The sequence below is a fragment of the Ornithorhynchus anatinus genome, chromosome 13 (genome assembly GCF_004115215.2).
Source record: "Ornithorhynchus anatinus isolate Pmale09 chromosome 13, mOrnAna1.pri.v4, whole genome shotgun sequence".
Lineage (NCBI taxonomy): Eukaryota > Metazoa > Chordata > Mammalia > Monotremata > Ornithorhynchidae > Ornithorhynchus > Ornithorhynchus anatinus.
This window is the reverse complement of record NC_041740.1, coordinates 24,029,007-24,099,780: the sequence shown is the minus strand read 5'-3', so window position 1 is coordinate 24,099,780 and position 70,774 is coordinate 24,029,007. Positions and strand designations below refer to the sequence as shown.

Here is a 70,774-nt window from a genome sequence, read left to right as displayed (position 1 = left end):
CGAGCTGGATGCAGATGCTGAGCCAGACAGACACACCCCTCAGAGGCTCGCGTTTCCCTCAGCGAGTAGGAAGGGAAATAAGGATGTTGTAAGTTGCACAACTATTTTATATGTGGCGATTAGTGCGTTGTGTGCCCATCACAATCCTTACCCTACACGCCCTGTGTTCAAATAGAATTATCCAGCATGTGCAAACACCGGACACTCCAGCCAGAAATATCAGTCCTCGCTTCACCTCCCGACCCTCCAAACTGGAAGCCCTTTGAGGGCAGGGATTGTCTATTGCAGAATTGTACTTTCCTAGCGCTTAGTACAGTGCTCTGCACATAGTAAGCACTCAATAAATATGATTTAATGGATGAATGAATGACCCCCGCCGCAGCCCGGGCCTCAGTTTCCGCTGCCTGCATCCTCTACCTTGCCCCACCAAATACCTAACCGGTCCCTTGCCCAAGCAGACCCTGTGCCCTGACATCCTGGAGATAATCATAATAATAATTATTAAGGTATTTGTTGAGTGCTTACAATGTGCCGGGCACTATTCTAAGCGCTGGGGTAGATCCAAGCTAATCAGGTTGGACACAGTCCCTGTCCCACGTGGGGCTCACAGTCTTCAGTCCCATTTTACAGATGAGGTAACTGAAGCCACGAGAAGTGAAGTGACTTGCCCTAGGTCACCCAGCAGACAAGTGGCAGAGCTGGGATTAGAACCCAGGTCCTTCTGACTCCAGGCCCGTACTCTTCTTGCCAGTTGGCCATGCTGGAGATGGGAAGTTGAGGGTGGTGAGTCAATCGAAGAGTCACCAGCAAGGGTCGGCACACCCATTTTCCTCCCATGAAACCTCTCTGACTCAATACAGAAACCCAGCGGCAGCCACATTACTCACTGACTGAGGGTCCGATCCTGGGGAGTCTGGGCAAAACAGGGCTTCGAACCCTGATTCACTCAATCGTATTTACTGAGTGCTTACTGTGTGCAAAGCACTATATTAAGCACTTTGGAGAGTACAGTATAACAGGGACGAATGCCCCACTTAGAACTAATCATGACATAAGTCTAAGGGGCTTCTTTTTTTTTTTTTAATTTTAATGGCATTTGTCTAGTGCTCACTATATGCCAAGCACTGTACTAAGCGCTGGGGTAGGTACGAGCTAATCAATTTGGACCCAGTCCCTGTCCTGCGTGGGACTCACCATCTTAATCCCCATTTTGTAGATGCAGTAATTGAGGCTCAGAGAAGTGAAGCGACTTGCCCAAGGCCACCCAGCAGACAAGTGGCAGGGCTGGGATTAGAACCCAGGTCCTCTAGCTCCCGGGCCCGGGCTCCGTCCACTAGGCCACACGTCTTCCTTCACAGGCATTGTGCGAAGGATGGCTGCTGGAACGATGCCACCAGAGAGGTAGGGGCTGATCATAGAAGGCTTCCTGGAGGAGGTGGATTTTCAGGAGGCCTTTAAGGGTAAAGGGCTGATTTGCCAGTTTTGGTGGAGAGGGTGTTTACGGCCGTTTGTCTCTGGTGGCAGGGAATGCAGCTACCGACTCTTTCTTACTGTGGTGTTGTCTTCTCCTGTCTGGTACAGTGCTCCGCACACAGTGAGCACTCAATAAATACGATTGATCAATTAGTGGAAAGGGCACCGATAGCTGTTGTGTGTTCATTACAGGCCTGCTGAGAGTGGGGAAGGGTATGTATTGTGAATCTGTGTGTTGGTAGGGGAGAGGGTGGGCATGGGGAGATGGCAGGCCCCTTACCTCCACATCAATCAGTGGTATTTATCAAGCACTTACCGTGTGCAGAGCACTGTACTAAGCGCTTGGGAGAGTACAACAGAATTAGTGGACATGTTGCTGCCCATAATGAGCTTGGAGTCTAGAGGGGGGAGACAGACACTGATAGAAATAAATACTTTATGATGTATAATTTAAATGGTATCATTTTGTTGTTGGCCAAACGAATCCAAAGCCGGGGAAAGACGAGGGAGGCTGAAGGGCTGAGACTGGTCCCTTGCTCTTCGGTCACCACCAGCCTGGCTTCCGGCCCCGGGAATCGGATTTGGGGAGGGAGGGAAATGCAGGCCAGGAGAACAGAGTGAGCGATAGGCCGGAGATGGGAGAGGCCAGAGTGAGGTAGGGATAGAAGGTGGGCTTGGGAGGAAGAGTGACAGCTGAGAAGCTCCTGGCTGGGGTCTCTGATCTCTGGGACCCCGACATTTAGCCATCCTTGGTGGTTGGGGAGCCCTTTCTTGACTGTGTAGTCACCGTGAGCTTGGAGCTCCTCAGGCGTCAGACAGTCTGTCCAGTCCTGGGCTCCTCACGCGGCTGCTGCGGTCGTTCTATCCCAAAGATCCCTCTTGTCTGCTGGGTGACCTCGGTCAAGTCGCTTCACTTCTCTGGGCCTCAGTTCCCTCATCTGGAAAATGGGGATCGAGACTGAGAGCCTCACATGGGACAGGGACTGTGTCCAACTCCATTTGGGTATATCTACCCCAGACTGGCACATAGTAAGCGCTTAAATACCATAATTATTATTATCCTTCAGCGGGAAGAGGATACAGCCGATGGGGGCCATACTCCCCCCTAGACTGTAAGCTCCTTGTGGGCAGGGGATGTGTTTGTTATTGTATTGTATCCTCCGTAGCACTGAGTACAGTGCTCTGCCACAGTAAACGCTCAATAATTAAGTCTGTCTGCAGAGCACTGTGCTAAGCGCTCGCGAAAGCACAATACAGAGTTCTTAGATACATTCCCCGCCCACAAGATGGCGTTTGGCACACACACTGAGCAGAGTAGACTTCAATCAATCACTGGTATTTATTGAGCGCTTCCTGCGTTCAGGGCGCTGTATTAAGTGCTTGGAAGAGTACGATTCAACGGTGGTGACAGACATATTCCCTGCCCACAAGGAGCTAAAAGACTAGAGGGGAGACGGCCAATAAAATGAATGACAGATTTATTTCGGTCATCTAATCAATTGGTCAGTGGTATTTATTGAGGATTTATTGTATGCAGATCACTGTACCGACTGTTTGGGAGAGTACAGTACAGCAGAGTTGTAATCACAAGGATCTTAGAATCTAGAGAGGGAGGCTGATGTAAAAATAAATTATTTAGCCCTCCTAAGAACATGCCTCCTCCAAGCAGCCTGCCCTAGCCTCACTTCCCCACCCTATTCACTTAGGTCCCTCCCCCCTAAGCCCTCTGATACTCAGCCCCCAAACTCCTGTCCATCTCTTTAAGTGTGCTGCTTCCCCTATCTGTAATTTATTTTAACGCCTGCCTCAGCACTAGATTATAAACTCGTTGAGGGCAGAGATTATGTCTACCAACTCTTTTGCTTCGAACACCCCATGAATGATAAGTGCTCAATAACTGGCCTCTACTAACTGCCCCTAGAAGTTCCTGATAGGGTGAGAGTTCTTATAGGTCAGCAGCTTCGTCTGACAGCCCCCAACCAGAGTTTTTTTTGGTGTGTGATTTTTTATTTTTTAATCACTTGATACAAGGTTGGACACAGTCCCTGTCCCACATGGGGCTCACAGTCTTAATCCCCATTTCACAGATGACGGAACAGAAGCACAAAAAAGTGACTTACCATAGGCCACCGAGCAGACAAGTGGCAAGCCAGGATTAGAACTCAGGGCCGTTGGACTACCAGGCCCGTGATCTATCCATGAGGCCAGGCCGTGGAGGTTCTTTGGAAGGCAGTGACTCCTATCTTTTGCGAGTCAGCGGTCTGGGATTTGCGAGTAAGGGAAGAGGTCGGGAGGGGAATACTCACCAGCAAAAGCACAGAGCTGGAGGAGGAGTGGCATTTCTTATCAGTCAATCCGTGGTATTTATTAAGCACTTTTTGTGTGCAGGACAGCACAGCATGTAAATTGTAAGTTATGTACTATAAATTTATATTGATGTCCGTCTCCCCCCTAGACTGGAAGATCTTTGTGGGAAAAGAAGGTGTCTACCAACTCCGTTGAATTGTACTCTTCCACGTGCTTAGAACGGTGCTCTGTACACAGTAAGGGTTCAGTAAATACCATTTATGATGAAAATCTTAAGAGACTTTCACAGACTACTCAAATAGTGGCAGGAAGGGCGGGGGGAGAAGATAAATCCCAAGGAGATACTCTATGGAGCCCCAATTTTTTGTGGCTCCCCCAAGTTTTACATTCACGTGCTGTTAATCCCCGCCCCCACCCCCGCCACACACCCACCCTTCCTTCAGCAACACGGACATTACTCACACTGACTCCACACAGCGATTCTTCTCTAAAATTTATTTACAGTCAATAAGTTAAAGAGCAAGATACATCCAGATTGTAAACCTTGATCATATGCACATCAAATAGAACCGTCCAAGGAAACACTTCAGTTCCATCACGAACAATTGCTTTCTAATGCACTTAAGACATAACAGTCTATATAAAAGGCTTTAAACACACCAATCTAAAGCAAATATTTTATATATCTCCATGAAAAACCATCCAATTTAAAGACTGCTGTGGCCACATTCACTTATATAAAAAAAAATTTACAATGAGTTCGAAGATCTTGAGATACACAACCACCAGCCTTTCTGTACCCAAATTATTTTAAACGTATCCCTCTTCTCCTAACTTTTCAGAAAAATAGTCCTCTCATTTGCACATCGTGTACCAGCTGTCGGCCACCGGCATCAGTTAAGGTTGGTCCAACCCGACAGAAATCAATACACACCACAACAGCAACACTCTGAGCTATCCACCACAAAAGTCTGCCCTCAACAATCATCAGTTTACAGGTTCTAATGGGGGGTTGAGGGGGTCGGGAGGGAGAGGGAGGGAGCTGGTCGACAGGGAGGCGGGAACACTAAGCTCTTAAAACAGGCCTGGCGCCTAGCAGGCGCTTAATACCATTATTAAGAACCCCTGGACGTGAGTGGAGATGCCTATGGCTAGGGTCTCCGGACACTCAGAGGCAAGACTTTGTGATATGGCTGGGGGGGAGGTCTTCCCTCCCTTCTACTCCATTTGTGCCAAGTGAGAGAGAAAGAAGAGTAGGGGAGGAAGGTGAGAGAAGGCCTAAGAAAACCACCCAAACCCCAAGAGACTTTTAGATGGGGGGGGGGGGAGGCGGCTAGAGTGTGCACCCCACCATAGATGTCATTGTGCTACAAAGATGGGGCAATTTCATGAAAGACCAAACACCCCACCAAACACCCCACCAAACCATCTTCCCCACCCCCCAAATCCTAGAGTCAACACCATCGGATGCCCGACCCTGGTAACATGGAAATCTTTAGATCGTTTCGCAACTTGGCAAAGAAAAACCCAATACCAAAAAACCACCAAACCACCATATTCCCTTTAACCACAATGGCACAGGTTTGGTGAGAAGACCAAAATTTATTTCACGTTATTGAGGAAGAGCCCAAATCATCTGGCAAGATATTTTGACAAGTCACGAGTTCATCCGAATGAGAGCGCTTGGGGCACACGGTTCGAGAACCTCGAATGAAAAAAAAAAATCAACGGACGAATCAACGTTTGGGGTTTTGGGTGTTGTTTTTTTTCCATTTGAGAATTCCAGCTTTGCTCTCCAGGCTAAGTCTGGATCAAGGGTGACCGAGGAGGCAAAATAGCCCGTTGTTCCAGCAGCTGGATTCACCTCCACAGACACGTAAAAATGTGCCGTGCAGAAGATATAATGACTGGTACCAATATTTTTCAAGGTTTAGCAATGTTTGGGGAGTCTGGGGAAGGGCGGGGGGAGGAGAACGAGGGGGACACGGAAGTGAATTTGAATTACAGCCAGGTAGGGGAACGCATAACCTAAAGGTGAAATGCGATTCGGGTTTGGCATTCGCCATTTCCAAAAAGTTAACACTGAATAAACTGTGTCGTGACTGACAGACCAAGAGGCTTGCTGGAAAAAATACTGGCATAGAAAGTCATTTTTCAAGAGAAAGAAAGAAAAAGAAAAAAAAAAGTTCCCAAAAAAACAAAACAAAAAAATCCCCTCCCCTCCCTTCGCCCCCCTTCCCCCTCCCGCCCCCAAACCCCCAATGAAGTTTTCTACGGACTATAAAGCCTGCAAGATTTACCTTTTTAAAAAAGCTAAGCCATTGGAGTTCTAGGAATACAACAGTCAAAACCGCAACTCTTTCCTTACACTCCGTAAGAAGCTGCCAAGCAGAGTTAGGCCTCAGTACTGAGGAGCTCATATGCCAAGTTTCAGCCCGGAAGGGATTTTTCCATGGCAGAATTTAAAGTCTTTAAATATAGTGGTACGAAAAAAAACACTACAACCAGAGACCCTTCAGGTATTGCAGTGATGATTGGCTATGGCACCGCTGGCTTATACACCGTCGAGTCTCGCTGCCATTACCAAAGGCACTTGGATAATCTAGAATCCCACACTTGGCCCCAGAGTAGAAACATGATTATAAAAAGTTTAAAACCAAAGGTTTAGCGTGAAGGGTGAATTGCCTATTGTTTCCTGTGGTCTTCAACTGATATAATCCAACCACCACCACCACCACCACCACCACCACAAAAAAAAACCCAAAACAAAAAAGACGCCCGAAAACAAACCCCAAGAACAGGCCTGCGAACAAAAGAGTTATGCATGGATCCAGGAATTCCATTTCAAATCTCATCTTCAAACACAAAAAGAGTTCAACTTCGGTGACATTTCTCGGAGAGACAGGCGACGGTCGCCGGGCTGGACGCCTCTCGTGATTCAGCGAGCGAGGCCCCACGGCGCCGCGTCGAGCTCCAACGCCGGGCGGTCGCTCAACGTCAAGAAATGTTTCCTTCGACCCCGGCTGGGTCACGGATGATTTGTCTAAAAGGAGGGTCCCGCTGCCTCGGCCCGCCTTGCGCGTCTCTCTGCCTCCACGCCAACGCCCCTTGGGTAACCGACCGGTTCTAGGAAATCGATTCTTCTCGGAGACCGGCTGGATTTGAAGCTAGTTCACGGGCATTCCTCGCCCCTCACGTAGCTTGGCACCCCATGCGTCTATGACCACCCACCCCCCACCCCCGGAACCCAGGCGCGGCCTCGATCCGGGCCCCGCCGCGCCGAAACGCCTTTGAAGAACTCCTGTCAACATTTCCGAGGCATCGTAGAAAACGAGAGCTCCGATACACTCTCGTCTCCGGGAGCTCGGCAGATAGAAACCTTTTCGCTGCGGTATAAAAATCTCTTTAGAAACGCCGTTAAAATGTCAGAGTTGGAGTGCGAGTGTCTCTCTCAGCTCCGGGCCCGTCGAACGAAGAGCGGTACAAATCCTTGCACTGTCAACAGTCACGAAGGCCCTGAACCTCCTTGTTTGTATATATATATATATATATATATAAATATATATATATGCGTGTGTGTGCGCGCGCGCCTCTGTCCGTGTGTGTGTGCCTGTGTCCATGTGTATCTATGTGTGTGTGCGCCTCTGTGTCTGTGTGTGTGAACATGTTACACATCCTTGGTCAAAGCTTCAGAATGTGTGCACGCATGTAACACATCCTTGGCCAAGGCTGCCGAATGCATGTGGGTCTCTGTATCCATGTGTGCGTGCACGTGTGTATATGTGTGTGTGTGTGTATTACACATCCTCGGTCAGAGCTGCGGAACGTGTGTGTATACATGTCCGTGTGCGCGCACGCAAGTACACATCCTTGGTCAAAGCTTCAGAAGCCAGTCAAAATCGGGGAACACGTGGGATTCAGAATACCCTGAGCACATCCTAGTGCAACACCACCAAAAAAAAAAAAAATTTTTTTTTTAAAAAAGAAAAACAAAAATACAAGTATCCTCCATCCAGAGAGGGGGCTGCGGATGGGAGAAAGAAGCCGAGTGAACCCTCGCTTTATTATACAGGCGTGAAACCAAATTCCTTCGGGGGGAGGGGGGTCGGGGAGCAAAAAATAAAAATAAAGGACTTCTTCTTCGGTGGAGACCGGTGAGGTAGAGTCCGGAGGGAGGGCGGGTCTGGCCTTGGGGGCCAGGGCGGGGGGAGGCTGCCCCGGTCCGGGCCGGGGGTGGTCGCCCCTTCCTCCTCCTCTTTCTTCGTTGCCTTTTCTTCTCTTCTGGGGGGGGTGCCCGGCCCCGCACGGCTCCCGTCGCCGGCCGGGAAAGTGCAGAGGGGCGGGCGGGCCTGTAAACAGTAGACTGACAGCTGTCCATGGCGGGGGGCGGACGGCGGGCGGGGCGGGCGACGGCCGGGGCGGGGCGGGGCGGGTCAGGGGCCCGGGGCGGCCACGGGGAAGCGGCGGAGCCGGACGACGGGGTCGAGGTCGACCCCCAGCACCCGCCGGGCCCGGCGCCGGGCCGCCGCCAGGCCCCGCCGGGCCCACACGTCGCCGCCCACCCGGACGGTGGGGAAGGCCGTCAGGCTCGGGGTGGCGGCCCTCCAGATCTCCTCCAAGGACCGGCCGCCGAAGGGGGCGGCGGGGGCGGCCGGGGCGGGGGCGGGGGCCGGGGCCGGGGCGGCGGGGGCCGCGGCCCTCCTGGGGCGGGCGGCCGGTCCTCGGCGTCTCCGGCGGCGGGTCCCGCCGGGGGCCGCGGCCGGGGCCGGCAGCGGGGCCGGGGCCGGGTCGGGCACCAGGGCCCGGCAGGACGAGTAGCCGTAGACGTCCTTGCTGCGCAGGATGCGCGGGGAGAACTGGTGCTTCAGGCTGCAGAGGAAGCTCCACAGCTCGGCGTCGGAGCTCATGAACTCCGTGCTGCGCGGCATGAACAGCTTGAAGGCGTCGCCCAGCGCCCGGGTGCTGCCGGCCAGGGACAGCTGCGACCGCGAGTACACCACCTTCTCCTCCGCCTCCCGCGGCCCGGGCCCGCCGCACGACGACGGCCCCGGGCCCGGCCCCGCCGCCGCCGCCGCCGCCGCCGCCCGCCGCCGCCGCCGCCGCCGCATGCCGCACCGCATGGGCCGCCGCCGCCTCCTCCGGGCCGGCCTCCGCCCGGCGCTCCCCTCCCTCACAGCCCCGGCGAGGGCGGCCGACGCGGCTGCAGAGCCTGCCGCCCCGCACAAAATGGCGGCCGCCGCCACCGACGCCCCCCCCCGCTCTGCCATTGGCTCCCTCCGCCTCGTCTTCCCCGTTTTTAACTGGGCCGCCGGCGGACACGCCCCCTCGAAGAGGCCACGCCCCCCGAAAAGGCCACGCCCCCTGAGGCGGGCCACGCCCACCGGGGGACCTCGGCGGGGGGGGCCGGGGAGCAGGCCCCGGGCGCCTCCCTCAGAGGGCAGAGGTCAAGACGTCCATCCCTCCGGGGGGGGGGGGGGCTGCCCCTGGAGGAGTGCATAATGCTCCTCCCATTAATAATAATAATGATAATAACATGTGTTAAGCGTTTACTATGTGCCCAGCGCCGTTCTAAGCGCTGGCGGGGAGGACAGGAGGTCAACAGGTGGTCCCACCTGATGGGGCGCACCGTCTTCATCCCCATTTGACAGAGGAGGTCTCTGAGGCACAATGAAGCCTACTATGTGCCCAGCGCCGTCCTAAGCGCTGGCGGGGCGGATAGGTGATCAGGTGGTCCCACGTGGGGCTCACGGTCTTCATCCCCATTTGACAGATGAAGTCACTGAGGCACAATGATGGCATGTTTAAGTGCTTACTATGTGCCAAGCACTGTTCTAAGCGCTGGGGGGAGGATAGAAGGTGATCAGGTAGTCCCATGTGGGGCGCGCCGTCTTCATCCTCCTTTGTCAGAGGAGGTCTCTGAGGCACAATGAAGCGCTTACTATGTGCCCAGCACTGTTCTAAGCACTGGCAGGGAGGATAGGAGGTGATCAGGTGGTCCCACGTGGGGCACACTGTCTTCATCCCCATTTGACAGAGGAGGTCTCTGAGGCACAATGAAGCACTTACTTTGTGCCCAGCACTGTTCTAAGCGCTTGGGGGGGGATACAAGGTGATCAGGTGGTCCCACGTGGGGCTCACGGTCTTCATTCCCATTTGACAGATGAAGTCACTGAGGCACAATGATGGCATGTTTAAGTGCTTACTATGTGCCAAGCACTGTTCTAAGCACTGGCGGGGAGGATAGAAGGTGATCAGGTGGTCCCGCGTGGGGCTCACGGTCTTCATCCCCATTTGACAGATGAGGTCACTGAGGCACAGAGAACTGAAGGGACTGGCCCAGCTGACGAGTGGCAGAGCCGGGATTAGAACCCATGGCCTCTGATGCCCAAGCCCGGGTTCTTTCCACTGAGCCACGCTGCTTCTCTAATAATAATGATAGTAATGCTGGTACTTGTTAAGCGCTTCCCTCCCCCACACCGCCCCTCATCAAGCTCTGCCCCTCGACATAGACTACGCCCCCCGAGGCAGGCCTCGCTTATCGGGGGGCGACGGGGTGAGGGGGGACCCGCGGGGAGAGAAAGGGGCCAGCCTGTGGTGTCGAGGCCCAGGCCCCGGGCGCCTCCCTCAGCGGGCAGAGATCAAGACGCCCTCCCCTTGGGGGGTGGCCTGCCGCTGGAGGAGTTCATAATACTCCTACTAATAATAAAAATTTTGGTATTCATTAAGCGCTTACTTTGTGCCAAGCCACCGTCCAAACTCTGGGGGTGATCCGATAGTAATCAGGTTGTCCCACGTGGGGCTCACAGTCTTCATCCCCATTTTTTACAGACGAGGGAGCTGAGGCCCAGAACAGTGAAGTGACTTGCCCAAGGTCACACTGCAGACAAGTGGCGGAGCGGGGATTAGAACCCACGGCCTCTGACCCCCAAACCCTCGCTCTTTCCACGAGATCACGCTGCTTCTCCAGTAGTAATAATGGTACTTGTTAAGCGCTTATGACGACCACCACCACCCCTGCATCAGGCTCTGCTCCTCGATGTAGGCCATGCATCCCAGAGCAGGCCATGTACCCCTGAGACAGGCCATGCCCGTCAATCGGGGGGTGACGGTGTAGGGGGTAACCCGCTGGGAGCGGAAGGAGCCGCCCTGTGGTGTCGAGGCCCAGGCCGGGGCACTGGAGGAGTTCATAATACTCCTACTAATAAGAATGATGGTACTTGTTAAGCACCTTCCATGTGCCATGCACTGTACTAAGTGCTGAGGTTGATACAAGCTCATCGGGTTGAACGCAGTCCCTCTCCCACATGGAGCTCGCTATCCCAATCCCCATTTTTACAGATGAGGGAACTGAGGCACGGAGAAGGGAAGTGACTCTTTTAGACTGTGAGCCCGATGTTGGGCGGGGACTGTATCTGTGGCTGAATTGTACATTCCAAGCGCTTAGTACTGTGCTCTGCACACAGAAAGCGCTCAGTAAATATGATTGAATGACTCGCCCAAGGGCACACAGCCGACAAATGGCAAGAGTTGGGATTAGAAGTTGACTGAGGTAGCAGACCTCCTCCCCTTGCCCCCGGTTGGGTTGCCCAGCCTTGGCCCGGGACTAGCATTTTGGGGCACCAGCTTCAATCGATCAGTCAAGTGATGGTATTTATCGAGCGCTGACCATGTGCTCGGGAGAGGACAATAAGGTTCTGAAGTAACGTGGCCTAGTGCATAGAACACAGGCCTGGGACTCAGAAGGACCTGGGTCCCTGATTCCCGCTCTGCCATTGGTCTGCTGCCGGACCATGGATGAGTCACTTTACTTCTCTGTGCCTCAGTTACCTCATCTGTAAAATGGGGGTTAGGACTGTGAGCCCCATGTGGGACAGGGCCTGTGTCCAACTTGACAACCTTAAATCTATCCCAGGTCTTAGTACAGTGCCCAGCACGTGGTAAACGCTTTACAGAGACCACTGAGGGAAAAAAAAAGGTCTCCTCAAAGAGTGGAGGCCAAGAAGATTTCTTCAGACAAAGCCACCCCCTCCACGAATGGAGTTCGGGGGTCTGATGAGGTCCTGGGCTCCATCTGGGAGGGGGTGGGTAGAAGGGGTGAGTAGAGTGGTAGGGTCGGTGCCACGCCCCGGACCCCCAGCTGACGCCCTCTCGCTCACTCAGATCTTGGTTGAAGGGAACCCCTTAGCCACCCCTAAAACTGCCTCTGAGCCACAGCCCCCTGCACCAACTGCCTGCTTCCTCAACCCCTAAATCCAACTCTGTTCTCTGGCTCCCCTTCACTCCACCCACCGGGGCAGGTGACTGTCATCTTGGGGTCCATAGACCCCTGGTTCTAGTCCCACCTCGGGCCATTTTCAAGGCCCTTCCCAAGCCTTCCACCTTCCATAGACCCCCAGGGCAGGCGGGCAGAACGGGGTCGTGTGGTGCCCCGGCTTCACTGAGGGAAAGAAAAACAGGGTTGTTTCCTCTTCAAAGCCGTAAATAGGGGTCCTCCCCATCCCTCCCCATTAAAGGCCCTCTGACTCAGTCAATCCACCCATCCATCCATCCATCCTGAGGGGCTGGCTGGTTGGTACTGGGTGGTCCTAGAAGGAGTAGACCGCCTGACCTCAAAGACCATCGTGCTGGGGAACAAGGATGAGGAAATGAAACATCGCCCTAAAGGTGGACTCTTGACGGCTGTCGGAAGAGTCCACGACATCGCAATAGCAGATGGAGCAGCAGGCCCCGCCTTCTGGGCTTTGGGCGTGATCCTGCTGGTGGTCTGTGCCTATTCGACTGCCGTCCCATCACTCTTGCCTAGTCCCTGCTCCCGCCCCCTTTCCTGGCCCACAGAGCTGAAGTCATAAGCCACAGAACAACAGCCTAGACGCTGCGGCAGCATCACGGAGCCCTGGAAACGTGGCAGACGGTGGAAGGGAGAGAGAAAAGACAGCAGGGGCGACAGAGGCAAAGTCTCCAGGGGAGCATAGTCGAGGGTACTTTTTTCCCAGGCAGCTTTCATAACCCTCCCACCTTTCCGGAACATCCCTCCCGGAGGAAGGGGTGCAGCTCTACCCTTTGCCTTTCTCTCTGATAATAATCACAAGAATTATATCCAAACCGTCAGCTCATTGCAGACAGGGAACGTATCTGCTAATTAATAATGACGGTATTGGTTAAGCGCTTACCACGTGCCAAGCACTGTTCTAAGTGCTGATCTGTTGTAATGTATTCTCCCAAGCTCTTAGTATGGCATTCTGCACGTAGTAAGCACTCAATCAATCATATTTATCCAACGCTATTTGCAGAGCAGAGTACTCTCCGTGTTCCGGAGAGTACAATACAACACAATGAACGGTCACGTATCCTGCCCAGAGCGATCTTACTGTCTAGAAGGGGAGATATCGATCGATCGATGGATAACGGTGGTAAGGGGTTTGGCTCTTATGGGCTAAACAACGGAGAGGATGTAATAAAGTCAGATAGGACACAGTCATCTGGTCCCACCTGGGGCTCACAGCGTGGTCTAATGGACAGAGCACGGGGCTGGGAGTCAGGAGGTCATGGGTTCTAATCCTGGCTCCACTGCTTGTCTGCTGTGTGACCTTGGGCAAGTCTCTGGGCCTCAGTGACCTCATCTGGAAAATGGGGATTGAGACCGTGAGCCCCACGAGGGACGGGGACCATGTCCAATCCAACTTGCCTGGATCCACCTCAGCTCTTAGTACAGTGCCTGGCATGTAGTAAACGCTTAACGAATACCACTGAAGAAGAAGGGAGAAAGAGGTGTTTTTTCCCCATCTTAGAGGTGAGGAAACTGAGGCCCAGAGAAGCGAAATGACTTGCCCAGAGTCTAATACAGCAGGCAGTGGCCGAGTCAGGATTAGACTCTCTTACTCCAAATCCTGTGCTCTTGCCACTAGGCTCTTTTGGCATGAGCAAAGCCTGCTGAGAAGCATCATGGCCTAGTGAGCACAGAACTCAGAAGGTCACGAGTTCTAATTCCGGCTCCGCCATTTGTCTGCTGCGTGACCTCGGGCAAGTCACTTGGCTTCTCCGGGCCTCAGTTACCTCATCTGTAACATGGGGATTGAGACGGCGGGCTCCGCGTGGGGCAGGGCCTGTGTCCAACTCGATTTGCTTGTATCTATCCCAGCACTTAGTACAGTGCCTTGGCACAATGTAAGCGCTTAACACATACCATCAATACTAAAGGGAAGATGAGGCCTTGGAAGCTCGCCCAACCTCACACATAGGGTGTTCTGGCAGAACTGGAAAAGGCCCAGGACCCCTTGGCCAGGGACTCCGGCTACCAGGACTATGTGACGAGGGAGGAAATTGGTTCCGAAATATGACTTACCGGGAACATGAAACCAAACTTCGTGACTCAAAGAAAGCCAATTTCCCAAGTCCTCCTAGAAGAATCACAGGGCATTCCGTCTTAAGACCGATTATTTCTCTTCTTCTTGCTGGGAATGCCCAGTAATGTGAAATTGAAAGAATTTCCATGGGAATGTCCCTGGGTATTTAGCTAGAAAAATCCCCGGGGCCCAAATCAGGGGAAGGTTGGGGGGGGGGCGTTTAAGGGGGAGCTGTTACAGGAAAAGAAAAGGGAGCTGTGGAGAGCCAGCTGAGTTCGCTATTGCATCGCTTTCCCACTGCCTTCGAAAATGCCCATGTCTCCCCCTTCCTAAAAAACCCTCCCTTGACCCCACAGCTCCCTCCAGTTATCGCCCCATCTCCCTCCTACCATTCCTCTCCCAACTCCTTGAGCGAACTGTCTACATCCGCTGTCTCAAATTCCTCTCCTCCAATTCTCTTCTCGACCTCCTCCAACCTGGCTTCCGTCCCCTTCGCTCCACTGAAACCGCCCTCTCGTCAAATTCAACGGCTCCTGCTCCATCCTCATCCTCCTCGACCCCTCAGCTGCCTTCGACACTGTCGACTACCCCCTTCTCCTCCACACCTTATCTAACCTCGGCTTCACTGACTCTGTCCACTCCCAGGTCTCCTCTTATCTCTCTGGCCGTTCATTCTGAGTCTCCTTCGCGGGCTCCTCCTCTGCCTCCCACCCTCTAACTGTGGTTCAGTTCTCGGTCCCCTTCTATTCTCCATCTACACTTATTCCCTTGGAGGACTCATTCGCTCCCACGGCTTCAACTACCTTCTCTGTGCCGATGACACCCAAATCTGCATTTCCTCCCCTGATCTCTCTCCCTCTCTCCAGGCTTGCATCTCCTCCTGCCTTCAGGACATCTCTGCTTCGATGTCCTCCCATCACCTCAAACTTAACGTGTCCAAAACAAGAGAAACCCTGTCCTCTCATGGACTTTCCCGTCACTGTAGACGACATCACCATCCTTCCCATCTCACGAGCGCCTAACCTTGGTGTCATCCTTGACTCCTCTCTCTCATTCAACCCACACATTCAATCCGTCACCAAATCGTCGCTCTCTTCGCTAAGATCCTCCCTTCCCTCTCCATCCAAACCGCTACCACGTTAATGTAATCACTCATCCTCTCCCGCCTAGATGACTGCCTCAGCCTCCTTGCTGACCTCCCAACCTCCTGCCTCTCCCCACTCCTGTCCCTACTTCACTCCGTTGCCCGGATCATCCTTCTGCAGAAATGTTCAGGACATGTCACCGCCCCCTTCTCAAAAGTCTCCAGTGGTTGCCTCTCCACCTCTATATCAAACAAAAACTCCTCACCGTTGGCTTTGAAGCAGTCCATCAACTCTCTCCCTCTTACCTCAACTCACTTCTTTCCTTCTACGACCCGGCCCGCGCACTCCACTCCTCTGCCACTAACCTCCTCACTGTTCCTCCACCTCACCTGTCTCATCACTGACCCCTGGCCCACATCCTGCCTCTGGTCTGGAAGACCCTCCCTCTTCAAATCTGCCAGGCAATGACTCTCCCCCGCTTCAAAGTCTTATTGAAGGCACATCTCCTCCAAGAGGCCTTCCCAGACTAAGCTCCACTTTCCCTCACCTCCCACGCCCTTCTTCTTCGTCCTGACTAAGCGCAGGGGCGGGTATAAGCAAATCAGGTTGGACACAGTCCCTGTCCCACGTAGAACTCACAGCTGCTGCACTGAAAGATGGGATTTGCAAACCCAAGACAAATATGATGATGAAGCAGTTGGAGAGAGTGATGATTGGGCTCCGATTCTGAGACTGCAGAGCCCAGAGAATCTGCTCCCAGGCAAGCGCTTAGGTCAGTGCTCTGCACACAGTAAGCGCTAAATAATGAATGAATGAACTGTGGGTATAGTTTGCAGGCCTATGGGGTCAGGGCCTGAAGTGACAACCATCAGCCAGGAAGCAAACATGTGGCTGTAGTTACCTGGACCTCTAACTACAAGGTTAGCACTGTGTTCCCCGGGACACAATTAAATCTCCTCTGACGTGCAGGCAGGGACTTTTTAGTCGTCACTGTGGAGGCATAATGGTCAAGGCCTCAGATGAGGAAACTGAGGCACAAAGAATAACGACTACGATATTTGCTAGGCGCTTACTCTGTGCCAGGCACTGTACTAAGCTCTGGGGTGGATAAAAGTAAATCGGATCAGACTCAGACCCTGTCCCGGGGGGGTTTACACTCCCAATCCCTATTTTACGGATGAGGTAACTGAGGCAAAGAGAAGTAAAGTGACTGGCCCAGGGTCACATAGCAGACAGGTGACAGAGCCGAGATTAGAACTCCATGACCTTCTGACCCCCAGGCCCGTGCTCGATTCACTATGCCATGCTGCTTCTCTAGGATGTAGGACAGAGGCTTTGAGTGGCCAGATCCAGAAGGTCCAGGGTTACGATGCAGAGTTTTGGCCAGTTCTGAGGTGCCGAGGTTACGATCAATTCGAGAAGAGCCATAAGTGAACTCGTTCACACATGACTGTTGCATGATTCATCTCCCGTCCTTCCTGCCCAGAGCCACCATTTCTGGGACTGTTAGTCCTCCTATTCACTGTGGCAGGCATGGCCCCAAGACTGGGCTCTTTTGGCGTGAATAGAGTGACTAAAGCTCTTTGCCTTCCATGTTCCTCTACCTATAATCTGGTCCCTATCCCCTCTCCCCTCTGAAAATCCTTCGCTTCTCCCCCCGCCTCCCCTCCCTTACCTCTATCTTTAACTTGTAGCTCTCTACCGGCTCCTTCCCTTCTGGCTTCGGCATCAAGCAGCGTGCCGTAGTGGAAAGACCCCGGGCTTGGGAGTCAGAGGTGGTGGGTTCTAATCCTGACTCCGCCACCTGTCTGCTATGTCACTTCGCTTCTCTGCACCTCAGTTACCTCATCTGTAAAACGGGGATTAAAAGTGTGAGCCCCACGTGGGACAACTGGATTACCCTGCTTGGCGCACAGTAAGCGCTCAGTAAATACGATTGAATAAATAAATGAACAAATACCATAATAATATTATTATTATCCCGGCTCCACCACTTGTCTGCTTTGCGACCTTGGATGGGACGCTTAACTTCCCTGTGCCTCAGTTTCCTCATCTATAAAATGGGAATTAAATGCCTGTTCTCCTCCTCCCTTAGACTGAGAACCTCATGAGGGAAAGGAACTGTGTCCAACCCGATTATTTTGATTCTACCCCAGCCCTTAGTAGAGTGCTTGGCACATAGAGATTAACAAATACTACAGTTGGCAGTGAGAGAAATGAGACTGGGGCCCAGTGAGTAAGATGGTGCTAGAGGAATGAAGGGTGTGGGCTGGGCTGTAGTAGATGAGCAAAGTGAGGCAGGAGTGGGAGAGCTGATTGAGTGCTTTAAAGTCAATGGTAATGAGTTTCTGTTTGATGCCGTTGTAGATGAGCAACCCCTGGAGATTCTTGTGGAGAGGGGAGGCGTGGACTGAATTTTTTTTTAGAAAAATGATCTGTGCAGCAGAGTGAAGTATGGACTGGAGCGGGGGGTGGGGGTGGGGGGTGGAACCGGAGGCCGGGAGGTCAGCCAGGAGGCTGATGCAGCAGTCACTGTGGAATAGGATAAGGGCTTGGATCAGTTTCGTAGCAATTTGGGTGGACAGGAAAGGGCGGTTTTTCCCGATGCTGTGAAGGATTTAGTGACAGGATTTGGTCACAGATTGAATATGTGGCTTGAATGAGAGATGAGTCAAGGACAACGCCAAGGTTATGCTTGTGAGCTAAGCTTAGAGGTTACAGTCTCCAAGAGGGCTTACCTACATTATATCCTTCACCCTAGGTCATACCAACACAAAACTTATGTTTAAATGACAATCCCCAGCACTTATGTATCCAGACAAGCCCCAGGATACAAGCATCGTTGTTTGATGCTTTACTCCAAGCCAATGTCTGACCAACCCGCCCATAAAAGCCGAGGACTAGAGCCGATGTAATTCATGTATCATTCCAGGGCTTGTCCACGAGTCCTATGACAAGATTTCACCCAAGAGACTTGAAAACAAAAAGTTACTATGGCATTAGAGGGTTCCAGAGACAATCCGGGGAAATATAGATGGGCAAATTTCACTTCTAATACCTGGCAAACTAACAGAATTCATAATTAAATTTAGGGCTGAGAGAAAAACCGCACTGTTGTTGTAAGGGAGAATCATGCCTTTATGAATTAGCCAGAATTCTTTGAAGAGATCAACAAGCGTGCGGTTAAAAGGAAATCCGAAGCCACGATAGATTTCAGTTTTCCAAAGACTTCTGACCCAGTTCTACACCAAAAGCTTTTTTAAAAAAAACAAATTGAGTCATCTTGGGATTTTTTTTTAATGGTATTTGCCTACTATGTGCAAAGCACTGTACTTAATACTGGGTTATTCATTCATTCAGTCGTATTTATTGAGCCTTTCTGTGTTCACAGCACCGTGCTAAGCGCTTGAGAAAGTACAATATGACAATAAACAGACACTTTCCCTGCCCACAAAGAGCTTACAGTCTAGAGGTGGGGAGACAGACTTCAATTCAAATAAATAAACGACAGATATTTACATAAGTGCTGTGGGGCTGGGAAGGGGGAAGAACAAAGGGAGCAAGTCAGGCCGATTCAGAAGGGAGTGGGAGAAGAAGAAAGGAAGGGCCTGGTCAGGGAAGACCCCTTGGAGGAGAAATGCCTTCAATAAGGCTTTGAAGGGGAGGAGAGTAACTATCCGTTGGATTTGAGGCGGAGCGTGTTTCAGACCAGAGGCAGGACGTGGGCCCCAGGACGTGGGCCCCGGGTCGGATCGAGATGGAGCGACGGTGAGAAGGTTAGCACTAGAGGAGCAAAGTGTGCGGGCTGTGTTGTAGGAGAGAAGTGAGGTGAGATAGGAGGGGGCAAAGTGGTGGAGTGATTTAAAGTCAATGGTGAGGAGTTCTTGTTCGATGAAGAGGTGGATGGGCAACCAATGGAGGTTCTTGAGGAGTGGGGAAACATGGACTGAATGTTGTTGAAGAAAAATGATCCAGGCAACCGAGTGAAGTATGGACCGGAGTGGGGGGAGACAGGAGGTTGGGAGGTCAGCAAGAAGGCTAATGCGGTAATCCAGGCAGGACAGGATGAGTGATTGTATTAATGTGGTAGCGGTTTGGATGGAGAGGAAGGGGCAAATTTTAGTGACGTTGTGAAGGTGGGACAGACAGGGGAAGATTCAAAATCATCAGGTGTCTAATGCTAACCTTCTTCTAATGTTAACCTTCTCATAGTACTTCAGTCTCATCTAGCTTGCCTACCACCTTTCACCCGTGCCCTGCCTCTGGATTGGAATACTCTCCCTCCTCTTATTCAACAGACAATTACCCTTCCATTCTTCAGAGACGTACTGAAGACCCATCTCCTGGCATGAGGCCTTCCCTGACTAAGCCCTCCTTCTCCCCTCCCTTCCGCTTCGCCCTGACTTGCTCGCTTTGTTCATCCCCCCTCCCAGCCCCACAGCACTTATGTACACATCTGTCATTTATTTATTTATATTCATGTCTGTATCCCCCTCTAGACTGTAAACTCGTAGGCCTGGAATGTGTCTGCTTCTTGTTATATTGCACTCTGCCAAGCACTTAGTACAATGTTGTGCACACAGTAAGTGCTCAATAAATTGTAACTGAATGAATGAATGAAAGGTTGGACACAATCCCTGTTCCATAGGGAGGCATCACAGTCTAAGGAGGAAGGAGTAGATTAAAGGTTTCAGGATTGAGAAGTGATAATAGTAATTACAGTATTTGTTAAGGGCTTACTCTATGCCCTTACTCTTACTCCAAGCACTATGTTAAGCCCTGGGTTAGGTACAGGATAATCAGGTTCCACACGGGGCTCACAGAATAAGTAGGAAGGAGAACAGTGTAGAATCCCCATTTTGTGGATGAGGGAACTGAGGCCCGGAGAAGTTAAGTGATGTGTCCAAGATCACACAGCAGGCAATTGGCAGAGTGGGGATTAGAACCCAGGGCCTCTAACTTCCAAACCCGGGGTCTTTCCACTAGTCCACACTACTCCTAATGCGGTGCTCCAGCCTGATGCCTAGGCCAATTTTGTTTAGTGTTTTCATAACTGACTTAGAAAAAGGAGTGTCCTGTGAAATCTCCCAGTTGATTCCCCCTAGACTGTAAATTCTTTGTGGGCAGGGAAACTATCTACCAGCTCTATTGCATTGTACTCTCCCAAATGCTTAGTACAGTGCTCTGCACATAGTAAGCGCTCAGTAAATATCTTAGATTGATTGCAGCGACATTAAACTCTTCCAGGTGATTCACAGGGTTATACTGAGGATTCCTCACTATAATTCTCTCCTCTCTTTCTTGGACAGAGCTACTGAATTTTAATGGCTGTATTGCTTTCAGGACTCATTCACTTTGAGGTAAATGCTTTTTCCTCAGTTCACTAGACTTGTCTTGAGGGCAGGGATCTTAGCTTCTAATTCTATTGCTTTCCACCAAGCGAGCAAGCGCTTAGTAAGTGCTCTGCAAGCAGTGAAACTACTGTGCACAAACTACTGAGAGAATGACTGATTGATCCTAATGCTTCAGACCCCTTCAAAGAACTCCAGGAGATCTGTGAGACATGATTTCCCTCTGGAGAAACCATGGGCTTTTTTGTTTTTCTTAATGGTATTTGTTAAGTGCTTATGATATGTCAAGCACCGTTCTAAGTACTGGGGTATGAACATGTACATATCAATCAGGTTGGATTTCTTTTCCCACATGTCCTTTTCCCACATGGGGCTTACAGTCTAAGTAAGAGGGAGAAAAGGTATTGAACCTCTGTTTTACAATGGTGGAAACAGAGGCACAGAGAAGCAAAATGACTTGCTCCATGTCACACATTAGGCTAGGGGCAGAGCTGGGATTAGAATGCAGATCCTTACAACCCCCAGGCCTGAGCTGTTTTTACTAGTTGAGACTGGGAAAGTACTGGAAACTCTCCAGGTACACCCCTTAGAGGGGGAATGAGAGATAAAGAGGTAAAAGAAAAGATAGCATCAGGTGCTGCGAACTTTAGGTGCAATAGGAATCTCTCTTTACCCCTCCAACTTACTTTCCTCCCTCTCCGCAAGTTTGGATTCAACTGTTCTGACCCCTCAGGCATCCTGATCCACTCAGAGGCCCAGGAAATGACATTTTAAGGGAATCACAACTGTTGTTGAAAAACCGTTTCAAGTCCTAGAGACCTATTCTCCATCGACCGAAACCAAACTGCCTGGGCCGAGGAAGGAAGGAAGGAATAAAGACAGGGAGATGAGTCTCCGAGCCCAGTGAAAACCATGTTCTGAAATCAACTGGGATGAACGCTTCAATTCCCACTCCACTCCATATGGACCTACAGCTGTGGAGGCAGCAAGTGGCTTCCACTACTGCTTTTAGCAGCGTAACTGACATTTAAGGAATAAAGACAGAGTTGCGATGGATCGGAGTGAAATACGAATACAGATACTCGGAGAATATGAGTGCTGAACTTTCTATCTCCAGTCCTGGACGCTGTCCTAAGAGTTGTTGAATGACTGATTGATCGACTGAGCTGGGCCTTGCTTTCTCAGGAAATAATTTTCTGCCACCCTGCAGCAAAAATATCTTCTCAGAAGGCTATTTCAATCAGAATGACTGCTTCAATCCTTTCAATCTTTTTATGACTGTGGTATTTGTTAAACGTTTACTATGTGCCAAGCATTATACTAAACTTTGGGGTACATACAAGATAATCAGGTCTCTAGGTTGCTCACAGTCTAAGTAGGAGGGATAACAGGTGCTGAATCTCCATTTTGCAGATGAGGGAACTGAGGCCCAGAGAAATTAAATGACTTGACCCAGTAACACAGCAGACAAATGGTGGAGACAAGATTAGGTCTTCTGACTCTCAGGCCCGTGATCTTTCCACTTGATTACTACTATTATTATTACTGTTATTAGTAGTTGTAATATGTATTTGGTTTGGGTTTTTTTTTGAGGGGGGTCGTTATGCTGTTTGTTAAGTGTTTACTATGTGCCAGGCACTGTACTAAGTGCTGGGGTAGATACAAGCTAATCAGGTTGGACACAGTCCTGTCCCAAATAGGGCTCACAGTCTTTAAGCCCATTTTACAGATGAGGTAACTGAATCACTGAGAAGTCTTGTCTTTACAGTATTTGTTAAGCACTTACTAAGTGCCAAGCACTGTATTAAGCGCTGGGGTAGGTATAATTCAACCAGGTTGGACACAGTCCCTTTCCCACATGGGGCTCACAGTCTTAATCCCCATTTTACAAGTGAGGTCACTGAGGCACAGAGAAGCAAAGAATTTTGCCCAAGGTCACCCAAAGCAGGCAAATGGTAGGGCCGGGAATAGACCCCAGGTTCTTCTGTCTTCCGGGCCCGTGCTTTCTCCACTAGGCCATGCCTCTTCTCCTTCTCCCTCTTCTCCACTGGACACAAGCCACATAACTGTCCAGCACGTGTAGGAGAGAGAAGGGCATCCGGACCAACATTCCAGTTGGAACTCCAGCCTCTTGCCCAAGGTCACATAGAAGACAAGTGGTGGAACCTGGATTAGAACCTAGACACTTTTGACTCCCAGGCCCATGCTCTATCCACTAGCCACGCTGCTTATTATGTTTCAAAAACTGTTCTAAGCGCTCAGGTAAATACAAGTTAATCGGGTTATCATTAAAAGTCTGTCATTAGAGCTGCAGAATTCTGACTCAAACAATATATACTGTGCACTCATCAGCCTCTTGATGTGCTTTTTCACATTAGCCTGATGATGTGTTTTAGAGATTGAAATGCAAAGCGATTTCACACCCCTTGTGCTTTAGCTTCAGCTGGACTACTCTCCAACTAAAATTTTGACTTCCCATCACCGCCCGAAGTGTTGTTAGCCCACCAGACAGATGGTAAAACCGTGTGTCTGGAGCTCATTTTCCCAGGACTGAATTTTGCCATCAGTCAGTCAGACAGTCGTATTTATTGAGCATTTACTGGGGGCAGATCACTGTGCTGAGCGCTTGTGAGAGGACAAGACGACCAGATTACACCTTAGACAAGTGACCTTAGGCAAGTCACTTCTCTGTGATTCAGTTCCCTCATCTGCAAAATGGGGATTCAATACCTGTTTTCCCTCCTACTCGGAGAATGTGAGACCCATTTGGGGCCTATGATCTTGTAACTACCTCAGCACTTAGTACAATGCTGGGCACATAGTAAGTGCTTAACCATTACCACCATTGTTATTATTATTATTACTATTTCTCCGTTAAAGCCAGGCTTATGTTACGCCTATTCCTGCCAGAGAGTAATATCCAAATCTGTTCCAGGCAGCAGAATGACCAGTGAACTCCTGGGTGTCTTGGCTACAGTGATGGACCAGAGAGAATGAGAGGACTCATGGGAACTTTCTTGGAGACCCAGGGGTGATACACAATCAGAATTATTTGACTAAAATAACATCTGAGAAATGTCATCCTACAATGAATAATAATAATTATGGTATTTGTTAAGCGCTTACTATGAGCCAGGCACTCTACTAAATGCGGGGATGGAGACAAAGACATCGGGTTGGACACAATCCCTGACCGACATGAGTCTCATGACCTTAATCCCATTTTTCAGGTGAGGTAACTGAGGTGCAGAGAAGTGATGTGACTTGCCCAAGGTCACACAGCAGACAAGTGGAGGAGCCGGAATTAGAACCCAGGTCCTTCCGACTCCCAGGCCTGTGCTTTATCCTAGGCCATGCTGCTCCAGGGGGCTTTACAGTTAAATGTCTCACCACAACAGTAACAGGCTAGGAGCTAGCCCCTGGCGATGCTGTGGAGAACAGTAGCAGTAATAGTACTTATTAAGTTCTTATTGTGTGAAAAGCACTCAGTAAGCACTGGGAAATTAGACAAGAGCCCTGTCCCTCTGGGGGGTACTCAAAATGGGAAGAGAGAGCCTCCATCTTTCTCTCCGGCAGAGCGTTCTTCCTCTAGCCTGTAAGCTCGTTGACTGGCAGGAAATGTGTCTGTCATATTGTGATATCGTACTCTTCCAAACACTTAGTACAGTGCTGTGCACAGGGTGAGGAGAGAGTGGCCGGTCGATGCCTAGGGTGGGTGAGGCAGGAGTGGTCAGTCAGTGTCTGGAGGCAGGGGTGAGGAGGAAGCTTCGTGGCTCAAGCCTTTAACACCCCCCGCCCCCAGACACCTGGAACCAGTTTCTCTTTTCACCTGCCATCCTACCTTCCACTGCTCTGGAGGGAAAGAGGAAAACCCACCCAGCCATAAACCCTGGAAGACTGAAAGTGGCTGAAACTATAGATGGTGTGGGTATGGGTGTGCCCTGAACTCTGAGCCTGAGCCACTCTGAAATTCTGCTCCTCTAGTCACAGCCCCCCACTGATTTTGTTTCTCTTTCAAGTATGCTGTTTGAGTGTTTTATTGTTTCTTTGCTCCTGAAGGGTCTGGCTCCAATTCCTTTCCACATTTATATGATCACAGACAGTAAGTCCCTCAAGAGATATGTTCGAATTCCTGTGTACCCCTACCCAGTGCTCAGTACAGTGCTGTGTACACAGGAAATAATAAATACTACAATTCCTAGGCAGGCCATCAGGGGTTGGGCACACAGCAGGCTGCCCTACTCTGCACTGGCTACCACATTCTCAAAGCTCTGCTCTTTTTTTAAGGTATTTGTTAAGCACTGTACTAAGCACTGGGGTAGATACAAGCTAATCAGGATGGACACAGTCCATGTCCCACATGGGACTCTCTCTCTTAATCCCTATATTGCAGATGAGGTAACTGAAGCACGGAGCCCACGGTCACCCAGGAGCCAAATGGTGGAATCTGGATTAGAACACATGACCTTCTGACTCCCAGGCCTATGCTCTATCCACTACAACATATACAAATAAATTATGGATATGTACATAAGTGCCATGGAGCTGAGAGAGGGGTGAATAAAGAGAGCAAATTAGGGCAATAGCAGAAGGAAGTGAGAGAAGAGGAAATGAGGGCTTAGTCAGGGAAAGCCTTCTAGAGGAGATATGTCTTCAATAAGGCTTTAAAGATGGAGACCGTAGTTGTCTGTTGGATATGAAGAAAGAGAGTGTCACAGGCCAGACGCAGGACGTGGGCAAGGGGTCAGCAGTAAGATAGTCAAGACCAAGGTACAGTGAGAAGGTTGGAATTAGAGGAGCGAAGTGTGCAGATTGGGTTGTGGTTAGGAGAATAGTGAGGTGAAGTAGGAGGGGGCAAGGTGACTGACGACTTAAGAGCCGATGGTAAAGAGTTTCTATTTGATGCAGAGGTGGAAGGGCAACTTCTAGAGGTTCTTGAGGAGTGGGGAAACATGGACCGAGCATTTCTGTAGAAAAATGATCCAGGCAGCAGAATGAGGTAGGGACTGGACTGGGGAGAGACAAGAGGGCAAGGAGATCAGCAAGGAGGCTGGTACAGTAATTGAGGCCAGATAAGGATAGGTGTTTGGATTAATGTGGTAGTGGATTGGATGGAGAGGAAAGGATGGATTTTAGTGATGTTGTGAAGGTTAAACAGGATTTAGTGACAGATTGACTCTGTGGGTAGAATGAGAGAGATGAGTCAAGGATAATGCCAATAAATATTCATAAATGACTAAATAATGAATGAATAAAAAGCATTTTAATATCTGTCCCTTACTCTAGATTGTAGGTTCCTTGAAGGCAGTGATCATATCTGCCAACTCTGTTGTATCATACTTTCCCAAACGCTTAATACAGTACTCTGCGCAAAGTAAGCACTCAATAAACACCACTGGTTGAATGACTGATCAGCGCTAGTCTCTCGCGGGCCCCATTGGGAGTATCACTAGCCGGAAAAGTTACTGAGAAGGTTTTCTGAGCCTCAAGGCACGCTCCAATCCCCAGCCATTTCCAAGGAGGCTTTGTTCTGGCCGGGGAAATCTTGTGGTTTTGCCCAGCCCAGTCCAGCCCACAAAATCCCTCAGTTCCTGTTGGTGTGGTCTGGATGCACCTGGACAATAGACAGGCTCCTGAGGAGGAGGTGAGAGAGCAGCATCCTTCACCCACAGAGGTCCACCCTTTCCTCCGGAGCCCACCGTGCCCGGCTGCTGCTGCCCCAGCCGGGGAGAGAGCTAAGAGAGTCCCCCCAGCCCATCTCGGGCCCTGCCTCCTCCCTCCGGGCTGGCTGCGGTTTCCTGAGGTGCTGTAGGGGCTGAAGCCAGGACTTTCAGGATCTGAAGTGCCTTGTGGTCCGGACCGCAGGCAGGACTTCCAGAATCTGGGGTGCCAGGTGGTCCTCGGGGAGAGTTTTCCTGGACCCTACCCCAACTTCACCGCATTCCTGGTTTCATCTTTATTAATGCAAATTCAGTGGCAACTCCCTACCTCTCCATTCACTGGCTCTGCGGCCCAGAAAGTCCACCTTGCCCTCTTGTCTATCCATCCCTCCTCCCTGGGTAATCGGCAGGCTCCGTCCTGCCTCTCCCAGCCTCTCCCGGCTCCATGGGGAGGCCGCAAGGCTTGGAAATCACCCTTCTCCTCACAGCTGCTCCCACTTCCTCCCCTGAGCCTCTCCTCCGCCTCAGACGCCCTCGGCATTATCTTTCCCCTTTCCTCGAATGGATGCCCGCGAATACTATTTTGGTCTCACAGTTCATATCCAGCAATAGCTGGAGTTCCCAGGGAGGTCTGGAGAGCCCCAAGAGGTAGAAGCCCCACACAAAGACAGAATCTCTGCAGGAAACAAGATGAGAGTCAGGGAAAGGTGGAGAGGCAGCCAGAGAGATGGGGAGAGCGGGAAATCAGAGACAAGATATCCCGTATGGACGAGGAATGAGCGCTAGGTCGATCGTTCCCCTTACCCTCCTCAGGCTGATTGATTGATCGATTGATTGACTGACACAGGTTGGTGCCCTCTGGGCTCCTGGATGGCCTATGCCCTTTCTAACTTGAGCAGCTCCAGCCCAGGTCGGCTTCAGACTTTTTTTATGGTATTTGTAAAGCGCTTAGAATGTGCCAGGCACTGTACTAAGGTAGATACAAAGTAATCGGGTTGGATGGAGGCAGGAGAGTAGGGAGCGGGGTACAGTTCAAAGGTTCACTTGGGAAGAACTAAAAGAGGAAGTAGGGAATTCTGGGTGAAGCGAGCAGGCAGGCGACGTGAGGCCAGATGGCGGAGAGTCTGGAGGCCAGGGTGAGGGGTTTCTGTTTGAGGCGGCAACACAGAGGAAGCCAGTGGAAGGTTTCGAGGAGAGACACTGCCTGAACGACGCTTCGGAAAGATCGATCGATCAGTCGATCGATCGATCGATATTCCCCACAGAGAATCATCAGGATTTGGAAGTAGACTGAATTCGAACTTTGAGCTCATGACAGGGAGGTTGTGAGACGGGAAAGGTGGTAGTGTTCTCTACTGAGCTGGGGAGGTTAGAGGGGAAGTAGGTTTAGGGAGAAAGATGAGGAGCTCTGTTTCCATGCTGTTGAGTTTGAGGTGCTGGCAGACCATCCAAGTGGAGGTGCCCTTGAAAAGTGGAATTGCAGGTCAGAAGAGATGTCAGTGAAAAGGGAGCCGGATTTAGGGGGTGAAGCTCCCTGAGGGTGAGGGTAAAGCGAGAAGTGTAGCACATCCAGAACAGAGTTTTGGGGTACCCCCTGTGAGAGGCCAAAATGCAGAGATGGAGTCAGCAGACATGGAGAAGAATGGAGGAACAGTCAGACAGGCAGGTGGACAACTTGGAGTGTACCCTGTCGGCAAAGCCAAGCTCTGATAGTTTCTAGAGGAGAAGAGAATGATATTAATAATAGTATTATTATGGTACTTGTTAAGCGCTTGCTATGTGCCAAGCACTCTTTGAAGCACCGGGGTGGATATAAGCCCATCGGTTGGACGCAGTCCCTGTCCTACATGGGGCTCACAGTCTTAATTCCCATTTTACAGATGAGGTAACTGAGATGCAGAGTAGTGAAGTGATTTGCCAAAGTTCACACAGCAGACAAGTGGTGGAGCTGGCATTAGAACTCAGGTCCTTCTGACTCCCAGATCTGGGCTCTAACCACTAAGCCTTTCGGCTTCATGGAGCCCACCCCATGAGGACAATCAGGATGGACTACAGCCCTCCGGATGTGGCTATCAAGAGGGGCAACAGTGACTTTGGAGAGAGCAGAATTGGTTGTGAGAAGGGGTGGAAAGTCAGAACGGAGAGGGTTGAGAAAAGAGTCAGGGGAGAGGAAAATAAGGCAGCGTTGCATCTAGAATGTGCATCTAACATATTCCCGGATGGGAATGAAGTCAGGGAGATGGGGACTGGAGGATCAAAAAAGGGCTTTTTTAAAATGGGGGAGGCTTGAGTGTGTTTGAAAGCAGAGGGGATGGAGCCGCTGGAGAGTGAGAAGTTGAAGATGGCAGTGAGGGAGGGGAAGAGAGAAACAGCAGACAATTTTAGGAGGTGAGGGGGGATCAGGGTCAGAAGAACAGGCAGAGGAGGTGAATCCCCTAGACCGTAAGTTCATTGTGGGCAGGGAACGTGTCTATCGACTCTGTTGTATTGTACCCCCCAAGCGCTTGGTACAATTCTTTGCACACCGTAAGCACTCAAGAAGTACCACTGATGATGAGGAAGTGGATGTGTAGAGCAAGCAGGAGTCTCCTGTTGGAGACAGCTGGTAAGCAGGAGAAAGAAAAGGAAGCAATGTGGCCTAGTGGATAGAGCCCGAGTCTGGGAGTCAGAAGGACACATGGCTCTGCCACTTGTCTGCTGGGTGACCATAGGCAAGTCACTTTACTGCTCTGTGCATCAGTTACCTCATCCATAAAATGTGGGACATGGACTGTGTCCAACCTGATTACTTTGCATCTACCCCAGTGCTTAGAACGGTGCCTGACGCATAGTCTGTGCTTAAAAAATACCATGAAAACAGAAAAAAAGGAAGCAGCCATGGAACGTTGAGGAGACGAAGGGGAGAGTTGGGGAAGTTCGTGCCAGGCGGCTTCGATTTTACCAATAAAGTCGTCGGTGAGGTCATTAGGAGTTAGCGAGGGAGGTCAGAGAGGTTTGCAGGTTTGGAAAAGTTGGTGGTGGTTGTGGGTGTGTCAGCCAGTGAGGGAGGAATAACGGTGCTGTCTAGCAGAAAAGAGGGCTGCGTTAAAGCCCAACAAGTTGAGTTTGTAATGGAAAACGTCGCCCCGGAGCCCGAATTTCCTCCAGTCCGCTCAGCAGTGTGGCCCCAGAAATGGAGCTGGAGGGGATTACTCCCGTTCCCAGTGTTTGAGCACTGGTTCATTCCAGGGGGGCTGGGTCCCTCTCCTTTCCTTGTCAGTAATGTATTTTAATCCCTGTCTGTCCTCCCTCTAGGCCGTAAACTCCTCGTGGGCAGCAAACCCATCTACCCTATTCCCAGATTAAGCTCCCCTTTTCCCAGGCTAAACTCTGCTTTTCCTCAGCTCCCTCTTTCCCCCACCTCACCCCAACTCGCTCCCTTTGCTCTACCCCCACACAGCACTTGGGTGAATATGTAAATATCCGTAATTCTATTTATTTATATTAATGCCTGTTTTACTTTTTCTGTATATATATATATATATATCTAATTCTATTTATTTTTATTGATGCTATTGATGCCTGTTTACTTGTTTTGATGTCTGTCTCCCCTCTTCCAGACTGTGAGCCTGTTGTGGGTAGGGATTGTTTCTCTTTGTTGCTGAATTGTACTTCCCAAGCACTTAGTACAGCACACAGTAACTGTTCAATAAATATGACTGAATGAATGCATGAATTCTGTTATATCGTACTCTCCCAAGCACTTAGCTTAGCGCTCTGTTATACAGTTGTCTGTTATATTGTAGTATTGTCCTCTCCCAAGTGCTTAGTACAGTGCTCTGAACACAGTAAGCCCTCAATAAATACGACAGACCGGACCGATTCAGTGAGCGCTCATTAGGAATGATTGGTTGATTGCTAAGACAGGACCCCCCCGGGGTTTCTGCTGCTGGCCGCAGTAGAGGAGAGGGGCTCCCGAGTCCGTCCCTGAATCGGGCCACGGCGCTCGCTCTGGCTAGCCGCCGCATGGCATAGTGGATAGATTATGGGCCTGGGAGTCAGAAGGTCATGGGTTCTAATCCTGGCTCCACCAGCTGTCTGCTATGTGACCTTGGGCACTTCACCTCTCTGCACCTCAGTGACCTCATCTGTGAAATGGAGGTTAAGATGGTGAGCCCCACCCGGGACAGGGACTGCGTCCAACCCGATTGGCTTGTATCCATCCTAACGCTTAGTACAGTGTCTGGCAGAGGGTAAGAGCTTAACAAACACCACAATTATTATTAGTCTTCTTCCCGAGGAAGCCACCTGTCTGGGTCCGAGGCAGAGGTGGGACTCGGGGGCCGAGATGAAGCCGGCGGAACCCGGGCTGGTGTTGCCCCGGCCTGCTGCTTCGGGTTTTCCAGAAGGGGAGTTGGACAGAGTGGGACACGCAGGGCTCCGGGGACCCGGGGGCCAGAGGGGCGAATGAGGATGCACTCCCCTTTTGACCCTGGGGTCAGAGTTCGGGGCCCGGGGAATATTTCCATCCCATCGGTCGGCATTCAAGTTCTGCGTTACTAGCCCTACTTCAGAGAACTAGTCACATCCCACATCTGCTGCCTCTGTTTCAGGAAGTGCATTTCAGATACGTTTAAAAGAAGTAATCGTATATATCGTCAACTTGGCTAAAGCTTCCTTCCTGGTAGCTGAAACACTTCCTTTGCATCTGACTGAAGGGGTGCCTGAGAAAAGCGGAAGAGCAGAGACCCAGCACGACCGGTGAGGGCTGACTGCTCCCGGGCTGAAAGGATCCACTTTCCCAACTCGGCAGATGCCCCTCCAGCGCCCCGGCTTTGGATTTATCAGCGGTTAGACAAGGGGCCGTTTCTGCTCTGGGTGAGTCTGGGTTTAGATTCTGGCCGTCTGGCCCTCTGCCCCTCTGCCCTTCCACTTGTGCCCCGGGGTGTTTTCGGACAGAGCCGTGGTCCCCGAGGAAACCGGCTGCCGGCGGATCTCGGGGGCAAAGATTGCAGGTGAGGGGGCCAGGGCGGGGGAAGGGGTGGGGTGCTGAGAGCTCAGAGAGCCGACTCTGGCCCCGAAACGCTCCTTGCTATCAGCCCCCTTCTAGACTGAGCTCTCTGTGGGAAGGAAATGTGTCCACCAACTCTGTCCTGTCGTACTGTACTCTCCTAAGTGCCTAGTACAGTGTTCCACACACAGTAAGCGCTCAAATAAATATCTTTCATAATGATGATGAAAAGCTGGTCCTCCCCCCTTTTCAGTGAAGAAGAGAGGTGGCTGGCGGCATCTCGGCTTTGCCTATCCAAAGTTAAGAGTTGTCGGAGTCGCTGACTCCCGGAAGCCTGGTTTTTTCCTCGTCCCCCTGGAATACGGAGGGCTTGGGCATGATTACCTGAAACCCGCCTATATGTCTCCGGGGTCTTTTCAAATACGGTTTCTTTCTTTCTTTCCCTCCCGTGAGCCCGCCCGAAGGAGCTTCGGTCAAGGTTTGAAATCAGATGAGAAGCTGATGGAAAGTTATTATTATTATTATTTTTCTAATGGTACTAGTTAAGCACTTGCTATGTGCCAGACACTGTGCTAAGTGCTGGGGTAGATACGAGATAATCGGTTGGAACACAGTCCCTGATGACAAGGCTACTTCTTAAGCGCTTACTCTGTGCAAAGCACTGTTCTAAACGCTGGGGTAGCTGCCAGCTAGGCAGGTTGGACAGAGTCCCTGTTCCACATAGCTCTCACGGTCTTCATCCCCATTTTACAGATGAGGGAACTGAGACAGAGAGAAGCAAAGTGACTTGCCCAAGGTCACACAGCAGGTAAGGGGCGGAGCTGGGATTAGGCTCTGCCACGTCTCTGCCGCCTGACCTTGGGCAAAGGGGGTGAGTCGACGAACCCCTCCCCCCCGTTTCCCTGCTCTTAACCAGAGAGCCTCCACGGGGGCGGGTGGAGCGAGCCGGTGTCCTTCGCCATTTATCGGCAGGGGTTATCTTAACCACACCCCGACCCGGTGAGGGGAAGGAGAGGGAAGTCTTCGGTGAAACAAAGCGGGTGAAGAGACGTACGTCCTTCCCAGGTTTCGAGAGGCCTCTCCCCGCTCCCGGCCCGACCACCCCGGGGAAGAGCCGTCGGGAGACGGGGTCCGGCCCGGCTCCGACCCGGGGCCCCGGAGGCGGCCGCCCTCCCGGGGGGGAGATGTGCTCCCGGGGCCCGCCCCCGGGGCCCGTCTGCGCCCGCCGCCAGCCCCGGACATGGATCCCGAGGCCCCGGAGCCGCCCGTCCTTCTGAGAGAGGCGGCCAAGAGGAGGCGGCGGAGGATGAAGGCCTACGGCACCCCGGGCCCGCCGGTCCCCCCGGCTCCCTCGGAGCTGATCCCCATCGAGTTCACCCTGCCCGCCCGGCGGCGGGACTCCCCGGAGACCCCCGAGACGGTGACCCTGGACGTGCCGGGGAACGGCAGCGTGGAGCAGATGAAGGCCCAGCTGTGGGCCCACGCGGCCGAGCTGGGCCCGGTCGGGGCCTTCTTCCAGCGCAGCTGCCCTGACCAGTTCCTGCTGCTCTACCAGAAGAGGGGCCAGTGGTACGAGGTGTATGACCGGCACCAGGCCGTGCAGACCCTGGACTGCGTGCTCCACTGGAAGGTCACGCGTCTGCCCGTGGGCCACATCCGGGTGGCGCCCAGGCCGCAGCCCACCCCGGAGGTGCTGGACTTCCAGCGCCGTCTGACCGAGCTGATCGGCTACGACGTGACGGACGTGAGCAACGTGCACGACGACGAGCTGGAGTCCACCCGCCGCCGGCTGCTGGCCCCGCGGGCGGCCGAGGTGGCCGGCCGGGACCCCGGGCTCTACGCCATGCACCCCTGGGTCACGTCCAAGCCGCTGCCCGCCTACCTGCAGGGCAAGGTGGCCAACGGCCACGTCCTGCTGGTCATCCACCGGGGCACCACCAGCCAGACGGTGAAGGTGTCCGTGGACGAGACCCCCGGGGCCATCCTGCGGGGCTTCTTCACCCGGATGGCCAAGAAGAAGTCGCTGATGGGCATCCCCGAGGGCCTGGGCGAGCGGGACTTCGTGCTGCGGGTCTGCGGGCGGGACGAGTACCTGGTGGGCGAGACGCCCGTCAAGAACTTCCAGTGGGTCCGGCAGTGCCTGAAGAACGGCGAGGACATCCACCTGGTCCTGGACGCGCCGCCCGACCCGGCCCTGGACCGGGTGCGGGAGGAGGAGTGGCCGCTGGTGGACGACGGGCCCGGCGCCACGGGCTACCACGACCAGCTGACGGTGGCGGGCAAGAGCCACGAGCGGGTGCTCACCGTGTCCCTCTGGGACTGCGACCGGCGCTTCCGGGTCAAGATCCGGGGCTTCGACGGGCCGGCCGCGCCCCCGCGGGGCCCCGAGCCCACCGTGTTCGTGGAGGCCAAGGTCCAGCACGGGCAGCAGCTGCTGAGCCAGAGCAGGACGACCAGCAAGCCCTGGGCCGAGGAGGTGCTGTGGAATCAGTGGCTCGAGTTCGGCATCCGCATCAAGGATCTGCCCCGGGGGGCCCTGCTCAACCTGCAGATCTACTGCGGCCGGGCCCAGGGCGGGCCGCCCCCCGCGCCCGGCTCCCCCGGGCCCGGCTCCGACCCCCGGGCCCGGCACCAGCTGCTCTACTACGTCAACCTGCTGCTGGTGGACCACCGCTCCCTGCTGCGCCGCGGGGGCTACGTCCTGCACATGTGGAAGACCTCCGGGAAGGAGGACGGCCGCGGCAGCCTCAACGCCGACAAGCTCACCTCGGCCACCAACCCCGACAAGGAGAACTCCGTGGCCATCTCAGTCCTGCTGGACGACTACTGCCACCCAGTCGCCCTGCCCAAGCACCGGCCCGCCTCCGGCCCCGACGGGGCCGGGGCCGGGGCGGGGGGCCGGGCCGAGATGCCCAACCAGCTCCGCAAGCAGCTGGAGGAGATCGTCGCCACCGACCCCCTCCACCCGCTCAGCGCCGAGGACAAGGAGCTGCTCTGGCACTTCCGGCACGAGAGCCTGAAGCACCCCGAGGCCTACCCCAAGCTCTTCAGCGCCGTCGACTGGGGGCGGCAGGAGACCGTGGCCGTGGCCTACCGGCTGCTCGCCCGCCGGGAGGTCTGGGACCGGAGCGCCCTGGACGTCGGCTTGACCCTGCAGCTCCTGGACTGCAACTTCTCCGACGAGAACGTGCGAGCCATGGCCGTGCAGAAGCTGGAGAGCCTGGAGGACGACGACGTCCTGCACTTCCTGCTGCAGCTGGTGCAGGTGAGACGTGTTTGCTGGGTGAGAGGGGAGGGGAGGAGAGGACAGGCAGGTGGAGGAGAGAGGGAGGGAGGGTGGGAAAGCGGCCCCTGAGCGGTCAGGACTCTGGGAGCCGAGATGGGAGTTCCCGGCCAGGACGCTCTAAGGTAACAGAGAAGAGAATCGAGTTCCGGGAGGGGGACGAAACCGGCCAGCCGGCAGCGCAGACCTGCCCCTCCCCAAACTAGAATCAATCAAACAGTCAGTTGCATTTGTTGAGCGCTTAGGGTGTGCAGAGCACTGTTCTAAGCACTGGGGAAGATACAACAGAACTGGTAGACAACGTCCCCTGCCCACGACGACAGCTCTGTGGCCGACAGCTCGTCCTCACTTGGAGACCCGACCGCCTAAAAGCGTGCCCGACGGGAAGATCGGAAAGATCGAACCCTGTTGGGGAAGGAGTGGCCGAGACCGGGAGGTTGTTGAAAAGACGAGACGGAAGAAAGGGAGAAAAAAAATTCATGAATTTATTTATCAGAAGACAGAAATCCAGTTAGTCATTCACACCCTGGACACACACACCCACAGATGCACACACACGCGCACACTCTCACACACGTGTTGCAGGAGGAACGGTCAAGTATCTGGGGAACAGGAAGGAGACTAGGGGCAGGATGGTCAGAGCTGGACCTGGGATTTAATTCCCGGGGGCCGGAGGACTCGTGGCGCCGTGTTGGCCCAAACAAGAAAGGAATTGGGATTCAAGAGGCTACTCTTCCCTCATCGCCCTCAGGTGGGAAGGTGAGAAGGGAGGAGAGGAGAGGGTGATGGGAAAGATGGGTAAGGAAAGGCAATAAATAGCCTCCACGCAAAGAAGCTGTGGGGAAAGAGCTACTGCGGTATGGCGGCCCATGAGATTTCCCACCCAAAGGACCAGCTAGAAGGAGTCGGGCAGCCAGGACCCGGGGAAGTTGAGGTAGCAGGGCAGGAATGTGTCTACCAACTCTGTTACACTGTATGAGCTCAGTACAGTCCCCTGCACAGAGTAAGGACTCGATAAATACCGTTTATCGACTCATCTGTGAATCGATGGATATGCTTACGGTTCACTCCAGGCTGAGGTTGCTTAGGAGTTTACAGGGGAGCTCTGCAGCTGATTTTCCAAAAGAAATGTCTACTGGACCTGAATCTGGGTGGCACCAAAGTAGCATCTTCAGAAAGTGTCCTAGCCGATAAAACTAATGCTTTCTGTCATGATGATACTAATGATGATAATGACAATAAAAGTATTCATTAAATACTTACTAAATGCCTAGCACTGAGGTACACATAAGACAATCAGATCAGACACTCCCTGTCCCACATGAGGCTCACAGTCTAAGTAGGAGGGAGAACAGGTATCGGAATCTCCATTTTATTCATTCAGTGGAATTTATTGAGTGTATACTGTGTGCCGAGCACTGTACTAAGCCCTTGGGAGAGTACAATATAATAATAAACAGACACATTCCTTGCCCACAGCGAGCTTCCAGTCTAGAGACAGATGAGGAAATTGAAATTGAAGCACAGAAAAGCGACGTGACTTGTCCAAGGTCACAGGCAGCAGAGGGCTGAGAGGGGATTAGAACTCAAATCTTCTGACTCCAAGGCCCACACTCTTTCCACTAGCCTTTCTCTGGATGCTGGCTGGGTTGGGCCCATCTTTCCATTAGCTTGGAAGGAGATTTCCTTTGGTCCCTAGATCTCTTCCCCCATCTCTCCCTTTCAGCTCTCCCAGCCTGGCTCCACAGGGAGAAGGAAAAGGAGGAGGGAGGAGAGGAGGGAGGAGAGAAGTCACGTGATTTAGCGGAAAGAGCACAGGCCTGAGAGTCAGGAGGACCTGGTTTCTAAGCCTGGCTCTGCTGCTTGTCTGTCGTGAGGCCTTGGGCAGTCACTTAACTTCTCTGTGCCACAGTTTCCTCACCGAGGAGATTAAGACTCTGAGCCCCATGTGGGACAGGGACTATATCCAACCCAATTTGCTCGTATCCAGCCCAGTGCTTAGTATGGTGCCTGGCACATAGGAAGCGATTAACAAATACCACATTTATTACTATGAAGAGGAGCGAGAGGAGGAGGAGGTGTCTTCCCTTAGACTGCAAGCTCCCTGTGGGACAGGTACTGTGTCCTGCCCCATTAACCTGCATCCTCCCCATTAGTTAGTTCAGTGCTTGGCACATTGTAAGCACTTAACATGTACCGCAAAAGAACCTAACAATTGCCATTATTGTTATCGTTATTGTTATTATTATCATTATGAGGAGGAGGGGGAATAGGATGGGGAGGGGGAGGAGGAGGAAAGAGGAGGTAGGATGATGTGCGAGTCACTGGCAATTAGCTGGAAATTAGGTGGATTAGAGATTAATTTATATAAGGCTGCTCCAGGCTCAGCCTTTGGGTGAGTGACTGAACGGCAGCGCCCGAACACGGATCATGGATCCCTTATCTGCTGAGCCTCAACCCAACGGTCTTCATCTGACCGGTGATCCCGGTGAGGTCAGAGCTTCTGCCCATTAACATTTTGCCCATTGGTTAGCCAATCAATCAATCCTTCGATGCTATTTATTGAACGCTTACTAAGTGCAGCACACGGGACTAAGCGCTCGGGAGAGCACAGTACAACAGAGTTGGTAGACACCTTCCCTGCCCTCAAGGAGATTACAGTCTAGCCAAATACTCACTCTTCATGCAAAGCAGTGTGGCTTAGTGGAAGGAGCGAGGGCTTGGGAGTCAGAGACACAGGTTCTAACCCTGGTTCTGCCACTTGTCTGCTGTGTGAGCTTGGGCAAGCCACTTAACTTTTCTGTGCCTCAGTAGCCTCATCTGTAAAGTGGAGATTTAGACTGAGCCCCCCGTGGGGCAACCTGATTACCCTGTATCTACCCCAGTGCTTAGAACAGTGCTTGGCACATAGTAAGTGCTTAACAAATACCGTAAGTGTTGTTATTATTATTATTCTACTGTGAGGAGGGGCTTCCTTCTGGCAATGTCCAGTTGGGCCCCCCACCTGCTCCTTACCCCCGAGTAGCCACTGACAAGTCCAGAGCACGCAGGCTGTCTTCTCCCACTCCTTCTCTGCCACCCCGACCTGCTCCCTTTAATCATACCCACCTCCCCAGCTCCACACACTTACATTCTTTAATTTATTTAATTAATTTATTTTATTTATATTACTGTCTCTGGGCTGTAAGCTCACTGTGGGCAGAGGATGTGTTCGTTATATTGTTATATCGTACTTTACCAAGCTCTTAATACAGTGCTCTGCACACAGTAAGAGCTCAATAAATATGAGTGACTGACTGACTGACTGAATGAGTTAAGGTTCACTGTATGAAGAATTGGCTGTTTGGATTTCATGAGAGAAAGGGTTTTGCGGTGGGACCCTGAGCAAGTCACTTCACTTCTCCGAACCTCAGTTATTTCCTCTGTAAAATGGGAATGAAGACTGTGAGCTCTGCCACTTGTCTGCTGTTTGACCTTGGGGAAGTCACTTCACTTCTCTGTGCCTCAGTCACCTATCTGTAAAATGGGGATTAAGACTGTGAGGGCTACGTGGACTGTGTCCATCTTGATTATCTTGCATCTATATCCCAGCACTTAAAACAGTGTCTGACACATAGTAAGCGCTTAACAAATACCATTTTAAAAAAAAGGGACGGAGAGTGTATTCAAACTGATTCTATTGTATCTATCCCAACGTTCAGTGCCGTTCCTGGCACATAGTAAGGGCTTAACAACTATCACGCCCACAAAAAACCCTTCCCCACAGCAGCATTTCCATAAGGGAACTTGTCAAATACTGCAATGACTAGCCAGTCTCCCTATTGGCTACCCGTGTGGCAGGGTACCGGCGGGGTGAGGGGAATGAGAGTGGCTTGAACTGCCCTGCTTGATTATGCCACTGCGAATGTTTCTCGATCATCTGTGTAACTGAAACCTCGGCTAGTGAGTCACTCGCTCCTGAATAGCCACTGTGGAAAGAGCTGCCTGGACCGCCAATGACCCCAGAAACCAGCTCTAATAATAATCCTTGGAGTATTTGTTAAGGGCTCGTTCTCTGCTGAGAACTCTACTGAGCACTGGGAGAGATAGAGTAAACTCAAATCAGACACCAGGCCCTATCCCACACGGGGCTCGGGGTCTCGGGTGGAGGGAGAACAGGTGTGTATCCCCATTTTACAGATGAAGGGACAGAGGCACGGAGAAGTTCAGGGACTTGCCCAGCGTCGCACAGCTGGTGAGTGGTAATGATGAAAATAATAATGGAATTTGTTAGGCGCTTACTATGCCACCCAGATTCAGGTCCAATAGATATTTCTTTTGGAAAATCAACTGGGGTGGGTACAAGCAAATCGGGCTGGACATAGTCCCTGTCCCACATGAGGTTCACAGTCTTAATCTCCATTTTGCAGATGATGGAACTGAGGCCCAGAGAAGTGAGTGACTTTCCCAGGGTCACACTAGCAGACAAGTGGAAGAGCTCGTTATTAGAACCCAGGTCCTGCTGACTCCCGGGCCCGTGCTGTCTCCACTTGGCCACGTTGCTTCTAGAGCTGGGTTTAGAACCCGGGTCTCCTGACTCCCAGAACCGTGCTTTTTTCACTAGGCTCCGGCTGCGTCTTAATAACGGGGGTGAAGGGATGGGGAGTGGGAATTGGGCTAAGCGTTTGGGTGCCCAGGGAGAAGGAGCCAATTTGAGGGCTCTGTGCTTAGCGAGATGCAGGCAACTTGAAACTGTAGGAAATTCACCAAGAGAAGACTGTCAGAAAGATAATAAAAAAGTCTGTCTTTGGTTTTCTGTAAAGACGTGTTTGTTATCGGCCTGCAGAGTTTCTGCCCCTCTGCGGGGCACAATCCCCAAGCCTCCTCACCCCGGGCAGAGCTCCTATTTATTGAGTGCTTACTGGGTGCAGAGCATTGTACTAATCACTTGGGAGAGTACAGTTCAAGAGAGTAGGTAGACACATTCCCTGCCCACAACAAGCTTACAGTCTAGAGGGGGAGGCAGTTGATAATATGAATAAATTACAGATATGTATGTAAGCACGACGGGGTTGAGGGGTGAAAACGGGAGCAAATCGAAGTGCAAGGATGACTCAGAAGGGAGTGTGAAAAGAGGAAATGAGGGCTTAGTCAGGGAAAGCCTCTTGAAGGAGATGAAAGAGCTCTTTATTCAAAATGAGGGCTTAGTCAGGGAAGGCCTCTTGGAGGAGATGAAAGAACTATTTATTCCTATTGTCTGATCCCAGAGCCAGGCCAGAAGGGCAATGGGGTCCCTGTGCTAGTGACCACCCAAGAAGGCAACCTGGCAAACGCTGGGCCCGGCCAGCAGGGCTCAGCAGGGCATCACCATAACTTCAGCCCAGGCCCGTAGAGGCCGGGCTAGGGAGAGGATACTGGGGAAGCCTGCCTCTCGCCCTGCCCGGAAGGATGGTGAATGCCCGGCGCCATGGGGGAGGGAAGAGATGTTGGGAAAACATGGTTACAGAGAAGCTGGGGCCAAGATCTGGTGTCCGGCTGATTTGTCGCCAAGGGTCTCTTTCCCAGATCTGGCCACCCCCCGCGGGGAAGTCTGAGCCTTTGCGGACGGTGGGCTCCTCTGGCTGTCCCCGGCCTAGAATGACGGCTAACCCCGTGCGTCTTGTGCTCTCCGTTCAGGCCGTGAAGTTTGAACCGTACCACGATAGCGCCCTGGCCCGATTCCTGCTGAAGCGTGGTCTGAGGGTGAGTCCGATCCGGCCGGTGGGGCGCGGGGTCTCGGGGATCCCCAGGGTGGCCCCTCCCCAGTCCACCCCCCATGGCGCCAACCTCCCTGATCCCCGGTGACCTCCCGTCCGCAGAACAAGAGGATCGGCCACTTTCTGTTCTGGTTCTTGAGGAGCGAGATCGCTCAGTCGCCGCACTACCAGCAGAGGTTCGCGGTGCTCCTGGAGGCCTACCTCCGGGGCTGCGGCCAAGCCATGCTCCAAGACTTCACCAGGCAGGTCCAGGTCACCCGCCTGCTGCACAAGCTCACGCTCGAAATCAAGTCGCTCTCCGCCGACAAGTACGACGTCACCCCCCAAGGTACGGCTGCCCGTCGATGCCGGGACCCCATCCGGCTCGCCGTTCCGTCCGGCCCCCAGTTCCCCTTTCTCTTCCCCAGTTCCCCTTTCTTGCCCCCTCAGCTCACGGGGAATAGGTCAGTCAGTCAGCCAGTGGTATTTATTGAACACTTACTATGTGCAGACCACTGTACTGAGCACTTGGTAGAGTTCAGTAGAACAGTACAACAGATACATTCCCTGCCCACAGCGAGCTCCCTGCTGGTCCTTCCCTGGGCCGATGCTGTTTTAGCACCTCAGTCGTGGCTCCCGCTGGCCTTCGGTCCGGCTCGAGGACTCTCCTCCGGCCAAGGGAGACCCCCCTAGTCAGTCCCTCCCGTCCCTCGTTCTTGGTCGAGACGGCGAGGGTCATTCCCTGTGAGCTTCGGGGTCCCCTTTAGCCTTGAGAGTGTTCTCTTCCCTCTCCTGAGACTTCCTGGTTGCCAGCAGTGCTCATGGATTCCCAAGCCTGGTCAGTAAGGTCCCCCCAGAGTCCTTGGGACCTACTGTCCATGCCCACCTGAGAGCTGTGACCCTGAGATCAATCACTCCAAGATCTGATCCTGAGAGCCCCAAGAGTTGCAACCCCAAGAACTGTGACCTCATGAGTTGTGATTCTGAGAATTACGACTTCAAGCTGTGACAGGGAGAGCTGCAACCCCAAGGGATGTGACCCTGAGAGTTGTGTCCCCAAGAGCTGTGACCCCAGGAACTCTGACCTCATGAACTGTGACTCTGAGAGGCTCTGACCTCGAGAACTGTGACCCCAAGACCGGTGATGACCCTGAGAACTGTGCCTCCCCAAATTTGGACCCTAAAACCCCAAAATCTCTGACATCGAGAAGTGAGGACCAAAAGATGTGACCCGAGAGATGCGACCCCCAAAGTTGTGACTCCATGTGACCCCAATTGCCGTGACCCTTGAGAACAGTGACTCCAAGCTGCGACCCTAAGAGCCGTGACCCCGAGAGCTGTGACACAAGGGCTCTGACCCCCTGAATGGTGTCCCGTAGGGGTGTGACCCACCTGGATCCCGGCATCTCTGGTCTGGTGGCATGCCATTACCCAAGACACTCTTCCTTCTCTTTCACACTTCTGCACATTCAGGCTGTCCTATCTGCCCGCAGCTTTCCATTCAGGAGCTTTTCATTTCTTCTTGGGTCTCTATCCCCAGAGAAGCTGGAAAACTGTCCAGCGGTTCAGCAAACAGGTCTCAGCCAATTCAGTCGGTCAGTCGTATTTATTGAGCTCTTACTGTGTGCAGACCACTGTATTAAGAGTTTGGAAGGGTACAGTATAACAGTAGAACAGACACATTCTCTGCCCACCTTGAGCTTACAGTCCAGAGGGGGAGGCAGACATTAATGTCCATAAAGAAATTAGAGACATGTACATAAGTGCTCTGGGGCTGGGAGCGGGCGATGAATAAAGGGAGCAAGTCAGGGAAATGCAGAAGGGAGTGGGAGAAGAGGAAAGGAGGGTTTAGTCAGGGAAGGCCTCCTGGAGGAGAAGTGCCTTCAATAAGGCTTTGAAGGAGTGGAGAATAATCCTCTGTTGGATATAAGGAGAGAGGGCATTCAGAGGCAGGACGTGGGTGAGGGGTCGGCGGCGAGATGGACAAGATCGAGGCCCGTGGCCATGGCCTGGACCTCCCGCAGCCCCGGGCAGGCAGGCAGAGCGAAACAGCCCGTCTCTCTCCCTCTCCCCATTGCCTGCCAGTTGTACTTGAATTTCAAGCAGCGGGTTCCAACCCAAGGACCCTCAGGGAGGAATCTCAGCCCCTGTTCCTGTACCTTCCGGCTCTGGATCCAGTGAGGCTCTCAGCTCCAAACCCACCAGTGGCCTGTGCCTAGGAAATCTAGGCCGAATAGCCACCCCTCCCTTGGAAAACCAGGACTTCCCTGGAGTTCAAGTCAGGAGGGAAATGGCATTAAACATTTCCCAAATGTTATTAGAATTATTCTCTTAACTGTCTCTCGGGGGTCTCTGTAAACAAGATGGGTTCTCCAATACCACCGTGCATTGCTACGTAGTCCCACGTTTGCGCCTTGATGGTGCCTCCTGCCAGCTCTGTCAGCTTTATGTTCAGATGGAAAGATCCTTGAAAAGACGGAAATCTCATCTGCTCCTGTCCTAGCCCCTAAGGGCTGAGATATAGGGCACTTGTAGGAAGCATCCAGAAATCATTTCTCAAATTCACTTACCAGAACTTTTCTGTTTTTTCTGCCCAATCCAGTCGTTGCTCAACTTAAGGAAAAGCTTGAAAACCTGCAGAACTCTCACCTTCCGGACAGCTTCAGAGTTCCCTACGATCCTGGCCTGAAGGCCGGAAAGTTGGTGGTAAATATCTTTCCTCCAGTCCTGTCCCAAAGCCTTCTTCATTCCAAATGCAGGGTTTTATCCTGAGGGCAAATCCAGAGGCTAAACCTGCCCCACCCGGCTTCCTGCAAGTCCCACGTGGTTTTCTGGCTTCCAGGAGAGAGAGAGAATGTGAGAGAGTGTGTTGTGTGTTGTGTGTGTGTTGGGTGGAGGGGAGTCAATGGCCAAGGCTGGGTGATTGTATTAGAGACAAGTCTGGGAGAGCAGTCAGTCAATCAGTGGTATTTATTAAGGTCTTACTGTGTGCAGAGCACTGTGCTAAGCACTTGGAAGATTACTGAGGTGGGCTAACAGGAATGCTGGCCTCACTCTCCTCTGGCCCAGGAACTTGATCAGGACTCGAGGTTCTTCCTGATTTTTGACACCGGCTATACTTGGACTTAAATCCAGTGAGGAGGCAAGCCCGGTGTGGGCTTCTAGCATTATTTGGCAAGCAGAAGAGGGTCCAAGGGACTATGCTAAGAGGAGAGTAGGGGTGGGGAGAGCAGGCATAAGGAGAAGAGGGACCTGTGGGGCAGATGGGAGAGAACCAATCTGCCTGGCAGACTGGGGCAGGGAGGAGAAGGAGCGGCTCTCCAGGCCCTGACTCTGGATCAGACGGACGGGCGGACGGACGGACTTTGTGTCTTGCAGATTGAAAAATGCAAAGTGATGGCCTCCAAGAAAAAGCCCCTCTGGCTGGAGTTCCAGTGCGCCGACCCCACGGCCCTGTCCAGCGAAACCATCGGGGTCATCTTCAAACATGGCGATGACCTCCGGCAGGACATGCTCATCCTTCAGGTTGGCACGACCGCGGATCGCCTTCCCCTCCGCTGCCATACCAACAAGCTTCGGGGGATGGGGGAGGAGATTGCCCGCCCTAGGAACTGGGGAGCCCCCTGGCCTCTGCTATCAATCGGTGGCGCTTATTGAGCTCCTACTGTATGTGGAGCACTCTGCTGAGCACATTAGATTTAGTAGATACGATCCCTAGCCTTAGAGGTACCCTCAGTTTAGTAGGGGAGATGGTTGCTTTGATGAATGACAGTCAGGAGGAAGAAGAAAGGGGGCCTTGAATATGAGTTGGGCCATGAGTTATAGGTTACTTTGTGCAGAGTGCTGTACTAAGTGCTTGGAGAGTACCACACAACGATAAACACTCACATTCCCTGGCCACCATGAGCTTTCAGTCTAGAGGGGTGGAGACAGACATGAATACAAATAAATGAAATGACAGATCTGTATATAAGTGCTGTGGGACCTGATTATCTTGTTATTTATTATTATTATTTCACTTACTTCAGTGCTCGAAACATAAGTGTTTTCCAAATACCACAGTTATTATTATTATTAATTATTAGAAAATGCCCCGGACCTGGAAGGGTCACGGGAGAGATACAAAATTCCCCTAACACCACTCAGGTTCCCCTGTGGGAACAGAGCAAATATCAATCAACTGTATTTACTGAGTGCTTACTATGTGCAGTGCACTGTACTAAGATCTAGAGGGCAAGAGAGTTAATAGATCCAATCCCTGCCCTCAGGGGGCTTTTAATCTAGGGGATATGGGTGACTCCGTCCTTCATTCCTAGAATTCAGTGGGGCTGGGCCTTGCATCTTAGGGTAAAATGCAGGAGATGTTATCAGATCTGGTCCACATCAGGGACGAGAAAGGGCCAGGACCACGCCCCAAAAAGGGGGCAGAAAGTTAGTGTCCCTCCCGCTGGCACATCAAGGGGATTTAGAGGCTAGCGAGTATGTCTCCTGGAGGTCCCAGGGCTCATCCTGGTGAGAACCATTAGGAGATACCTGCTTCCTCCTGTGAAAGCTTTCCTGACTTGGGTTTCGCCATTCAGATCCTACGAATTATGGAGTCGATCTGGGAGACGGAGTCTTTGGACTTGTGTCTGCTGCCTTATGGCTGCATTTCCACTGGAGATAAAATAGGTAAGCCGCCTCTGGGAGCCAGTGAGAACTCTCTCAGCTAAGCGATAGCTACAAAAATTGAGATGCCGGCAGGCTGCTGGGAGAGTGGACAGGGGAGGTTAGGAGGGGCAGGAGGACTGGGGAAGCTGGTAGATGGGGAGTGACCTAGTGTTATCTCTTGGCCCTGGGCCTGGAATATTGAAACTTTGGGACATCATAGATGGGGGGGGGAGGAGGACGACTGGGAAGAGAGAGAAGCTTGGGTGGGCAGAGAGGTTCAGGGTGAGAGGGAGACTTGAGGAGAGGCCTGGGGAAAAGGGGGAGGCCCAGGGTGAGAGGGAGTTTTGGGGAGAGAAGGAGGTGAGAGATGGGGGGTGAATAGAGAGGGAGAGAGTGTGCCCTAGGGAAAGGGAGAGACAATGGGGTGAAGGGTGTGGTCACAGGGAGGCCTGGGAGGAAGGGAAGGTCCAAGTTGGGGAGGGGGAGGGAAGGCCCAGGAAGAGGGGGAGATCTGGGAAGATGGGTAGGCCTAGGGAGAAGGGAAGGCCTGGAGAGCGAGCGAGAGCTGGGGAGAGGCTTGGGGAGATGGGAAGAGCCGGGGAAAGGGAGAAGTCTGGTAGAGGGGGAGAGCTGGGGAGAGGGCAAGATCTGGGGAAATGGGGAGAGGGAGAAGCCTGGGGAAATGGGGAAAGCTAGGGAGAGGGAGCTGCTTGGGGAGATGGGGAGGCCCGGAGAGTGGGGAAGAGCCTGGGAGATATGGGGAAATAGGGAGAGCTGGGAAGAAGGAGAGGCCTGGGGAGATGGGGAGAGCTGGGAAGAAGGGGAAGCCTGGGTAAAGGGGGAGAGCTAGGAAGAGGGAAAGACCTTGGAAAATGGGGAGAAGGAGAGGCCTGGAGAAGTGGGGAGAGCTGAGGAGAGGGGGAAGCCTGGGGAGAGGCAGAGGCCTGCAAAAAGGGGGAGAGCTGGGGACAGGAAGGCTGGAGGGCAGAGGGAGGCTCGTGGGAGGGGAAGGCCCGGGTAGGGATGGAAATTTTGTGGGGTGGGAGAAGAAGAGAGGTGAGGGAGTTTGACCTAAATCCCCTTGGCGGCTGTGGGGCCTATCCATTCATTCATTCATTCATTCATTCATTCATTCATTTGTATTTATTGAGTGCTTACTGAGTGCAAAGCACTGTACTAAGTGCTCGGAATGTACAATTCAGCAACGGATGGAGACAATCCCTGCCCAACAATGGGCTCGCAGTCTAAAAGGGGGAGACAGCAAAACAAGACAAGTAGACAGGCATCAATACCATCAAAATAGATAAATAGAATCATATATATATACACATCATTAATAGAGTTATTTTAATTAACTTATTAATAAAATAAATAGAGTCTAGGGGAGGGGCGACCTCTAGTGGTCCCCCTCAGTGACCAGGCCGTGACAAGTGAGGCCTGGGAGGTTTGAAGAGAGCAGAATTTGGGCTTCTCTGGTCACCGGTCGCCTTTCGCTTCCCGAAAACACCCTCTGCCAGCAGCACCGAGAATGGAAGGCCAAAGGCTGCTGAGAGCCAAGCGGGCTATAGTGAGGGTCAAGTGGGCTACAGCTAGCCCGGCTCCGCCACGCCACAGCGGGGAGTCAAGTTAGCTTGTGTGATTTCATTCATTGATTTCTTCATTCACTCGTATTTACTGAGTGCTAACCGTGTGCAACACACTATACTAAGCTCTTGGGAGAATACAGTAGAACAATAAACAGACACATTCCCTGCACATTCCCTACACACAACAAGCTTACAGTGTAGAAGAGGAGAATGCCAAGCCAAAAGGCACCTAAGCCTAATCAGGTCACTACACTCTGGCCTGGCTGTGCAGCTGTGTCTCTGTCATCATCATTTAGCAGGGTTTTGGGGTTTTTTTTTTACAGTAATTTTTTTTTTTACAGTATTTATTAAACACTTACTCTGTGCCAGGCACTGTACTAAGTCCTAGGATAAATACAAGCTAATCGGGTTGGACACAGTCTGTGTCCCACCTAGAGATCACAGACTTAATCCCCATTTTACAGATGAGGTAACTGAGGGAACAGAAGTTAAGTGATTTGCCCAGAGTCACTGAGCAGACATGGGGAGAAGGTGGGATAAGAACCCGAGTCCTTCTGACATCCAGGCCCATGATCTATCCGCTAAGCCACACTGCTTCACAATCAATCAGTCAATACATGATATTTAGCGAGTGCTTACTGCGTGTAGAGTACTCTGCTAAGCGCCTGGGAGAGTACATAGAGTTGATAGACCTGATCTCTTCCCTTGGGGGCAGTTTCTGGGTGAGTTAGAGTAAAATAAGTGATAGAAGGGAAAATGACAGTGAGGAAAATGACATGAGAAGCAGCGTGGCTCAGTGGAAAGAGCCCGGGCTTGGGAGTCAGAGGTCATGGGTTCGAATCCCAGCTCTGCCACTTGGCAGCTGTGTGACTGTGGGCAAGTCACTTCACTTCTCTGTGCCTCAGTTACCTCATCTGTAAAATGGGGATTAACTGTGAGCCTCACGTAGGACAACTTGATTACCCTATATCTACCCCAGCGCTTAGTACAGTGCTCTGCACATAGTAAGCGCTTAACAAATATCAACGTTATTATTATTATGGATAGAGCCGGGGCCTGACCGCACGTAGTCAGAACGACTTGTTCCGATCCCGCTTCCGCCACTTGGGTGAGGCACTTCACTTCTCTGGGTCTCAGTTCTCTCATCTGTAAAATGGGGATTAAGACCCTGAGCCCCATGTGGGACATGGACTCTGTCCTACCCCATTAGTTTGGATCGACCGCAACAGGGCCTGGAACATACCAGGCACTTAACAGATACCATTAAAATGGAAAGAGGGGAATTCCACTGTTATCGCCGTGCCACTGCCCTCTGACCGGGGGGCCGCCGTCCAAAGAAGGGCGGTGGTGCCACCTGGTCATGCGAAGATGTTTGGCTGGGGAAAGGGGCACTTTGCACGGGGATAAGTTCTCTCTCCCCTGACTGCCCCCCGACCCCAACCCCTGCGCTCTAGGAATGATTGAGATCGTCAAGGATGCTACCACAATTGCCAAGATCCAGCAAAGCACTGTAGGAAACACAGGCGCCTTTAAGGATGAAGTATTACATCACTGGCTTAGAGAAAAATGCCCAATTGAAGAAAAGGTGAGCTTTTCCCACCCCAAATGCTTCCTCCTCCAAGTCCCCCGGCCTCCCCTCCCGCGGCTGGACGGAGACCCCAGGTCCCCCAGGACCGCGCGGGTTGGGGTGGGCTACCGGTGGGGATCTGGGGTACCGTGCCCTCGAGGGCAGCGGCACCTGACCCAGCTTCCTTTCCTCCTCCTTCCGGGGCAGCTCCAGGCGGCCGTGGCACGGTTCGTGTACTCCTGTGCGGGCTACTGCGTGGCCACCTTTGTGCTCGGCATCGGAGACCGACACAACGACAACATCATGATAACCGAGTCCGGTGAGAGGTGCAGAGCTCGGAGCAATGAGCAATGTGGGATAACGGGCACACGGGTCTCCTCCCCCAATTCCCCCACCCAGCCTCTCCCCCGCCCCCGTCCCCCTCCTCCGCTTCCCTCCCCTCCCCTCCTCTCCCATCTCCTTGCTGTGGGGCTTGATGGGCCATGGGACCCCTGAGCCAGCTCAGACTTCACACTTGTGCTCAGCTCTTTGTTCCCACACCAGGATCGGGAGCCCCCAATGTGGGATAGGAAAGAATCTCCCAGGGAGGGACAGGAAGGGAGCCCCCAGGGTGCAGCCTGGCCTAGTGGAAAAAGCGCAGGCCTGGAAGTCAGAGGACCTGGGTTCTCATCCCGGCTCAAGCAACCAATCAATCGATCGGATTTATTGAGCGCTTACGGCAGGTAGAGAGAACCGTGTTAAGGTCTTGAGCAAGTTCAGTATAACAGAGTTGGTAGACACGTCCCCGTCACACAGCGAACTTACGATCTAGAGGGGATACAGACATTAATGTCAATTAATAAATCAAAGATATATACATAAATGCTGTGGGGCTGAGGGAGAGGGGAATAAAGGGAGCAAATCCAAGTGACAGGGCGATGCCAAAGGGAGTGGAAGGAGAGGAAAAGAGGGCTCTGACAGGCAAGGTCTCTTAGAGGAGATGTGCCTTCAATAAGGCTTTGAAGGTGGAGAGAGGGAGGTCGGTCGGATATGAAGAGGGAGGGCGTTCCAGGCCAGAGGCAGGATGTGGGCTAGAGGACAGTGGCGAGATAGACGAGATCGAGGTACAGTGACTAGCTTGGCAGTAGAGGAGTGAAGTGTGCGGGCTGGGTTGTGGTAGGAGAGCAGAGAGGTGAGGCAGGAGGGGGAAGGTGATTGAGTGTTCTAAAGCCAATAATAAGGAGTTTCTGTTGGATGCGGAGGCGCATGGGCAACCACCGGAGGTTCTTGAGGAGTGGGGAAACATAGACTGGATGTTTCTGTAGAGAAATGATCTGAGCAGCAGAGTCAAGTATAAGTTGGGCAGAAGCAGGGAGGACAGCAAGGAGTCTGATGCAGGTGGGATAGGGTAAATGCTTGGGTTAACATGCTAGCGGTTTGGATGGAGAGGAAAGGATGGATATTAGCAATGTAGTGAAGGTTAAACTAACACGGATTTAGTGACGGGTTGCATACACGGATAAGATGGGAGAGATGAGTCAAGGACAACGCCAAGGTTACGGCTTGCCTCGTTATAAAGCGGGGATTAAATCCTCCCTCCTCCTACTTAGGCTCTGAGCCCCGTGAGAGACAAGGATTGTGTCCAACCTGATCGTCTTGTATCTATACGGTGCTTGGCACGAAGTAAGCGCTTAAGAAGTACCCTGAAAAAGTGGGCGAGGCAAAGAGGCCCCTGGGTGGGTAGGTCTTTTCACAAGCACAGGGTTGTTTAACGAGAGAGTGATAAGCAATGAATACCTTCTCAAGCTCTTAGTACAGTGCTCTGCATAGAGTAGGAGTTCAATAAATACCACAGATTGATCGATCGATTAATCGAATAACCCATATATCTCAGGAAGGGTGGACCCGAGGAACAGATTGGCCTAGTGGAGCCAGGCCTGAGAGTCAGAAGGACCTGGGTTCTGATCCCGGCTCTGCCAATTGCTTGCTGTGTGACCTTGGGCGAGTCACTTCACTTCTCTGTGCCTCAGTTTCCTCAGCTGTACAGCGGGTGTTCAATACCTGTTCTCTCAAGCTCACCTCCACCCTCTATACAGGTGCTCAATCCTGACTCTTCCCTTCTCCTAGGAAATCTGTTCCATATCGACTTTGGGCACATTCTTGGGAATTACAAAAGTTTCCTGGGCATCAGTAAAGAGAGAGTCCCCTTCGTGCTGACCCCCGACTTCCTGTTTGTGATGGGGACAGCTGGGAAGAAGACCAGCAAGCACTTCCAGAAATTTCAGGTGAGCCGTCCTCCCCTTCCTCGAGTCCCAAGCTGGCGTGGCCGCATTGTCCACTGAGGCCCGGAATGGATGGTCTAAATCTACTGACTCCAAGCCAGGCAACGCCTACTTTTCCAGTTTGACTCTGGAGCTCAAACAGGGGGGCCCTTGGAAAGAGTGTTTTTCTAGGGCAAGCAGTGTAGGGGAGCTTATCAATCAATGGTATTTATTGAGTACTTACTGTTTGCAGAGCACTGTACTAAGCGCTTAGAAGAGTACAATGCAACAAAATTGATTGACACGATTCTTGCCCACGATGAGCTTACAGTCTAGAGGGCGAGGCAGACACAGGGGGAGAGGCAGTGTGGTCTAGTGGGTAGAGCACAGGCCTGGGAGTCAGAAGGACCCGGGTTCTGACCCCGCCTCTGCCAATTGCTTGCGGTGTGACTTTGGGCAAGTCGCTTAACATCTCTGAGCCTCAGCTTCTTCAACTGTAAAATAGGGATACCCGTTCTCCCTCCTATTTAGATTGTGAGCCCCATGCAGGATAGGGACGGTGACCCATATAATTAATTAGTACCTACCCCAGAGCTTAGAACAGCATTTGACACATAGTAAGTGATTAACAAATCACTTAAAAATATAAATAAATCACTTACTGAGTTGTGCGGCTTCAGGTGGGGCAAATATCAAATGCTTAAAGGACATGGATCCCTGGGGCCCATCTGAGCCCCTTCACCAAAAATCTCTCTCTCTCTTTCTCTCTCTCTCTCTTTCTTTTTCTCTCTCCCTCCAACCCCCAACCTAGGAAGTTTGTGTCCGAGCTTACCTGGCCCTCCGGCACCACACCAACCTGCTGATCATCCTGTTCTCCATGATGCTGATGACGGGGATGCCCCAGCTGACCAGTAAGGAGGACATCGCCTACATCAGGGACGCCCTGACCGTGGGGAAGAGCGAAGAGGAGGCGGAGAAGTACTTCCTGGACCAGATTGAGGTGTGCCGAGACAAGGGCTGGACCGTGCAGTGTAACTGGTTTCTGCACCTGGTGCTGGGCATCAAACAAGGCGAGAAGCACTCTACATAGTCCCGGCTGACGGCGTCTGGAGGGGAAGGAGGGCATGACAAGAGCATCCCCGAACCCTGACCTTCGGACCTTCTCATTCAGCCCCCGCCCCCCCCGCATGGAGGAATGTTGTGGCTCCGGCCGTCGGGGGGCTCTCGCTTAACGGTTTGACGCTCCCCTATTTGCCACCTTTTCCTTTGGCTTTGGCCAACCTGAGGAGAGCTTCCCACACCGGCTGCTAGCTCCACGATCCAAGCCCGGGTGACGTTTCCGGCCTGACAGAGGAAAACCGCCAGCCCAGGACTGCCCTCCTTCCCCACAAAACCTTGGCAACACTCGTCTCCCCAAGAGTCCTCTCAGGACCACCCCCTATTCTGGAGACCTACTCCAGCCTACCAGGGGGCCCCGAGGCCCACCGTGCCAGGGCCCACCTGGGCCCCGACCTTTGTCCATGATGTTTGCTCTGGGATTGCCCACAGCGGGTACTTGGGAGTGGGAAACATGCGGGCATGACCCACTCCCCTGCCCTGCTCTTCCAGCCACTGAGGGGGGCCTACTGTGGCTCCAGGATGGGGCAGAGGCCAGGCCGGGTGTCTGGTGTCCTGCGGGCATAGGGGGTGCGGGGCTCGGAGACACGGGCACAGGCAGAGCACCCCGACATCCTACAGCTTGCATTCACATTGCTGGGGTCTTGTCTGGCTCCCCAGACCCCATCGCCCAGGGCCCCCCAGGGCCAAGGAGAAGGATCCCCGGCTCTGTGCGTACCCTTCAAGCCCACCTTCCAAGATGGGTCAGCCTCAGGGTCCCCCAACCCCAGTTCTGCCAGACCCCAAACTGTTCAGGTCATGGTCTCAGACAGTGGGGAAAAGAGATGAAGGAGGGGCAGGGGAAGGAACTTAGCCAACTCCTACCTCTGGGCTTCCCTCCTCCATCTGCCTCCCCCCCCTTTTTTTTAATGGCATTTGTTAATTGCTTACTATGTGCCCGGCACTGGACTAAGCACTGGGGTAGATACAAGCTAATCAGGTTGGACACAGTCCATGATTACAGTCTTAAATCCCCATTTTATAGATGAGGGAACTGAGGCACAGAAAAGTGAAGTGACTCACTCAAGATCACAAGGCAGACAAGTGGAGGAGGCAGAATTAGAACCCAGGGCCTCTGATTCCCAGTCATACTGCTTCTTTCCTTTCACACACATGAATACACACATGCACACACACACACATGCACACACAGAGGTTCACACACATTCCCACACTCATAAAGGCACACTCTCACTTGTGCTCACAGCAGGGATTGTCTCTCTTTATTGCTATATTGTACTTTCCAAGTGCATAGTACAGCGCTCTGCACACTGTAAGCGCTCAGGAAATACGACTGAATTGGACTGAAACCCAGGAACATATGCACAGACATCCAACCATCCATGCAATCTCTCACATTCATGCACACAGCAGAAATACTCCCATACATGCACATGTGCACACATATGCATGCACACAGAGGTTCATACATATTCCTACACAAATAATTGCACACTCTCACACATACTCACGGACATAGGAACATATACACAAACATCCATCCATACATATATTGCCTCACATTCATGCACACAGCAGAAACACTCCCACTCCTGCACATGCCCCCCCCCCCCCATACACACACACACACTTTTTGTTGATGAAATTAGAGACAAAAATATTTTGGCATAAACTTTCCCTCTAGTGCTCCAGGGATTTAAAATACCACAGTGATTTGTTCTACTCCCAGTTCCTTATTAAAGGAAACCTCTCCAGAACGCTCTGGGAATTCGAGTGATTTTGTGTGAAATTTTGCCTGCAGGGAATTGGAACAGAAGAAAGGTATGATCCGGGGAGCTGCCTCTCTGGTGCTCTCGAGTCGTTTGTTCCTCGGTTTTTCGAGCAGGATGGAAGCTAAATGTCTGTCATGGCCTTGCTCTGGGGCTTCTCGGATACTCCGAGGCAGACTTCCCCACCCCAGAATGTCCCTGCAAGGAAATTCCCCAGGAAACCCTACCCAGGGGCAGGCAGATCCACCGGGATTAGGCTGAATGACAAGGAGGGAAATGCCCACGAACCTAGCAGGGTTATAAATAATGATGGTATTTGTTAATCACTTACTGCATGCCATGCACTGTTCTAAGCACTGGGGTAGATACAAGGTAATCAAGTGGTCCCACATGGGGCTCACAGCCTTAATCCCTATTTGACAGAGGAGGTAACTGAGGCACAGAAAAGTTAAGGGACTTGCCCAAAGACACACAGCAGACAAGTGGTGGATCCGGGATTAGAAACCGCATCCCATAACTCTTGCCACTAGGCCATGCTGCTTCTCTATTTATTGTCCCTCATGCTTCAGATGGGCCAGATTAAGGACAGCTGGACTGTGGGCCCCGGGACAGGACGCCTGCTTGCTAATGCAGTCACCGGCTCCTGCCCCTGCCTGGCCTTGGGAAAAGCTCCCCTTTCTCCACTCCCCGCCTCGGGGCTTCTTTCCTAATGACAAGTAGGAAAGACTCTTGTCCTCTGGGGTCTGAGACAGGCAATAGTGCCGGTGAGAGACCCCTTGGGGAGACCACCCTCCTTCAGGGCACTTGGCTCTGACAGCTGGACATATGGTCCATTTTCACCTGGCCTGTCATCCCCTGAAACTGTGGACAGGGAAACTTCTGTCCAATATGTTAATTTTCAGCTCCTGCTTCCCCCGACCTCTTCCCATGCCTCAGTTTCATGGTTTGGAATCAATCAATCAATCAATCAATGATATTTATTGAGTACTTAGTTTATGCAAAGTGCTTTTCTAAGTGCTCGGGAAAGTCCAATAGAGTAAGTGAACATGGTCTCTGCACTCAAGGAGTTTACAGTCTAGCAGGGGAGACAGACACTAAAAGAAACTGCAGGGAGAGGCACAATAGAGCAAATATATATATACATACAAGGGCCCAGAGGTAGTGAGGGTACCCAAGGCTTAGGTGACGTGGAGGGGCTGAAGCGGTCTTGAGGAGGACTAGGGGTGGAGAGTTGAGCTATTAATCAGGAGAGACCTTCTGGAGGAAGTGACCCCTGTGCTCTTAGGGGTGGGAGAACGAAACAAAAAGGCTCTGGAGTAGGTGGGAGGAGGTTAGAGAGATGGGGGGAGGTTAGACACCCTCTGGAAAAACGTTCTAGGTTTGTGCCGGCTTGGACCGACTTCCTCAATATGGTGCAGATGATGTCGTTACATTTTTCTACATGTCCAGTGTGACTCTGGTGATGTCATCGTGCGTCTGTCTGTCTGGTTTCACGAAAGCCATCAGGGGCATCCAAGCCTCTGCCACCCCTTCCCCACTCCCATCCCATTCTCTTATGTCAGGGCCCCACTCTACATTCTGGAAAGTTTTGCAGGGATCGAGGGGTAGGCAGTGCATTCCGCCTGCTGAAATGGGGGGCTTTTCTGAGCACGGAGGGGAGAGCTTCCGGTCCTGTTCTCTGGACCACATGGGTTTGTGTCGACCTGTGGAGGTTTGTGCTGGGTCGCGCCGGTCTGCTCCGGGACACATGGGTCTGGATTGGGTCACGTGGGTCCGTGGAGGGCCATGTGGATCTTTAGCAGGTCACATGTGTCTGTGCCAAGTGACACGGGTCTGCAGCAGGTTACGAGAGTCTGTGGCAGGCAGGCTGTGCCCCACACAGCCCAGCAACTGAGTGAGAACAGCTGGATGGTGGCTTGGGGATGAGGTTAGGTGGTGTCCAGGGCCCAGCCCCGTCAGCCCTCTTTGGGTTCAGAAGCCAGCAAGGAGGCTGAAGGGAGCATGGGATCCCTGCAGCCCCTCTGGCCTGGAGGCCGAAACAAAGGCTCATTCGTGTGTGTGCATCAAGATTCATCCTCCTTAGTGGCCGCTGAGGGAACAGGGCTGGGAAACCCAGCGACGCCCCCACCCTCAACCCCGGCTCCTGCAGTCTGGGCCGGCTGGGCCTCCCATGCCGTGTCCGTGTCACGCCCAGTGCCCACATCAGTTGCCCACTTGCGGGCACCCAGCTGGGTCGTTGACACACTGAGAGACGAACCATTTTCAGGCAAGCTGGGCAGAGGATGTGTTCCATGACAGAGCGAACATGAATGAGGCCCCGAGGCCAGCAGAGGAATGCTGGGGAAGAGCAGTGCCAGGGGTGGGGAGACCAGGTGGGAGGATCAGGCACCGGTGACTCTTTCTGAGTCAAGTCAGAGCGAGGAGCAGAGACAAGAGGGGCGGACGCCACTCAGCTCAGTGTTTACCTCAGTGCTGAGCGGCTGCAGCCCCAAGCCCAAAGACAGTGGTTATGGATCTGTTTGTTCCAACCAACCCACACGACTCCAGGAATAACAGTTTCCACCATGACTGGAGGATGTGGTGCTAACTCTACTGGAAACACCCAGAAATGCCCGTCAAGAGCCTGGAGGGCCCAGTTTAGCTGTGGCAGCTGCTGCTTTTGTCACCGCTCCGGAGGGGAAAGAGGAAGAAGAGGAGGAGGAGGAAAGCAGAAGGGGGAGAGGAGGAGGAGGAGGAAGAGGAAGAAGAAGAGGAAAGGAGGAGGAGAAAAGGAAGATGAGGAAAAGGGGGAAGAAGAGGAGGAAGAGGAGGAGGAGAAGGGAAAGAAGGAAAGCAGGAGGAGAAAAGGAAAAAGGAAAAGAAGGAAGAAGGGGAGTAAGAGGAGGAGGAGGAAAGGAAAAGGGGGGAAGAAGGAGGAGAAAAGGAAGAGGAGGAAGAGAAGGAGGAGAAGAGAAAGACAAGGAGGAGGAAGAGAAAAAGGAGGGGGAGGAGGAAGAAGAAGTTCACCAGACTCTCCTTGGTTTCTTTCCCGCTGCCATGTCACTACCACCTTGCTTACAACATAACACTTCTCCTATACCATCCTACCTAAAAATAGAACCCAAATGCCCATCACCACGGGCCTTCCCCAGGGAGAGGGGTCAGGACCCAGATAGCCTGGCTTTTGCCCAAAGTGGAAGGTCTGGTATCTGTAACATAAATCTCACCCCACCCACCCATCCAGCCCAGGACTCTTTTTTCTCTCAGGGCCACCAGGACACTTGGAGGAACTGTTAGGTTCCTTCATGGTTAGGAATGAACTCCCCGGATCCAACTTCTCCCTGGCCAGGCCGAACCTGCCTCCAGTTTGTACTGAGCCCACTGTCCTCCTGACACAATGGGGGTCCTCTCTTCCTGGTGTGGTGGGACTTGATAAATGACAATTCCGCCTTCGTCCAGCCCATTCCTGGCTCTGGACTTCATCGACCTGGGAGGTGAGGGTGGCAGGGTATTTCCCAACAGCCTTTGCTCCAATTGCATAGAGCGATGCCGGCTTTCGTTCTCTGCGCTAGCCGTACCAGACGGTGGCTAGGGGAACGCTAACCTTCGCCCTGGTAGCGTGTTGCAAGTCGGCATAGACAGTCAGGATTTCTCTCCCTCAATTTCCACAGCCCTGAACCTTTCCACCCTGGCACAACTTACCACTCTTCTCTGGATTTCCAAAAGTCAGATGTTCCTTTCTGAGGCTCCTGGAACTCCAGTTCATCTCTAGCCTTCTTGCAGGGAGCCGGGACCTTTCCCCCCCGCGAAGCCCTAAGGAGTAACACGACCTGACACAGATGCTGCCTCCGGCCAAATCTGAAGCAGTGATTGGAGCAATAGACCCCAAGACAGACCTGTACCCAACCATGGCTTGGCCTTGCCCTCTGCCACGCCTGGCTCAAGTTATTAATCTCAGAATTACAAGTCAGAAGGGTCTTATGAGAATATCTTGTCCACCACGCTGCTTCCTCCAATTCTCTCCTTGATCCCCTACAATCTGGTTTCTGCCCCCTTAACTCCACAGAAACTGCCCTCTCAAAGGTCACCAGTGACCTTCTTCTTGTCCAATCTGACAACCTTTACTCAATCCTAATCCTCCTCGACACCTCAGCTGCCTTCATTACTGTCGACCACCCCCTTCTCCTGCAACCATTATCCAACCTCGTCTTCGCTGACACTGTCCTCTCCTAGCTCTCCTCTTATCTCTCTGGCGGCTCATTCTCAGTCTCTTTCACGGGCTCTTCCTCTGCCTCCCACCCTCTGACATTAGTGGGGGGGTCTTTTCAAGCTCAGTCTGAGTCCCCTTCTATTCTCCATCTAAACCCACTCCCTTGGAGAACTCATTCACTCCCACAGCTTCAACTACTATCTCTATGTGGATGATTCCCAAACCTATGCCTCCAGCCCTGACCTCTCTCCTGCACAGTTTCACATTTCCTCCTGCTTTAAGGACATCTATACCCGAAAATCCTGCCGGCACCTCAGACTATACAGGTTCAAAAAATAAAACTCCTCATCTTCCCCCTGAAACCTTGTCCTCCCCCTTCCTTTCCCATTACTAAAGAAAACATTACCACCCTCCCTTTCTCACAAGCCCATAACCTTGGCATTATACTCAACTCATCTCTCACATTCAACCCACATATTCAATCTATCACCAAATCCCGTAAGTTCTACCTTCACAAAGTTGCTAAAATCCGTGCTTTCCTCTCCATCAGAACTGCATCTATGCTGATCCAAACACTTAACGTGTCTTGCCTTGAGTACTGCATCAGCCTCCTCGCTGACCTCCCCACCTCCTGTCTCTACCTACTACAGTTCATACTTCACTCTGCTGCCCAAATCGGTTTTTTCTAAAAAAAAATTCAGTCCTTGTTGCTCCACTCCTCAAGACCTTCCAGTGGTTGCTCACCCATCTCCTAAACACACCGAAACTCCCTACCTTCAGCTTTTGAGCACTCAAACAGCTCGACCCCTCCTACCTTATCTGGCCAATTTCCTACTACAGCCCATCCCACATACTTGGCCCCTCTGGTGTCAGCTTGCTCACTGTGCCTCCATCTTGTTCATTTTTCCACCGACTCCCTTCCCACACCCTCCCTTTGGCCCTGAAATCCCTTCCCTCCCGTACACAGCGGACCACCACTCTTTCCTCCTTCAAAGCCTAATTAAAGTCACATCTCTTCCTAGAGCCTTCCTTGGTTAAGCTCTCTTTTCCCTACGCTCCCTTCTGCCTCACCCTGGCCCTTGGATTTGTTCTCTTTATTCACCCCACCCTCAACCTCACAGCAGGTATGTACATATCTGTAATTTATTTTTATTAATGTCCGTCTCTCCTCTAGACTATGCGCTCCTTGTGGGCAGGGAATGTGTCCACCAGCTTTGTTCATTCACTGATTCAAACGTATATTTACTGAGCGCCTACTGTGTGCAGAGCACTGGACTAACCGCTCTGCACACAGTAAGCACTCAATAAATGCCACTGATTGACTGCAGTACAGTCTGTAAATGAATCTTGGCTCCGTTTGCAAAGGAGAGATGCCACACCTCCATGGTAACCCATTCCAGTGCTGAACAATCATCATCACTAGGAAACTCTTTCTTCTAGCTAACCTAAATCCATCATGCTGCAGTTTCAATCAGTTTCTTCTAGTTCTCTCCTCAGTGAAAATGAAGAATAGCCAGTCGCTCTGCCCTGTTGATCTATCTTTTATACACTCATGACCGTTATTAAATCACCCCTAAGTCGTTTCTTCCCTAGGCTAAATAATCTCATTTCCTTTCCTCTCTCTTTTAGGTATTATCTTTGGGGGTTCTCCTCTGGTTTCCTCTCCATATCCCTTTGGTTTGGGAGCCCAGAACTGGAGAGGCTATTTTAAGAGGGGTTTGGCTAACGGGAGATTAGAGCAGTGGTTCCTACATCGGGCTGTTTTTTCCCCACAGTGCTCCACTGCCAGTTTATGATCAGGTGGCTCCCCACGAGGGCTCCGAGGATCTTCTCCGGCCCTCAGTTAATCCTGTCCCCTCCTCGGCTAGGGGCGACCAGCCAGTTTGTTTTCTTTTCCAGTTCCTCACGGAGTTTTCTTCTGTTTGCTTTTGAACTTTTACTCCAGATTTCCACAGCTATTGTTGAGTCTGATCCTATCTTCCAAATTCCTGGGCACCTTTCCCTCCCCCCGGTCGCTGCCAATTGGAATAATATGCCCCCAATTCGCTTATTGAGACCAGGGATTGACCCTAGGGGTGCTCCACTGGGGGTCTGGGAAAAACAAGGCTCCAGGCTATTTATTGAGTGTTCCAACAATTTATTGATGAGTAGAATGATTACAAGCAAAGTTTCCCCTCCATCTACCAGGATTTGGGGAAGATTCACTTAGGTGGCGAAACTCCTCGAAAGCAGGAATCGTGTCTCTTACTTATGTTGCAATCTCTGTACAGTTCAGTGCACCTCACTGTACAGCAGGAGCTCAGTAAATACCCTTGATGTTGGTTGATTATGTCTCTGAGATAGAACACTAGATTGGTAGGATAGGGTTTTTACCTGGAATTGATATCTAGGACCTTTCCTCCTCAAAGTTCCCAATTTTCAGCCACCTATCTCCCTCCTCAAAATGGTAACCTGTGGCCTGCAGGTGTTCTGGTCTAATTGTCTAGTCTGTAAATCTCAGGATGTGTTCAGTTCAGTGCATCTACCAGGTTACACCTGCTTCGTTTCCTTCCACTCTGAGTTTAGTACTGCCTGGCTCTGATCCCAACTCATTCTGGGCTTAAGGCAGAAGTTAAATAAACACTGGAAGCTTCCTTTTTGCTTTCATCTATTATTAGCTCTCCCTATCTAACAAAAGGGTCACGATTGTTTTTTATTGGTCTCTGAATAACGCTTATGTATTTCCATTTTTGCCTTTACAAGTGGTATCTCATTTCCTCCTTTAGCATTTCTGTCTTTGTCGTTTCCTTGGGTTTCAGCTGGTGTCAGCCTCTGTCATGCACATATTTCCCCTCCAAATTTGTTCCTACCCTGCCCCCCACCCACTGCCCCGTGATCCAACTAACTCTCCACTCTGGTTTGTCAGCCTCCTCTTCCTAGTTCACATATTGACTCCTATGCCTATTGCCTTTGACAGTTATTTCAGACTCTCTCCACAACCCCCCATCCCTCCTACCTCCCCCTTGTCTTGTCCCTAATGATCTGGATTTGTATTTTACTCAGAAAATTGAAACCATCAGGGTGATCTCCCTAAAATCTCCTCTGCTCCTCTGGAGTCTGTCCCTCCTCCTGCCACTTCTTCAACTCTCCCTTCTTTCCCAGCAGTATCTCAAGAGGAGATCTCTCTCCTCTCAAAATCCACCCCTTCCACCTGAGCCTCCAATCCCATCCCTTTATACCTCATAAAAGAACTTGCCCCCCCCCTTCCTTCCCTGACTTTCATCTTCAACGGTTCATCTCCAGTGGCTTTTTCCCCACTGCTTTCAAACATGTTCATGCCTCCCTCACCCTAAAAAAACTCCCCTTGACCCTACAGCTTCTTCCAATTTTCATCCTGTCTCCCTCCTACCATTCCTCTCCAAACTCCTTGAGTGAGCTGTCTACACTAGCTGCCTCCACTTCTTCTCCTTCGATTCACTCCTTGACCCTCTCCAACCTCGCTCCCAACCCCTTCACTCCTCAGGAACTGCCCTCTCATAGGGCACCAGTGATCCTCTTCTGCCACATCTAATGGCCTCTACTCCACCCTAATCCTCCTCAACTTTTCAACTGCCTTGGACACTGTGGACCACCCCTTTCTCTTGAAAACATAATCCCACCTTAGCTTCACTAACACTGGCTTTACTGACACTGTCATCTCTTGGGTCTCCTCCTATCTCTCTGGTTTCTCTGGTCTTTCACGGGCTCCTCCTCTGCCTCCCATTCCTAAATTGTGGGAATCCATCAGGGCTCAGTTCTGGGTCCCCTTGTATTCTCCATTTACAACCACTCCTTTGGAGAACTCATTCACTCCTGTGGCTTCAACTGCCAACTCTACACAGATGATTCTCAAATCTACATCTCCAGCCCTGATCTCTCCCTTTCTCTACAGTCGTGCAATTCCTTCTGCATTTTAGGAAATCTCTACTTGGATGTCCCATCGACACCTCAAATTTAACATGTCCAAAACAGAACTTCTATCTTCCCATCCAAATCTTGACCTTGCCCTGACCTTCCTGTCACTGTAGACAGCACTAACATTCTCCTAGTCTCACAAGCACAAAACCTTGGCATTATCTTCAGCTCATCTCTCTCATTCAACACACATATTCAATCTGTCAACAAATCCTGTCAGTTCAACCTTCACAACATTGCTAGAATCTGCCCTTTCCTGTTAATGATAATAATAATAAGAAGAAGAATTGTGGTAATTGTTAAAAGCTTACTATGTACCAGGCACTGTACTAAGCGCTGGGGTGGACACAAGCCATTCGGGTTGGACACAGCCCCTATCCCAGGTGGGGCTCACATTCTTAATCCCCATTTAATAGATGAGGTAACTGAGGCCCAGAGAAATTAAGTTGCTTGCCCAAGGTCACCCAGCAGACATGTGGTGGAGCTGGGATTAGAATCCAGGTCCTTCTGACTCCCAGGCCCATGAGCTACCCACTAAGCCTCACTGCTTCTCCATCCAAAGTACTACCATGTTAATCCAAGCGCTTACCCTATACTGCCTTGATTACTCTATCAGCCTCCTTGCTGACCTCCCTGCCTCCTGTCTCTCCCCACTCCAGTCCCTACTTCACTCTGCTGCAGGGTCACTTTTCTAAGGTCCATGTTTTCTGACTTCTCAAGAACCTCCAGCCGTTGCTCAACCACCTCCACATCAAACAGCAACTCCTTACCACCAACTTTAAAGCACTCAATCAGCAGCATGCCCTAGTGGATAGAGCATGGAGCTGGGAGTCAGAAGGTCATGGGTTCTAATCCCAGCTCCACCACAAGTCTGCTGGGTGGCCTTAGGCAAGTTATTTCACTTCTCTGGGCCTCAGTTACCTCATCTGTAAAATGGGGATTGAGACTGTGAGCCCCAGGCAGGACAGGGACTGTGTCCAACCCAATTTGCCTGGCATACAGTAAGTGCTTAACAAATACCACAGTTATTATTATTATTATTATTACACCCTCCTTCCTCACCTCACTACTTTCCTACTACAAACCAGCCTGCACACTTTGCTCCTCAATGCCAAACTACGCATGGTATCTCAATCTTGTCTCTCTTCCTACTGACCTCTTGCCCATGTCCTGCTTCTGTCCTGTAACACCCAGCTTTTCATATTTGACAAATACTCTCTGCACCTTCAAAACCTTACTGAAGGCACATCTCCTCCGAGAGGCCATAACCAACTAAACCCACCTCTGCTCACTCACTAGCAGAACAGCGTCACATCGGGAATTTGGAATGTAAAGCCAGACACAGATCGGTACACAGGTACCAGTGCCTTGATCGGTACACAGAGTAAGCTATCGTCCCAAGGAGAAGTTGGAGGAGGGCAGTCACTCGGGACCGTCCAAAGATGGCTGTCCTTGGGCTTCCCTCTCCAAGATGGCTCCATATGTCTCCTCTCCTAGATGGCTGCAGGGTGGCTTCTCATAATGAAGGCCACATGACTGCCGTTCTCCAAGACAATGGCACTGGAGCCTTTTTCAACTCTGCCCAGCAGCATAACAGAAACAGGACAAACATAGAAAACAACTCCAAAACCTCTGAACTATATTCAGTGACCTTTCCTACGCACTTGATGCCATCGACAGGCAGGCCACTGGAAATTGCTAAACTACTTTGGCTGGCCTAGAAAATTAATCTTACTCCCCGATCCTTCTGCCCGCTTACTGCAGTCTGATGCCCCACTGGGAGCTCGACTGGTAGAGTTGAGAGAGGGCGATTTGATTCAGGCAGATTCTTGCTCCTGAGGTCTCGGGACCGACGCTTGCTGAGACTCAAGCCCTCCCATGGGGTGTGCAGATAAATCAATCAATATTTATTGAGTGCTTACTGTGTGCAGAGCTTTATACTAAGCGCTTGAGAGAGTATAACAGAGTCGGTAGACACGTTCCCTGCCTACAAGCAAGGACATATAGACAGAGAGATGGAAAGAATTGGTTTTGTTTGAAACAATCACAAACAATCTAGATGAGGGAGTGTTTGCTGATGCCACTCAACTCTTTCAAGTGGTGAGGTCGAAGAGCTGAGCTGAGTAAGCCCCGACCAGCAGATTAGTTTCCATGTAAGTGAAGGGGGCAACACCCCAAATCAAAAACCACAGGACAATGGGCTCTGAACTAACTGCCAATCATGGTTCAGGAAAGAGGTCATAGGCTAAGTGGGAGGCCCAAGTCAAAAAACCCCAACCGAATTTTAGGCATCATCAGAAAGAGGAGAGAACACAAAATACAAGGCAGAGTTTTGTAGCTACATAAACGACGGGACCTCTCCTTTGGAAGGCGACGTTCAGTTCTGGTTGACTCATCTTAGGATGGCCATATGGAACCGGAGAAGGGACAGAGAAGGCTACCCAGGATGATGGAGTTTGGGAGAACATCCCTAGGAGGACAGACTACAAAGCTTAGGATTCTTCCATGGGCAGGGAACCTATGTACCTACTCTGTTGCGTCGCACTCTCCCATACGCTTAGTACAGTGCTCTGCACACGGTAAGTGCTCAATAAATACCATCGGTTGATTGACTGACTGATTGAAAGATGCAGGCTGAGAGAGGACATGATTGAAGTTTACAGAACTGAAGGGGATGAATGGGACAAATACAGAATTGAGTTTCCCCTAATCCCTCCAACTCAGGAGGAGGGGACATCCACTGAAATGTGAAAGTGGATATAGAAAGTCGAATATAAAAATCAATATATACCAAAGTGTAAGAGGACAAGAGCACCGTACTCTGTCCCAAGTGAGGCTCCCAGTCTCAATCTCCATTTTCCAGATGAGGTAACTGAGGCCCAGAGAAATGAAATGACTTGCCCAAAGTCATATAACCGACAAGTGGCTGATCCTGGATTAGAACCCCATGTCCCCCTGACTCCCAGGCCCGTGCTCTATCCACTTCGCCATGCCACTTCCCCATTGAGAGGTGAGAGGTGGTGACCTGGGAAAGAAAAAAAAATAATCAAGGAAAGTCTCCTGGAGGAGGAGAGATATCAGAAGGGGTTTGAAGATGGGGAGAGCTGGGGTCTGGCAAATTTGAAGGGAGAAAAGTTCCAAACAGGTGGAAGGCCATGAACCAGAGGGTTGGAGGGGGGAGAGTCTATGAGACGGGAGAAGGTGAGACGTGAGAAGGTGAACTTGCAAGAAGCGTAGAGGGTGGATTTTATCATTATTTTTATTATTATTATTAATGATAATAATAATAATAACTGTGGGATTCGTTAAACACCTACTACATGTCAAGGACTGTACTAAGCACTGGGGTTAGTACAAGTCAATCAAATCTCATATGGGCTCTCGGTTTTCATAGGAGGGAGAAGAGGTATTGAATCCTATTCGGTAGATGAGGAAACGGAGGCACAGAGAACATCGTATTTGTTAAGTGCTTACTATGTGCCGAGCACTGTTCTAAGCCCTGGGGTAGACACAGGGGAATCAGGTTGTCCCACGTGGGGCTCACAGTCTTCATCCCCATTTTAAAGATGAGGTAACTGAGGCACAGAGAAGTGAAGTGATTTGCCCAAAGTCGCACAGCAGCCAAGCGACCGCCAAGACTAGAGCCCAGGTCCTTCTGACTCCCAGGCCCTTGCTCTACCTGCTAGGCCATGCTGCTTCCCTGCTGCCATAGTAAGCGCTCAGTAAATACCACCGATTGATTGATTGATTTGACTAGGCCAGCAGGAAATACCACATGCCGAGCCATTCTCCCACCACAAGACGGGCTTACATAGGTAGTGGCGAAAATTAGAGCATTTGTTCAGACCTTAGCCGAGACCAGACAGCCTGAAGTGTTAAAACCCAACGGAGTGGATCACATCACGGCTGCCACACAACCAGTCACCGAAGAGTGCCCTTAGCTTGGAAATGAGCAGTTGGCACTGGAAAATTAAATTCTGGAAATCGCACAGACTTTGTGCGGTTCCCACCAAATTCAACAAAAATAGATCTTCCTCAAAACAATAAGAACCTCAAGGGACGTAGACGATGGCTGGCAGAGTTCTAGTGCTAATATAGTAACCTCATTTATCATTTCCGTGAAACTGTGTGAGCCATCTGGGAACTGTCCCCCAGAAACTCACTCGAGGTTCAAAGCCCGGAATTGAGAACTCACTATTTAAGGTCACGCATCACTCCGACTTGTTCAGTGAAACTGTTTGTTGAAGATCTCCAACAGGCCCGAGGACAGAAAGACCAAAGTTTGATACGGTCGTGACTCACCAGCACAAACAAATCTAGACTGATGCTCATAGGTTTCCATCGGGCCAGCTTCACCGTTGGAAGTGTGCCTGGTGGTCCTGATCCAGAATGGGGGAAAAATTACAGAATTATGTCCAGTAAACTTGGAAAAAAAGAATCACATCTGCCTCCTTTTAAAGCTATTAAAAGAATTTATTTTTGCACACGCCACTTGGTGTTCCAAAGTAGTAGAAAGGAAAATTTTTAAGTGTCCGGTTCTCACTGGGGCAACGTGAAGCAGCGGTCAAGACCTTCCCAACGGATGAGCGTGAATTCAGAATTAAGGTGTTTCTGGGGTTTGAGCCCCCACTGAAGGGAGTCGCAGCACCTGGGAAAACTGGAAGAGCCACCTATTCACCTTGCTTTCCTTGTTGGAGCGTAAGAGTCTCAAGGCATCTTTGAGGACACCCACTCCATATAGCTCAGTTCGATTTGCTCTGAATCCAACATTAGGAGGCCGGGGCTCTATTTTTAGCACTGAAAATAAAGGCTCATTTAAAAATTCTTTTTGGAGCTACCCTGCCTAGCCCCACGCCGTTCTGAGCCCCTGCCCCCTCCCGCCACCTACACAAACACCAAGGAGCGGATATACGATTAATAATAATTATAATACTAGTAAGCTTACAACGGCCAAGCACTGTTGGGGTAGATACACATTAATCAGTTCGGATGCAGTCCCTGTCCCTCGGGGGGCTCAGAGCAGCAAATCAAGATAAAAATATGAGAAGAGTTTAGCAATTTACGACTTTATTTCCCAGTGATTTGGCAAAACGGTATTTTAACTTGAGAAAGTTGTGTTCTAAAACCTAGTTCAAGCTTCCAACTTGCCGTTCTGGCAAAAAGCCTCCCCATCCAACCTTTCCAGTTTGAATCTCCCTTATCCTCTACACTGTAAGCTGTTACGGGCAGGGAACGTGCCTGCTAATTCTGGTGCATTGTGCTCTCCCAAGCACTTATCCAGTGCTCTGCACATAGTAAGCGCTCTATAAATGCCACTGATCGATGGACTGATTTGAGAAAAATGTGAAACTACTTAAGAGAAGAATGTGTGTGTATTTTATAATAATAATAACAATGGTATTTGTTAAGCACTTACTATGTATCAGACACTGTACTAAGTGCTGGAGTGGATACAAGCAAATCGGCTTGGGCACGGTCCCTTGTTCCACCTTGGGCTTACAGTCTCAATCCCCGTTTTACAGATGACATAATTGAGGAACAGAGAATTGAAGTGATTCGCCCAAGGTTACCCAGTTGACAAACAGCAGCACCGAGATTAGAACCCCTGACCTTCTGACTCCCAGGCCTGGACTCTTGGCAAGTGCTTGAGAAAGCACAATATAATTGAGTTGGTATATACTTTCCTCACCCATAGCAAGTTTACAGTCTGCAAAGGGAGAGAGATGAGAAATTAAATGAAAGTGAAATAGTTGAGTATAAGGACAAGTACATAAGCACGGAGGGGCTGGGCTATGTAGCAAAGTGACTGAGGATTATGTGGCCAGGTACGTAGTCGGCAAATGGGTAGGATGGCTAGGGGAAATGAGGGCTTAGTCAGGGAGGCCTCTTGGAGGAGACGTGATTTCAGTAGGGCTTTGAAGGGGGGGAGAGCGGTCTACTCTCTGTATTCAGAACGGGGAGGGAGTTCCAGGCCTGAAGGAGAATGTCGGCATTAGAGGAGCGGAGTGTATGGCAGTCGTGTCCTTCTCTTCTACAGATGACTTCTGGAGAGGTTGGAGCCGGTTTGGATGGAACTGGAAGACAAGCAGGGAGCTGTCACGGCAGCTGTACACTTGATTTCTGTGATTAAAAATGGCGATGAATGAGCTAATTTATGGTTGGCCACGGGCTGAACGGGGCAGTAGGGTTGAAGGTTTCCCCACAGCCTGTTTTTCATGTTCTGGTTTCCATTTCCTTCTTCTCCTCTAGTGGTTCTCCTTCTCTGATATCTCTCTCTGTATCTCCTTTCCTTCTGCCTGATTTTTTCTTCTCACATTATTTCTCTCTTTTTAAAAGTTTTTAAAATGGTATTTGTTAAGCGCTTAATGTGTGCCAGGCACATACTAAGCACAAGGGGAGATGCAAGCTGATCAGGTTGGACACAATCCATGTCCCACAGAGGGCTCACAATCTTAATCCCCATTTTAGGGATGAGGTAACTGAGGCATAGAGAAGGGAAGTGACTTGCCCAAGGTCACACAGCAGACAAGAGATGGAGCTGGGATTAGAATCCAGGTCCTTCTGACTCCTTTTTCCTTTCCTGTGCCACAGCGTCATTACTGGGACAGATCCTTGATCCTCCAACCCAGTTACAATGTCCACCAGAAGCAAGGGGATTGGAGGAATACGTTGGGAGAGTCATAATAATAATTAATAATAATGATGGTATTTGTTAAGCACTTACTACGTGCCAAGCACTGTTCTAAGCACTGGGGTAGATACAGGGTAATCGGGCTGTCCCATGTGGATATCATCTCTGCTGTATACCATTCCCCCAAGAATGTATTCCCTCCAATCTATTCCCGCCACTTGTCTGCTGTGTGACCTTGGGCAAGTCACTTAACTTCTCTGGGTCTCAGTTACCTCATCTGTCAAATAGAGTTAAAAGTGTGAGCCCTACGTGGAACAACCTGATTACCCTGTATCTACCCCAGAGCTTAGAACAGTGCTTGGCACATAGTGAGCACTTAACAAATACCATCATTATTATTAATTATAATTATCACTCTCCCAAGCACCTAGTACCCACGCACACAGTAGGCTCTCAAGAAAAACTATTAGAAGAACGAATGATGCTTACTATCTTGGCCACCTACCCTCATTGTTAGGGATGAGCCAGTTAACATTCTTACATTTCCCTTTATGTCTCGAATTTCCCCTCTGGCAATCCAAAATGGACCACTCATCCATGAATTTAGCCCTCTGGAACCTGCTGATAATTTAGGTTATACAGCTTCCTGAGGGAATGAATTCCTATCATTTGCTCCCTGCTGGGTGAAGAAGTGTTTCCTTTCCTTCTATTTGAATCTACCATTCTCCAGTTCCAGTTGGCTGCCTCTCCCGACCTGATGGTATGGGATTTGGTGAACAATTTCGGGTTTTCCTTCTGTGATCTCTAATTTTTAAATCTGTCCTTTTTCAATCAATCAATCAGTGGTATTTATTGAGTGCTTTCTGTGTGCAGAGCACTGTATTAAGTTCCCTGCCCACAATGAGCTTACAGTCTAGAGGGGGAGACGGACACTTGATACAAATGAATAATTTACAGATATGCACACAAATGCTGTCTAGAAGGGGAGACAGACATTAATACAAATAAATAACTTTTAGATATGTACATAAGGGCTGTGGAGATGAGGGTGGGGTGAATACCAAAGGACCAAAGGATACAGGCCCAACTGCAATGACGATTCAGAAGGGAGAGGAAACTGAGGAAATGGAGGCTAAGGAGATTAGACCTTAATAAGGCTTTGAAGGAGGGGAGGCTGGTGTATATGGAGGGGAAAGGAGTACCAGGCCAGAGGAAGGATTTGGGGAAGGGGATGGTGGTGAGATAGATGAGATGGGGACACAGTGAGCAAGCTGGAGCTAGAGAGCAAAGTGTGTGGGCTGCATTATAGTAGGAGAGCAGCGAGATCAGGTAGGAGGGGGAGAGCTGACTGAGTGATTTTAAGCCGATAGTAAGGAGTTTCCGTTTGATTCACGGGTGGATGGGCAACGACTGGAGGTTCTTGAGGAGTGGGGAAACAGGGACTGAATGGTATTGTAGAAAAACGATCTGGGTAGAATGAAATATGGACCGGAGTGGGGAGAGAGAGGAGTCAGGGAGATCAGCCAGGAGACCGATGCAATAATCAAGGCAGGATAGGATAAGTGCTTGGATTAATGTGGTAGCCGTTCGGATGGAGAGGAAAGGGGGGATTTTAGAGATGTTGTGAAGGGAGAACCATCAGGATTTGGTGATAGATTGAATACTGAGTTGTAAGAGAGAGATGACAATGCCAAGGTTACGGGCTTGTTAGGCAGGATAGTGGTGTTGTCTACAGTGATAGGAGAGACACGAAGAGGACAGAGTTTGGGTGGACAGATGAGGAACTGTGTTTTGGACATGTTTAGTTTAAGGTGCTCACAGGACATCCAGGTAGAGATAATAATAAGAATAATTGTGGAATTCGTTAAGCACTTACTATTTGCCTAGCACCACTCTAAGGGCTGGGGTAGTTACAAGGGAATCAGATTGAACACAGTCCCTGTCACAGTCTTAATCCCCATTTTACCAAAGTGAAGTGACTCATTCAAGGTCACACAGGAGACATGCGGCAGAGCCGGAATTAGAACCCATATCCTCTGACTCCCAGGCTCTTGCTCTTTCCACTTGGCCACGCTGCTTCTCTATATTGTCCTGAAGGCAGAAGGAAATGCAAGTCTGTACACCTTCCATGATCCTCTCTTCTCTAGTCCTGTGCCTTTTCAGCCTCCTTCTCTCCAGAATGAAGCATCTTTAGCCTTCTGATCCCAGGAGCTTACAGTCCCCCTCCTATCCTTCCTCCTTGGATCCAGACTGCGGGAACATGCTGAGTTGAACTTCTAACAGTTAGAAAGGTCAAGCCGAGAAAAGCTGGAAGTGGGTGGCATTTCTGAAGTACGTCTCTATCACAGAAGACATAAAAGCCAAACAAGTAAGATTGATTAGTAATAATGAAATGAGAAAAATATCTCTCATTAAAGAATGACTCTTGGCCAAAAATAAATGAAAATCAGCATAGCCCAGTGGAAAGAGCACGGAGTTGGGAGTCAGAGGACCTATGATCCTCTGTTTCATCACTTACCTGCTGTGTGACCTTGGACAGGTCACTTAGCTTTTCTATGCCTCAGTTACCTCATCTGTAAAATGGGGACTCAGTGCCCTCTCTCCCTCCCCTTTAGACTGGGAGCCTCATCTGGGATAGGGATTGCATCTGACGTGATTATTTAACATCTACCCCACGCTTAGCACATAGTAAACCCTTAATGGATACCACAGTCATTATTATTCTAAATCTGTCCCTCATAATAATAATGGTATTTGTTAAACGTTTACTATATTCCAGACACTGTACTGAGTGCCGGGATAGATACAAGATAAGTGGGTTGGACATAGTCCCTATCCCACATAGGGCTCACAGCCTTAATCCCCATTTTTCAGATGAGATCCCTGA

General features: G+C 51.2%; 2 protein-coding genes across 2 annotated transcripts; one reads left to right on the top strand and one right to left on the bottom strand.

Moving 5' to 3' along the window:
- Positions 1–8,213: 8,213 nt before the first annotated feature.
- On the bottom strand, positions 8,214–9,047 carry CCDC71L (coiled-coil domain containing 71 like). The gene is made up of 2 exons (XM_029078204.2): positions 8,896–9,047; positions 8,214–8,817 (listed from the first exon to the last, which is right to left on the bottom strand). The coding sequence occupies exons 1-2, from the start codon at positions 9,045–9,047 to the stop codon at positions 8,214–8,216; spliced, it is 756 nt and encodes a 251-aa protein (XP_028934037.2).
- A 21,838-nt stretch (positions 9,048–30,885) lies between these two features.
- On the top strand, positions 30,886–52,306 carry PIK3CG (phosphatidylinositol-4,5-bisphosphate 3-kinase catalytic subunit gamma). Its single transcript, XM_029077319.2, has 11 exons — positions 30,886–31,076; positions 32,275–34,474; positions 40,148–40,213; positions 40,330–40,555; positions 42,809–42,912; positions 43,585–43,731; positions 44,787–44,877; positions 47,897–48,027; positions 48,217–48,328; positions 50,116–50,273; positions 51,061–52,306. The coding sequence occupies exons 2-11, from the start codon at positions 32,450–32,452 to the stop codon at positions 51,337–51,339; spliced, it is 3,339 nt and encodes a 1,112-aa protein (XP_028933152.1). The 5' UTR covers positions 30,886–31,076; positions 32,275–32,449; the 3' UTR covers positions 51,340–52,306.
- The last annotated feature ends 18,468 nt before the right edge of the window (positions 52,307–70,774 follow it).

Excerpts from the sequence above, each read along its gene's own strand:
- CCDC71L (XM_029078204.2), bottom strand. The coding sequence starts at position 9,047 with ATGGCAGAGCGGGGGGGGGCGTCGGTGGCGGCGGCCGCCATTTTGTGC. Across the intron at positions 8,818-8,895 it reads AGGCGGCGGCGGCCCATGCG|GTGCGGCGGGCCCGGGCCGC; the intron begins GTGCGGCATGCG and ends GGGGCCGTCGTC.
- PIK3CG (XM_029077319.2), top strand. The coding sequence starts at position 32,450 with ATGGATCCCGAGGCCCCGGAGCCGCCCGTCCTTCTGAGAGAGGCGGCC. Across the intron at positions 40,214-40,329 it reads TGCTGAAGCGTGGTCTGAGG|AACAAGAGGATCGGCCACTT; the intron begins GTGAGTCCGATC and ends TCCCGTCCGCAG. Across the intron at positions 44,878-47,896 it reads TTCCACTGGAGATAAAATAG|GAATGATTGAGATCGTCAAG; the intron begins GTAAGCCGCCTC and ends CCTGCGCTCTAG.